Source organism: Ranitomeya variabilis, chromosome 3, assembly GCF_051348905.1.
Source record: "Ranitomeya variabilis isolate aRanVar5 chromosome 3, aRanVar5.hap1, whole genome shotgun sequence".
Classification (NCBI taxonomy): Eukaryota; Metazoa; Chordata; class Amphibia; order Anura; family Dendrobatidae; genus Ranitomeya; species Ranitomeya variabilis.
In genome coordinates, this window is record NC_135234.1 from 205,798,249 (window position 1) to 205,870,337 (window position 72,089).

The window sequence follows — 72,089 nt, forward strand, 5'->3', positions numbered from 1 at the left end:
CTGAAAATGTTACCATTAAAAACGTCAACTCGTCCCGCAAAAAACAAGACCTCACATGACTCTGTGGTCTCAAATATGGAAAAATTATAGCTCTCAAAATGTGGTAACGCAAAAAATATTTTTTGCAATAAAAAGCGTCTTTCAGTGTGTGACGGCTGCCAATCATAAAAATCCACTAAAAAACCCGCTATAAAAGTAAATCAAACCCCCCTTAATCACCCCCTTAGTTAGGGAAAAATTAAAAAAAGGTATTTATTTCCATTTTCCCATTAGGGCTAGGGTTAGGGTTAGGATTAGGGCTAGGGTTAGGGTTAGGGCTAGGGTTAGGGTTAGGGTTGGGGCTAGGGTTAGGATCAGGGTTAGGGTTAGGGCTAGGGTTAGGGTTAGGGTTAGGGCTAGGGTTAGGGCTAGGGTTAGGGTTGGGGCTAGGGTTAAGGCTACAGTTAGGGTTGGGGCTAAAGTTAGGGTTGGGGCTAAAGTTAGGGTTAGGGTTTGGATTACATTTACGGTTGGGAATAGGGTTGGGATTAGGGTTAGGGGTGTGTCTGGGTTAGAGGTGTGGTTAGGGTTACCGTTGGGATTAGGGTTAGGGGTGTGCATTAGGGTTTCAGTTATAATTGGGGGGTTTCCACTGTTTAGGCACATCAGGGGCTCTCCAAACGCGACATGGCATCCGATCTCAATTCCAGCCAATTCTGCGTTGAAAAAGTAAAACAGTGCTCCTTCCCTTCCGAGCTCTCCCGTGTGCCCACACAGGGGTTTACCCCAACATATGGGGTATCAGCGTACTCAGGACAAATTGGACAACAACTTTTGGGGTCCAAGTTCTCCTGTTACCCTTGGGAAAATACAAAACTGAGGGCTAAAAATAATTTTTGTGGGAAAAAAAAGATTTTTTATTTTCACGGCTCTGCGTTGTAAACTGTAGTGAAACACTTGGAGGCTCAAAGTTCTCACAACACATCTAGATAAGTTACTTGGGGGGTCTAGTTTCCAATATGGGGTCACTTGTGGGGGGTTTCTACTGTTTAGGTACATTAGGGGCTCTGCAAACGCAATGTGACGCCTGCAGACCAATCCATCTAAGTCTGCATTCCAAATGATGCTCCTTCCCTTCCGAGCTCTGCCACATGCTCAAACGGTGGTTCCCCCCCACATATCAGGTATCTGCGTACTCAGGACAAATTGGACAACAATATTTAGGGTCCAATTTCTCCTGTTACCCTTGGAAAAATACAAAACTGGGGGCTAAAAAATAATTTTTGTGGAAAAAAAATTTTTTTTATTTGCACGGCTCTGCGTTATAAACTGTAGTGAAACACTTGGGGGTTCAAAGCTCTCACAACACATCTAGATGAGTTCCTTAGGGGGTCTACTTTCCAAAATGGTGTCACTTGTGGGGGGTTTCTACTGTTTAGGTACATTAGGGGCTCTGCAAACGCAATGTGATGCCTGCAGACCATTCCATCTAAGTCTGCATTCCAAATGGCGCTCCTTCCCTTCCGAGCCCTCCCATGTGCCCAAACGGTGGTTCCCCCCCACATATGGGGTATCAGCGCACTCAGGACAAATTGGACAACAACTTTGGTGGTCCAATTTCTCTGGTTACCCTCGGAAAAATACAAAACTGGGGGCTAAAAAATAATTTTTGTGGGAAAAAATTTTTGTTTTATTTTTACGGCTCTGCATTATAAACTTCTGTGAAGCCCTTGGTGGGTCAAAGTGCTCACCACACATCTAGATAAGTTCCTTAGGGGGTCTACTTTCCAAAATGGTGTCACTTGTGGGGGGTTTCAATGTTTAGGCACATCAGTGGCTCTCCAAACGCAACATGGCGTCCCATCTCAATTCCTGTCAATTTTGCATTGAAAAGTCAAACGGCGCTCCTTCCCTTCCGAGCTCTCCCATGCGCCCAAACAGTGGTTTACCCCCACATTTGGGGTATCAGCGTACTCAGGACAAATTGTACAACAACTTTTGGGGTCCAATTTCTTCTCTTACCCTTGGGAAAATAAAAAATTGGGGGCAAAAAGATAATTTTTGTGAAAAAAAAATGATTTTTTATTTTTACGGTTCTGCATTATAAACTTCTGTGAAGCACTTGGTGGGTCAAAGTGCTCACCACACCTCTAGATAAGTTCCTTAGGGGGTCTACTTTCCAAAATGGTGTCACTTGTCGGGGGGGTTTCAATGTTTAGGCACATCAGTGGCTCTCCAAACGCAACATGGCGTCACATCTCAATTCCTGTCAATTTTGCATTGAAAAGTCAAATGGCGCTCCTTCCCTTCCGAGCTCTGCCATGCGCCCAATCAGTGGTTTACCCCCACATATGGGGTATCGGCGTACTCAGGACAAATTGTACAACAACGTTTGGGGTCCATTTTCTCCTGTTACCCTTGGTAAACTAAAACAAATTGGAGCTGAAGTAAATTTTTTGTGAAAAAAAGTTAAATGTTCATTTTTATTTAAACATTCCAAAAATTCCTGTGAAACACCTGAAGGGTTAATAAACTTCTTGAATGTGGTTTTGAGCACCTTGAGGGGTGCAGTTTTTAGAATGGTGTCATACTTGGGTATTTTCTATCATATAGACCCCTCAAAATGACTTCAAATGAGATGTGGTCCCTAAAAAAAAATGGTGTTGTAAAAATGAGAAATTGCGGGTCAATTTTTAACCCTTATAACTCCCTAACAAAAAAAAAAATTTTGGTTCCAAAATTGTGCTGATGTAAAGTAGACATGTGGGAAATGTTACTTATTAAGTATTTTGTGTGACATATCTCTGTGATTTAATTGCATAAAAATTCAAAGTTGAAAAATTGCGAAATTTTCAAAATTTTCGCCAAATTTCAGTTTTTTCACAAATAAACGCAGGTAATATCAAAGAAATTTTACCACTATCATGAAGTACAATATATCACGAGAAAACAGTGTCAGAATCACTGGGATCCGTTGAAGCGTTCCAGAGTTATAACCTCATAAAGGGACAGTGGACAGAATTGTAAAAATTGGCCCGGTCCATAACGTGCAAACCACCCTTGGGGGTAAAGGGGTTAAGCTGCTTTGCTTTTGATACTCATATGCGTTTTTTTAACTGTGAATTTCCCATGTCTGATGCAGTTCTATGGGGAAAACCTGCACATAAAACTCAACAATGAAAATTAACATGTTGTGGATTTCAAAAAATCGCACCGCCGGAAAGTTTACGCAGCATAAAAAAAGAGAAACACAGTAGCATGAGATTTCTATAAATTTCATCCACTTAGCTGTACTGTAAGACACTGTGAAAATATGCGGCATCAAAAACTCATTATAGGAATTTAACCTTAGGGTATGTGAACACAATGTACTATTCAGGCAGGTTTGCTCCAAGAAATTCCTGAAAAAGTGTGCAATCTAAACGTTCAAAAGAAGGAACATCTGCATTTCTGTCATAATGACTTGCTGTTCATATGTTCAAGTTTTTGAGCATCTTTTATCCTCTTCAGGTTTCCAAACTTGCCAAGCTGTTAAAAGTAGTAAGCTAACCATTCTTCAGGAGTGATGCTCTGAAGATACCGGTACTTCATACTTTAGAATACAAGCCAGTGGGAATGCTCAAAAGGCACCTGGGCGTCTTTTTAAATGTTTTGCCAACATTTTTGCTTCAAATTGATAGCGATTTTTTCATTGCTGAACAGATAAGATCAGGGGTGCACAACCTTTTCTGGTCCTAGGGGCACATTGTCATATTGAATGACTTCCAAAGCTTGCTGTAAAATTAAAAGGGTTATTACCTTATCATTAGAGATTTAAGTTTCACTACCAAACCTCCTACACATGTGGAAAATGGGGTTCTCTTTTCCCCCAATCTGTACTCTAGAGACCCAGTAGACATATAACCCTCTCCATTGAAGACTTCTCTTACTATAGAATTGTGAGAGCTGCATGCATAATACACATATACAATCATGGCCAAAAGTGTTGACACCCTTAAAATTGTTCCAGAAAATGAAGCATTTTTCTCATAAAATTATTGCAATTACACATGTTTTGTTATACACATGTTTATTTCCTTTGTGCGCATTGTAACAACAAAAAAGCAGAGGAAAAAAAGGCAAATTGGACATAATTTCACACAAAACTCCAAAAATTGAACCAGACAAAATTGTTGTCACCTTTTCAAAATTGTGAGTAAACAACTTTGTTTAGAGGAAATGATGCTTGCTCAAACTCACCTGTGGCAACTAACAGGAGTGGGCAATATGAAAATCACACCTGAAGCCAGATAAAAAGGAGAGACATTGAATCAATCTTTGCATTGTTTGTCTGTGTGTGCCACACTAAGAGTGGAGAACAGAAAAAGGAGAAGAGAACTGTCTGAGGACTTGAGAACCAAAATTGTTGAAAAATATTGACAATTTCAAGGTTCAAGTCCATCTCCAGCCATCTTTATGTTTCTTTGTCCACGGTGCACAACATACTCAAGAAGTTTACACCCTATGTTACTGTAGCTAATCTCCCAGAACATGGACGGCAGAGAAAAATTGATGAAAGGTTGCAACACAGGATAGTCCAGATGGTGGATAAGCAGCCACAATTAAGCTCCAAAGAAATTCAAGCTGTCCTGCAGACTTAGGGTGCATCAGTGTCAGTGCCAACTATCCGTTGACATTTGAATGAAGTGAAACGCTATGGCAGAAGATCCGGGAGGACCTCACTGCTGACACAAAGACATAAAAAGCTAGATTGCAGTTTACCAAAATATATGTGAGTAAGCCAAAATCCTGGTTGAAAAGTGTCTTATGGACAAATGAAACCAAGATACAGCTTTTTGGTAAAACACACCATTCTTTTGTTTACCAAAAACAGAATGAGACCTACAAAAAAAGAACACAGTACCTACAGTCAAATATGGTGGAGGTTCATAGCTGTTTTGAGCCTATTTTGCTGCCTTTGGAACTGAGTGCCTTGAATGTGTGCAAGGCATAATAAAATCTGAAGATTACCAAAGGATTTTTGGTCGTGATGTAGTTCCCAGTGTCAGAAAGCGTTCTAGGTTATGGGTCTTCCAGCAGAACAATTACCGTATTTTCCGGCGTATAAGACGACTTTTTAACCCTTGAAAATCTTCTTAAAAGTCGGGGGTCGTCTTATACGCCGGGAATCGCCTTGTACGCCGGGTGTATATGGTGGGGGGGGGAGTGGTCCTGATGACGACGAGGGGGCGTCTCACAGGAAAGTGAATATCCCCCATTACCTTATCGTAGCGCTGCAGCGTGGGGTCTCTGTGCTGGGAGCGGCAGCTGCTGTGCTGTGGTGCGGCGGCTCCTCTTCTGGTGTGTGGGGCCTTTGGTGCTGTGGGGCGGCGGTGGCGTATCTTCATGCAGTCGGGGCTCCTCCGGCATCTCCTTAAAGCCTGGAGGCCCCGCCGGCAACTCCATCGGTGCCTCCGGGAAAATGGCCGCTGCTCAGATTCAGATCTCGTGTCCCGAGATTTCGGGACGAGATCTGAATCTGAGCATGCGCAGCCCCCAGCGGCCATTTTCCCGGAGGCCACCGCATCGCACCTATTGAGCTGCCTCCGGGAAAATGGCCACTGCTCAGATTCAGATCTCATCTCCCGAGATCTCGGGACGAGATCTGAATCTGAGCAGCGGCCATTTTCCCGGAGGCACCGATGGAGTTGCCGGCGGGGCCTCCAGGCTTTAAGGAGATGCCGGAGGAGCCCCGACTGCATAAAGATACGCCGCCGCCGCCACCCCACAGCACAGAGGCCCCACACTGCAGAAGAGGAGCCGCCGCACCACAGCACAGAGACCCCACGCTGCAGCGCTACGATAAGGTAATGGGGGATACTCACTTTCCTGTGAGACGCCCCCTCGTCGTCATCAGGATCACTCCCCCCCCAAAAGGCACATATTCACCGGCCCTATAAGACGACATACGGTGTATAAGAAGACCCCCGACTTTTAAGAAGATTTTATATTTTAACTGGTAAAGTTGGGGGGTCGTCTTATACGCCCAGTCGTCTTATACGCCGGAAAATACGGTACCTCAAACATACTTTAAAAATTATCCAGAAATGGATGAAAACAAATCCCTGTGGAGTTCAGCAATGAGTTCGGATCAAAATCCCACTGAATACCTGCGGAGAGGTGTTAAAATTGCTGTTGGGAGAAGGCACACTTCAAATTTGAGAGACCTGGAACAGTTTGCAAAAGAATAGTGGTCCAAAATTCCAGTTGAGAGGTATAAGAAGCTTGTTGTTGGATATAAGAAGTGATTGATTGCAAAGGGTGTGCAACCAAATATTAAGTTGAGGGTGCCAACAATTTTGTCCAGCCCATTTTTGGAGTTTTGTGTTAAATTATGTCCGATTGTTTTTTTCATTTTTTTTTGTGTTGTTCCAATATACACAAAGGAAATAAACGTGTATAACAAAACAAGTGCAATTGCAATTATTTTCAGGGAGGAATACTTCATTTTATGGAACAAGTTCAATGGTGCCAACACTTTAGAACCTGACTATATATTCCTGTCTGGAGTGATAAACAGGGGTCAGGAAAACCTAGTCTCTTGATGTATGTTGGACTCAATTATGGTTACACAGTGCTCTATTCGTTTCTCATGAGTAATAAGCTGCTCTTTTTTTCTCTGACACGGAATCTACTTTATACAGTAGATTGAAGGCCACATAAAGTGGCATGGTGTGCCACATGTGACCCCAGGCTGCAGGCTGTGCAGTGTGCATCCTTGGACTACATGTTCTTATGGCTGACATGACTGCATTAAAGAATAAATTGCAAGGAACCTTAGTTTTTTTTACTTTCTCTCATATTTTCATCCAAATGTATAGTTTGGACATTTTTTAAATCACTTTTCTTTTTTTGTTTTGCATTCACTGTTTTTTTTGTGCCAAATTCATCAAAAATGTAACACACGCTTCATAAACTTTACACAAAATCAAAGATGCTCTTTATTTTGAGCATTTACGGTAGTTTTTTCTTTGGTCATTTACCATGGTATGTGTTTTTTTATGTAGTGACACATCTTGCTGGGAACTTGGGGTTACTCGAGGAACTTAGGTTCTTCATTTACACTGGTCATGTTAATGTATTATGATAATTATGTTTTGCGGTCTCTGGCTGCCGTCACACTAGCAGTACTTGGTCAGTATTTTACATCAGTATTTGTAAGCCAAAACCAGGAGTGGGTGATAAATGCAGAAGTGGTGCATATGTTTCTATTATAGTTTTCCTCTGATTGTTCCACTTCTGGTTTTGGCTTACAAACATACCTCCCAACCGTCCCGATTTCAGCGGGACAGTCCCGCTTTGGCACCGGGGTCCCGCTGTCCCGCTTCGGGCATTTAAAATCCCGAATTTGCGGCCGCCGGTGAAGCCCCGCCCACTTCCGGGACGTAGAGACGATTAGGACTAGTCCCGCACTCCGGGCGGGGTCAGTGACGTAAGCGGCCGGCATGATCACACTCTGCAGCCTTTGTTTAGTAAATCTGGGCCAGGAGATCGGGGAAGGAGGGACCAGCTGCGTGCGCGGCGCCGACTCCAGCCTGGTGTCTCCCCCACCACGCACCGCAACGCGCATGCGCGGGAATCTGTGGTACCCGATGCTGAGGCGCAGAGTCTGGTCCTTGTGTCACTCGGAGGCGGCAGCGGCGTGTGAGGGGGAGGGAGGCGGTCATCATTACCGGCACACACCGGCATGCATTGTGTATGGCGGATAAGGGGCGGCAGGGAGAAGCCTGCAAACCAGATAGTGCAGTGTGTCCATGCACCTCTCCATCCACAGGTAGCACTGTAACACCTCTAACAGTGCCAGCCAGCACCCTCCTAGTGCCAACCTGGCTGTGGGTGTGTGTGTGTGATGGCTGGGTGTGTGTGTGATGGCTGGGTGTGTGTGTGTGTGATGGCTGGGTGTGTGTGTGTGATGGCTGGGTGTGTGTGTGTGATGGCTGCGTGTGTGTGATGGCTGGGGTGTGTGTGTGTGATGGCTGCGTGTGTGTGTGATGGCTGCGTGTGTGTGTGTGTGTGATGGCTGCGTGTGTGTGTGTGATGACTGCGTGTGTGTGTGTGATGACTGCGTGTGTGTGTGATGGCTGTGTGTGTGTGTGTGTGAAGGCTGCGTATGTGATGCATTTGTGTCAAAGCTGCATGTGTTTGTGAGCTGCGTTTGTGATGCTGCGTGTGTATGTGTGATACTGTGTGTGTGATGCTGCATGTGTGTGAGCTGCGTGCGTGTGTGAGCTGTGTGTGTGCTGCGTGTGTGTGGGCCGTGTGTGTGAGCTGTGTGCGTGTGCATGTGTGTGAGCATGTGTGTGTGAGCTGCGTGCCTGTATGTCATTATACAGTATGGAGAACTGTGGCCATTATACAGTATGGAGCATCATGTGCGGTCATTATACAGTATGCAGCATCATGTGCGGTCATTATACAGTATGAAGCATCATGTGCACCCAGCATACAGTATGGAGCATCATGTGTGGTCATCATACAGTATGGAGCATCATGTGCGGTCATTATACAGTATGGAGCGTCATGTGCGGCCATTATACGGTATGGAGCATCATGTGGGGCCATTATACGGTATGCATGCCGTCATTATACAGTATGGAGCGTCATGTGTGTTCATTATACAGTATGGAGCGTCATGTGTGGCAATTATACAGTATGGGGCATCATGTGCGGTCATTATACAGTATGGAGCGTCATGTGTGGCAATTATACAGTATGGGGCATCATGTGCGGTCATTATACAGTATGGAGCATCATGTGCGGTCATTATACAGTATGGAGCATCATGTGCGGCCATTATACAGTATGGAGCATCATGTGCAGTCATTATACAATATGGAGCATCATGTGCAGCCAGTATACAGTATGCAGCATCATGTGCGGTCAATATACAATACGGAGCATCATGTGCGGTCATTATACAGTATGGAGCATCATGTGCGGCCATTATACAGTATGGAGCATCATGTGCGGTCATTATACAGTATGGAGCATCATGTGCGGCCATTATACAGTATGGAGCATCATGTGCGGTCATTATACAGTATGGAGCGTTATGTGTGGCCATTATACAGTATGGGGCATCATGTGCAGTCATTATACAATATGGAGCATCATGTGCAGCCAGTATACAGTATGCAGCATCATGTGCGGTCAATATACAATACGGAGCATCATGTGCGGTCATTATACAGTATGGAGCATCATGTGTGGCCATTATACAGTATGGAGCGTCATGTGTGGCCATTATACAGTATGGGGCATCATGTGCGGTCATTATACAGTATGGAGCATCATGTGCGGTCATTATACAGTATGGAGCATCATGTGCGGTCATACAGTATGGAGCATCATGTGTGGCCATTATACAGTATGGAGCGTCATGTGTGGCCATTATACAGTATGGAGCATCATGTGTGGCCATTATACAGTATGGAGCGTCATGTGCGGTCATTATACAGTATGGAGCACTGTGTGGCCATATTTTTTTGTTTATAACTATTGTATATGAAACAGTGTGATCAGCAGTGCTAAATGGGTGTAGTTGGGACGTGGATATGGGTGTGACTAATTATGAATGGGTGTGGTCAGAGGCGTGGCCTAAAATTTGCCGCGGCGCGCTTCGCGCGCCGCTAACTTTGTCCCTCTTTCCCATCTTCAAAAGTTGGGAGGTATGTTACAAATACTGATGTAAAATACTGACCAAATACTGCTAGTGTGACGGCAGCCTCTCACTGTATATTTTTGTATACTTGCTTTCTAAACGCTGTACCTGTAATACCTGACTGACTGTTGAAATACATAGTTTACTATTTACAGGGGGAAGGAAAGTATTCAGACCCCTTTAAATTTTTCACACTTTGTTTCATTGCAGCCATTTGGTAAATTCAAAAAAGTTCATTTTTTCTCACCCCATCTTGACTGAAAAAAAAACAGAAATGTAGAATTTTTTGCATATTTATTAAAAAAAGATAAACGGAAATATCACATAGTCATAAGTATTCAGACCCTTTGCTCAGACACTCATATTTAAGTCACATGCTGTCCATTTCCTTGTGATCCTCCTTGAGATGGTTCTACTCCTTCATTGGACTCCAGCTGTGTTTAATTAAACTGATAGGACTTGATTTGGAAAGACACACCTATCTATATAAGACCTCACAGCTCACAATGCATATCAGACCAAATAAGAATCATGAGGTCAAAGGAACTGGACAAGGAGCTCAGAGACAGAATTGTGGCAAGGCACATATCTGGCCAAGGATACAACAGAATTTCTGCAGTACTCAAGGTTCCTAAGAGCACAGTGGCCTCAATAATCCTTAAATGGAAGAAGTTTGGGACCACCAGAAGACTTCCTAGACCTGGCCGTCCAGCCAAACTGAGCAATTGTGGGAGAAGAGCTTTGGTGAGCGGGGTAAAGAAGAAATCCAAGATCACTGTGGCTGAGCTCCAGAGATGCAGTAGGGAGATGAAAGAAAGTTTCACAAAGTCAACTATCACTGCAGCCCTCCACCAGTTGGGCCTTTATAGCAGAGTTGCCCGACAGAAGCCTCTCCTCAGTGCAAGACATATGAAAGCCCGCATAGAGTTTGCTAAAAAACACTTGAAGGACTCCCAGACTATGAGAAATAAAATTCTCTGGTCTGATGAGACGAAGATAGACCTTTTTGGTGATAATTCTAAGCAGTATGTGTGGAGAAAACAAGGCACTGCTCATCACCTGCCCAATACAATCCCAACAGTGAAACGTGGTGGCAGCATCATGCTATGGTTTGTTTTTTTTGAGATGCAGGGACAGGACGACTTGTTGCCATTGAAGGAAACATTAATGCAGCCAAGTATATCCAGAGATATACTGGATGAAAACCTCTTCCAGAGTGCTCTGGACCTCAGACTTGGCTGAAGGTTCACCTTCCAACAAAACAATGACTCTAAGCACACAGCTAAAATAACAAAGGAGTGGCTTCAGAACAACTCTTTTGACCATTCTTGACTGGCCCAGCAAGAGCCCTGACCTAAACCCAATTGAGCATCTCTGGAGAGACCTGAAAATGGCTGTCCACCAACGTTCACCATCCAACCTGATGCAACTGGAGAGGATCTGCGAGGAAGAATGGCAGAGGATCCCCAAATCCAGGTGTGAAAAACTTGTTGCATCATTCCCAAGAAGACTCATGGCTGTACTAGCTCAAAAGGGTGCTTCTACTCAATACTGAGCAAAGGGTCTGAATACTTATGACTATTAGTGATGAGCGAATATACTCGTTACTCGAGATTTCCCGAGCACGCTTGGGTGTCCTCCAAGTATTTATTAGTGCTCGGAGATTTAGTTTTTATTGCCGCAGCTGAATGATTTACATCTGTTAGGGATTCCCTAGCAATCAGGCTTCCCCCACATGTACTTATGCTGGCTAACAGATGTAAATCATTCAGCTGTGGCAATAAAAACAAAGTTTCCGAGCACTAAAAAATACTCGGAGGACCCCCAAGTGTGTTTGGAAAATCTCGAGTAACGAGTATATTCGCTCATCACTAATGACTCTGTGATATTTAGTTTTTCTTTTTTATAAAATTTTTCTTTTTTATTAAATTTTCAAAAATGTCTTCATTTCTGTTTTTTTCAGTCAAGATGGGGTGCAGAGTGTACATTAATGAGAAAAAAAATGAACTTTTTTGAAATACCAAATGGATGCAATGAAACAAGGAGTGAAAAATTTAAAGGGGTATGAATACTTTCCGTACCCACTGTATACTATGTAATATATTTGATATTTGTGATCTCAGTATTTGTGTTTCTTATTTGTTATTTTTAATAAAATTCAATTTATTTATATTTACTATTTTTCATTATTGATTTAAGGAGTAATTTTTAGGGGTTGTCCAAGTAGTGGACAAGTTTAACGTGTATTGCAACTTTTTAGAGCAAAAAATCGCATGGTCAGCTTAAAATGTTGCAATATTTGCAACAGAATTTTAGAAGTACGTACATAAAATCACTCAGGAGGAGAGTGGAAGAATGGTTTACAGTTCCAACAAATTTTGCATCTTTTCAAGAAGTCACCAATGATAAATCAGTTACAAACATCTGTAAGACTCCAAACTGTCCTACCAGTAGTGAACTATAAAAAAAACAACAACAGGTGAACACATATAACATAAATTTAAAAAAGGCGCAAATGGAAAGATGAATATCATGCAAAAAAGAATAAAAGGCGCAAACCACAACAACACCAAAAATCAACAAAAAAGGGTGCTAATGTAATAATAAATCAAGCTGTTAGTGTTTTTACCATAAGGCCGGGTTCAGCCTAACGTGTTTCATGGCCGGTCCGTGCATTGTGGTCCATATGTGGACCATGAAATACGACCACCTGAATTCAGTCTAAGGAGAGGACTCATAAGTATGGCAGAGCTTTATGGAGGCAAAATGAGTCTCTGCACCCGACATTTAGAGTATGAGTACTGATCGTGGGTCTGGCGATCTGAACTCGGAAGTCGTAGCCGCAAAGAGGTCCAAGAGGTAAGGGGGCCCACTTGTACCAAAGCAGGTGGAATTGTGCATTATAATGAGATATTGGACTGGAAGGGGTCAATATATTGTTCTTGCACAAAAGCCTCAGAAGCCTTATATGTGACTATAAGGCTGTCTAGTTTCACTCCGCATTCTAGAGATATTCTTCATAAAAACGTAATATGGCATCCAATGAAACATTACATTACACAATTTATGTTCTGCTTGAAAAAATACAATATATAATAGCAAAATTATACATGTAATTGAAAGTACATAGACGCCATGTAGACGTATGTTATATTTCCATACAAGCCAGAGATGCATGACCTTGTTGTCCTATCTGGATAATGATGTTTTCTTTGTTATTCTTTCATGAATAGTCATGGACTCATTTTTTCCACATTTTCTGTTAGTTTTATTAAAGAAATTGTATGAAGTTTAGCACATTTAAAAATGAATGCTGCTCACATGCAATCACATTACTGCTTTCACATGAAGAAATGTGGAAGAGCCAACACACACTCGCTATCAATTACCATTTCATTTCCCAGCCACATTACGTGTTATCTGATATCCCCTGCCAGAGGGTTCTGCATTGCTGAAAGACCCCTCAACAAGGAAGGGGTTAAACACTTGTGTTATTTCTGTACATGGCTATAAAGTGCTATATACAAGTGCAGATTAAACTCTTTTGGTTAGACCACATTAATGGATTCTTTACAGCAGCAGCCATTTGAAATAAAGTTCAGGAGAACGATCTTATCAATGTATTTTTTTTAACGCTTTGGTTCGCAACAATCTGTGTCTTACTGCCAGGTATATTTTAAGGCTGGGTTCACCTGTGCGGCTGCACTAAATCTGAGATATGTCTGCAGTACACCCAAAATAATCATGTATAGTTCTCAAAATGATTGGGTATGTTCAGGGCTACTTTTAGACATAGTGGGGCCCTAGGCAAAAGTTTAAAGTGGGCCCCAAAGGCTCACATATTGCACCATCACACAGAAACATTTCTGTTGTATTTGCATGTTCTGAGTTAAGGCCGTTAAATGAGTGATCGACAATACTGAAGTTGTTTGATGCTTGTTTCCCGGCCTCTTTACTCCAGCTGAGGAAGAATAAGTTGTACAGATAGTCCTCCATACAGTATAATGCAAGTACATATAGTATAGTGCACTGACCATGGTCCTTAATAGAGTATAATGCAGCCCCCCTCACAGAGTATAATGCAGCCCCCCTCAGAGTATAATGCAGCCCCAAACACACAGTATAATACAGCCCCCCCACACACAGTATAATTCAGCCCCCCACAAACACACACAGCATAGTGCAGCCCCCCACATACAGTATAATATAGCCCCTCCTCACACACAGTATAATGCAGCCCCCACACACAGTGTAATGCAGCCTCACACAGTATAGTGCAGCCCTCCCCACAGTGGAGTGTAGCACACCCTCACTCAGTATAATGCAGCTTCCCCCCCCCACACACAGTATAATACAGCTCTCCCACTCACAATATAATGCAGCCTCCACAAACACAGTATAGTGCATCCCCCACAAACATAGTATAGTGCAACCCCCACTCACAGTATAATGAAGCCCCCACCCACATACACAGCAGACTGCAGTCCCCCTCTTAATCACAGGCCCCATAGTGGCCGCGTGGCATGCCACTATTAGTTATCAAGGACATAATTGAGCAGTCATATTAAAACTTCTATGGGGCTCCAATGTGTGTGTGTGTGTGTGTGTGTGTGTGTGTGTGTGTATGTGTGTGTGTGTGTGTGTGTGTGTGTATGTGTGTATGTGTGTGTATGGCTCTGATTTATTATAGAAAAATATGGACATTTTTTTCAATTGATACCATGCCGAAAAAAAAATAGTGGTCTTCCGAAATATTTCCCCCAGGATGTATCGTTTTTAGGAAAGAATATCTCCAAAATATACTCCAGAACACCATATAACAGCACAAAGAGCTCTTACAGAATGTTCTGTTCGCCCTGTACATGGTATTACCATACAGAAGAGACCTTACAGTACAAATTAGCTAAGGTGGAATTCTTTGCTGCCAAGGAGCATCAGGGATCATTTTTTTGGCCAGTTAAAAGCTGCATAGTTTGTCACATAAGTGGCTGAGGTTGTAACACAGATTGCGATAATCATTTTTACTGAGTATTAAGAAGCAAATAATTAAAGACATAAATAAAATTCACTTCCAAGTTAAATCTTCATTGTAAAAATCCATAAGTATCATTTGAGATTGCAGAATAATAGCATTTGAGCAACCTACCAACACAATGGCCACCATAACATTTATGTTGTACAGAGAGATTAAGATTCAGAAGATGCCTTGTCACATTCCAAAATATTTTATAGAACCCATGGATCTCAGAAACATGATAGTAGGAATTATAAATCAGAAAACACATCCAAATTTATAATAATCTCTCATTAGTACTGCTTGCTACAGAAATCAAGCTGACATCCAGTGTATGATCCATGTGATTGTACGCCTTCAAAACCAGATGGCTCAGATCTTTTTGAGAAGTCTCAAACTCAGTGGAGCTCTTTAGGTTTATGTAGAAAGCAACAATAATGTAGTCAACATTAAAACAGAGCACTCTTTCTCCTCTGCTCAGTAATCCAGCCGCCAGGACTCACATCCATCTGAAGCATCTTCATCACCCACTTGTCTTTGCGAGCCCCATCTATAAATTCATCTAGAGACAGTTGGCCTGTAAAGAAAGTAACAAAAAATATCATATCTACAGCTCTGGCAAAAATTAAGAGACCACCACAAAATGTTTAGTTTCTCTGATTTTTCTCTTTATATGTACATTTTTGAGTAAAATGTAAATTGTTCTTTTAGTCTACAAACTTCTGACAACATGTCTCTGAATTTCCAAGCAATAAATTTTGTATTTTTTTTCTGAAAAGGAGAAATGGCCAAAATTTAAAAAAACAACCAGTGCTTTCAGACCTCAAATAATGCAAAGAAAACAAGTTCATAATCATTTAAAAACAACAATACTAATGTTTTAACTCAGGAAGAGTTCAGAAATCAATATTTTGTGGAATAACCATGATTTTTAATCACAGCTTTCATGCGTCTTGGCATGCTTTCCACCAGTCTTTCACACTGCTTCTGGCGCAAAAATTTAAGCAGTTCTTTGTTTGATGGCTTGTGACTATCCATCATCCTCTTGATTACATTCCAGAGGTTTTCAAAGGGGTTCAGGTCTGGAGATTGGGCTGCCCGTGACAGGGTTTTGATGTGGTGGTCCCTTAATTTTTGCCAGAGCTGTATAACTTGTATACACACACTCCAAAAAATGAAGCCATAATATTAAACAACTATGAAGAATATCTCAGGGGCCATGGTGGATTAGTCGGGTCTTTCCCTTTAGTCACTGGACAGCTTTTCAAACTATATATATACCTGGTTACAATCACACAGCCTTTTATTTATTTTACTCTCTTATAAAACGCTTTACAGACATCATCATCACTGTCCCAATTGGGATTCACAAGCTAAATTCCCTATCAGTATATTTTTGGAGTGTGGAAGAAAACTGAAGTACCCTGAGGAAACCTACGCAAACACGAGAAGAGCATACAAACTCCTTGTCGATGTTGTCCTGGGGGGGATTTGAACCCAGAACCCCCGTGCTGCAAAGCAAAACAGTGCTATCCACTGAGCCATCATGAAGTCAATTGCTCTGGTTCATGCTATCCATGGTTCAGGCAGCATTAAAGAAGCACTCCAATTATTTTTTTTCATTGAAAGTTTGCATATATGTAGTGAGTATATGTTAAACTCTCCTACTGCCATATTCTCCAGCAGGGCCGCCATCAGGGCATTACTGTTGTTACTGGTGTATGGGGCCTGGTGTGCAGAGGGGGCCTGGACTGGATGGGGCCCCCCTCTGCTCACCGGCCCCCAAGCGCAGGATCCTGCCATGTCAGTAACTGTTCAGTTTAAAATCTATTGCCGTGCAGGTCCTCAAGGCAACAATAGCCGCCAGCCAGTCACCAGCTGGCAGGTGACATCAGCAACACATTGCCAGAGTATGACGGCACTGTCATGCACCGGCGAATCCGCTCTTCACATGCACGAAGGAGACTACACTGCTGGACCGCGGCCAGGTAAGGAGAAAATGTTTGTTTTTTTCTGAAAGCGGCAAGCCACGATATGGGGAGATTAGGCAGGCTCATGGGACACATAGGGCAGGATGTAGACAGATGGGGCAGGATGAAGATAGATGAGGCAGCCGCAGCATCATGGGACACATGGGGCAGGATTGAGACCCATGGCACAGGATCATGGGACACATGGAGCAGGATCATGGGACACATGGGGCAGGTTGGAGACACATGAGACTGGATCATGGGACAAATGGGGCAGGATGTAGACATATGGGGCAGGATCATGAGACAGGATCATAGGAAAGATGGGGCAGGGTCATCGGACAGATGGGACAGGATGGAGACACATGGGACTGGACCATAAGACAGATGGGACAGGATCATGGGACAGGATCATGGGACACATGGGGTAGGATGGAGACAGATGGGGCAGGACGAAGATACATGAGGCAGCCGCAGCATCATGGGACACATGGGGCAGGATTGAGACCAATGGCACAGGATCATGGGACACATGGAGCAGGATCATGGGACACATGGGGCAGGTTGGAGACACATGAGACTGGATCATGGGACAAATGGGGCAGGATGTAGACATATGGGGCAGGATCATGAGACAGGATCATAGGAAAGATGGGGCAGGGTCATGGGACAGATGGGGCAGGATGGAGACACATGGGACTGGACCATAAGACAGATGGGACAGGATCATGGGACAGGATCATGGGACACATGGGGTAGGATGGAGACAGATGGGGCAGGACGAAGATAGATGAGGCAGCCGCAGCATCATGGGACACATGGGGCAGGATTGAGACCCATGGCACAGGATCATGGGACACATGTAGCAGGATCATGGGACACATGGGGCAGGTTGGAGACACATGAGACAGGATCATGGGACAAATGGGGCAGGATGTAGACATATGGGGCATGATCATGAGACAGGATCATAGGAAAGATGGGGCAGGGTCATGGGACAGATGGGGCAGGATGGAGACACATGGGACTGGACCATAAGACAGATGGGGCAGGATCATAGGGCAGAATCATGGGACAGATGGGGCAGGATGGTGATTTCAGATGGGGCAGGATGGGAGTTCATATGGGGCAGGATGAGACATCACATGGGGGCAGAATAGAGGAACATGGGGCCAGGATGGGAGAACATATGGCTTGAGCCAGAAATGAGACACAAGGGGGCCAGGATGGGGGATATTATTACTGCAGTGATGTATTTTACTTTTGAGGATACTATTTTCAATAAGGGGGAGGTCCTGGTACTGTGCAGTGCGTCACTAGGTCGCCTTTTTTTTCATCTGGTGTAGTGTAGAAGTTGGGGAAAAAAGTAATGTGCTCTGCAAGCACTGATCTAGATAACTGTGTTATTTTGTGCAGAGACGAGTCCTGGCTGAAAGAAGAGATGGTGGTCTGAGCAGGATGAAGAAAAGCAAAGATGAAGGACTTCAACTAGAGACATCACTGGTGAGTCAATGTATAGCACATACAGAGCTCCTTTATGTAATGGCACTGGTGATCACTGTATTATCTGTACACTATATGCTATATACAGAGCTCCTGTGTGTAATGTCACTGGTGATCCCTGTATTACCTGTACAATATACACTATATGCACTATGTACAGAGCTTCTGTGTGTAATGTCACTGCTGATCCCTGTATTACCTGTGAACTATACACTACATACAGAGCTTTTGTGTATAATGCCAGTGGTGATTCCTGCATTACCTGTGCACTGTACACTATATACAGAGCTCCTGTGAATAATGTCACTGGTGATCCCTGTATTATCCGTACACTATACATTATGTACAGAGCTCCTGTGTATAATGGCACTTATGGTAATACTAGTATTGCATTTTTATTAATGATCCGTGTTGTAGTATCCGGTCACTATGTCGTGGTAATATATGGTCTGGTCATGGTGTGGCGGTATTAGTCCCTTGAATGTGATAGTATTGATCATTTTAAAAATTGAAAAATAAATAAAAACATACCTAAAAAGAGTATTGGATATTTCAATAAATGTTTAATAGGTTAGAGTAGAGTAGGGCCCGGCCAAAAGAGTCTACCTTGCCATGGTCACAGATTAAAAAATCTTTTGGCCAAAACAAAAGCTGATGGCCATGTATGTGATTTTGTGTTAGATTGGAACTGTTACTGTGTGATTGGTGAGGACATGGTGCTGAAGTGGAGTTTTTCCAAGAGTGGGCAGTAGGACTGTGGAAGATTGAGGGGTGGAGGCAGAGCTGGGGGTGGAGCTTGGCCAGAGTCTCAAAGGGGGCCTAAAACTGTTGCCAGTATGGGCTCTAAAATTCCTGGTGGCAGCCCTGTTCTCCAGGATCCAGGACTGTTCCACTTCTCTTCTCAATAAGGTCACCCCAATTCAGCATAACCGCTTAACTCTATGCCCTATGTGTGAGCCAGAAGTTTCTTTTACAATGTAAGCCTATGTAGCCTTGTTCTGATGCTCTTTAGACTTACATTGTAAAAGCCACTTCTGGGTCACGCAGAGTGCAGTGTGACAAATGCAGTCTGCAGTGCGGTGATGTCACAGAGAAGCATAGAAGAATGGTGAGAAAGTGGCAGTAAATAATAATATTAATGAACTCACACTACATACATATACACACATTTACTCAGAAAAATATTAATGGGAATGTTTCTTTAACCTCTTTCCAACATCAGGCTTAATAGTACGCTGATGTTGGACTCCCTCCCTTTGATGTGGGCTCTGGTGCTGAGCCCACATCTTTTCCTGCACATGTCAGCTGTTTTACAGCTAACATGTGCCTCTAACAGCAGAGGGTGGAATCGCGATCCACCCACGGCTGTTAACTAGTTAAATGCCGCTGTCAAACTCTGACAGCGGCATTTAACATGGGCTTCCGGCAAGCGCGACGGAAATCCCACCCATTGGCACCACATGACTGCGAGTCGCCAATGGGTTGGCATGACAACCAGCAGTCTCCTTCAGACCTCTATGGTTGTCACTGCCGGATTGCTGTGAGGGCCGCCCGGTGGTCAACACTCATAGCAAGTGAGGAATTCTGCTGCATACAGGCAATCTGATCATCGTCTGTATGTAGCAGAGCCGATTGGGTAATTGCAGCTTCTATTCTCCCATGGAGACTATTGAAGCATGCCAAAAGAAAAAAAAAGTTTTAAAAAATATTTTAAAAATATAAAAGTTCAAATCACCCCCTTTCGCCCCATTGAAAATAAAACAATAAAAAAACAAACATACACATATTTAGCATCGCCACGTTCATAATCACCCGATCTATCAATATAAAAAAAGAATTAACCCGATAGCTAAACGGCGTAATGAGAAAAAAAGTCAAAGTGACAGAATTGTTTGCTCACCGCAACATTGCATTAAAATGCAATAACAGCGATCATAAAATCATATCTGCACCAAAATGGTATCATTAAAAGCATCAGCTCAGCACGCAAAAAATAAGCTTTCACCCAACCCGAGATGATGAAAAATGGAGACACTATGGGTATCGGAAAATGGTGCAATTTTTTGTTTTAACAAACATTTTGAATATTTTTTTACCACTTAGATAAAAATGAACCTAGACATGTTTGGTGTCTATGAACTCATAATGTCCTGGAGAATCATAATGGCAGGTCAGTTTTAGCATTTAGTAAACATAGCAAAAACGCAAAACAAAAAACAATTGTGGAATTGCACTTTGTTTGCAATTTCACCGCACTTGGAATTTTTTTTCCCGTTTTCCAGGACATGATATATTAAAACCAATGGTGTTGTTCAAACATACAACTTGTCCGACAAAAAATAAACCCTCACATGGCCATTTTGACCAAAAAATAAGAAAGTTATGACTCTGGGAAGAAGGGAAGCAAAAAATAAAAATGCAAAACCAAAAATACCTCTGGTCATTAAGGGGTTAATCCACTGACAAGTTCAATTTAATACATATTCTGGTTTGTTTGACAAACCAGTGGTTTTCTGCCTTTAGTCTAAATGTATTCCAATTAAAAACAAGGAAAATCATTAAATAATCAGATATGTCTAAACTTTTGACCAGTATTGTATACAGTGCCTTGAAAAGTATTCATGCCTCATGAACTTTTCCACATTTTTTCACTTTTCACCCTCAAATTTCTGTGTATTTTATTGGGATTTTATGTGATATTTATGAAGTGTAAGGCTATGTGCACACTTTGCGGGTGACCTCTGCGGGTTCTCCCGCAGCGGATTTGATAAATCTGCAGGGCAAAACCGCTGCGGTTATCCCTGCAGATTTATCGCAGTTTGTTCCGCGGTTTCCGCTGTGGGTTTCCGCCTATACTATTGATGCTGCATATGCAGCAATATGCAGCATCAATAGTAATGTTAAAATAAAAAAAAAAGTTTATATACTCACCCTCTGACGTCCCGATCTCCTCGGCGCTGCACCCGGCGGTCCGGTTCCAAAGATGATGTGCGAGAAGGACCCTTCGTGACGTCACGGTCACGTTACCACGACGTCACGGTCACGTGACCGCGACGTCACCACAGGTCCTGTTCGCACAGCAACTCTGAGCGGCCGGCCGCGTGCAGCGCTGAGAGGTGAGTATAACATGATTTTTTATTTTAATTCTTTTTTTTTACACACAAATATGGTTCCCAGGGCCTGGAGGAGAGTCTCCTCTCCTCCACCCCGGGTACCACCCGCACATTATCCGCTTACTTCCCGGGAAGTAAGCGGTTCAATGCATTCCTATGGGTGCAGAATCGCCGCGATTCTGCACAAAGAAGTGACATGCTGCGGAATGTAAACCGCTGCGTTTCTGCGCGGTTTTTCCCGCAGCATGTGCACAGTGGTTTGCGGTTTCCATAGGTTTACATGTAAATGTAAACGCAATGGAAACTGCAGCGGACCCGCAGCGGCAAAATCGCGGCGGTTCCGCGGTAAAAACCGCAAAGTGTGAACATGGCCTAAAGGAAATGATACATGACTTTCTATTTTTTTTTAAACAATAAATTTGAAAATTGTGACATATATTTGTATTCAACCTCCAGTAGCCTGATAGCCCTAATAAACTGCTGAGTGACAAATTGCCTCCAGAAATCAAATAATTAATAAATTGTGTCCTCTCGTGTGTTTCCATGTATTCTCATTATAACCACAGCTGTTCTGTGAAGGCCTCAGAGGTTTGTTTGAGAACATGAGAGATTAAACAACATCATGAAAACCAAGGAATACACCAGACAGGTCAGGAAAAAAGTTGTGTAGAAGAGTAAAGCAGGGTTAGGATATTAAAAAAAATATCTCAAGCTCTGAAAATTTCACTGAGCACTGTTAAATCCATTGTCCAAAAATGGAAAATGTATGATACAACTGAAAACCTACCAAGTCATGGCTGTCGACCTAAAATGACATCTTAAGAAAGGAGAGCACTAATTAGAGAAGCAGCCAAGAGGTCCATGTCAACTCTGGAGGAGCTGCAAGTATTCACAGCTCAGGTGAGAGAATCTGTCCACAAGACAACAATTAGTCATATACTCAACAAATCTGGCCTTCATGGAAGAAAGCCATTTTTGAAAGCAAGAAGTTCTGATTGCAGTTTGCAAAAAGCTATGTAGGAGACACAGCTAGCACAGAAAAGTAGGTGCTCTGGTGGTGATTTGGGCTAAATGCAAAATGCTATGTGTGGAGGAAAACTAACACTGAACATCTCCCTGAAAACACCATCCCCACCATCAAACATGGTGATAGTCTCTTTAGCAGAGACAGATAAGCTGATCGGAGATGATGGAAAGATGGATGATGCTAAATACATGGTAATCCTGGAGGAATACCTGCTAAAGGCTGCAAAAGACTTGAGACTAGAGATGTTTATGCTTCACAAATACTTGCTCCTTTGTGTTGGTATATCACATAAAATCCAAATAAAAAACATTTAAGTTAGTTGATGTAAAGTGAAAAAGTTCACAGTTTATGAATACTTTTCCAAGGCATTGTATGCCTAGGTTGAGTGAGCATCGTACCATCTCCATTCTCATCCACCAGCTGGAATATCCTATCCACTACTTCTTCTGGTGACAACAACGGAGATCGATCTTCTAGACCTTGGCGGCAAGCTTTCTTCAAGTTGTATATGGACTGCAATAAAAATGAACATGATTATTATTAAAAAAAAGAGGAAAAATACCTGTGGTGCGCAGGTATATACAGTATCTGGCTAGAGGTGTTATCTGGTTTTATGTAAATAAAGCTTATTCACTATACGAATGTACAACTTTTTAACCCCTTAATACCACCGATACGCCTTTTAACGGCAGCAGTTAAGGGTACTTATGCCTCAGCGCTGCTGTTTAACGGCGCTGAGAAATAAGTGGGTAGCGCCCCCAGCGTCAGAATTTCTCTAGAGTCTTGGCTACCTGGGGTAGCTGAGACCCCAGAGAACATGATTCAGGTCTGCAATTTCCGTTATTATTGTTATAACAGTGACTGCAATAAAAAAGTCTGATTTCCCATTAAATCTCTCTCTCCTCTGATGTGATCACACATCAAAGGAGAGAGAAATGGGTTCCCCCGATCTACCCCCCCTGTTACCTCTGGTGTTCCTGCAACCTCCCAAGATGTCCCTCGGGCCGACGGGATATTTTTCCAGGAGAAAATGACGGGCGCATGCGCAGTGCGCCTGCTGAGATTTGCCGGCCAGCACCCAGCAAAAATAGGAAATTTTTCCTATTGGTTCATTTTGATCACTGTGATAGACCCTATCACAGTGATCAAAAATATATGAATAAATAATTAAATAACACTCGCTTTTATCACCCCCTTAGTTAGGTAAAAATAATAAAAAAATGTATCTATTTCCATTTTTCCATTAGGGTTAGGGTTGGGCTAAAGTTAGAGTTGGACTAAAGTTAAAGTTGGGCTAAATATAGGGCTAGGGTTGGGCTAGGGTTAGGGTTGGGGCTAGGGTTAAGGTTGGGCTAAAGTTAGGGTTGGGCTAAAGTTAGGTTTGGGGCTAGAGTTAGGGTTGGGTTAAAGTTAGGGTTAGGGTTGGGCTAGGGTTAGGGTTGGGCTAGGGTTAGAGTTGGGGCTAGGGTTAGGGTTGGGCTAAAGTTAAGGTTGGGTAAAAGTTAGGGTTGGGCTAACATTAGGATTGGGCTAGGGTTAGGGTTGTGGTTATGGTTGGGATTATGGTTAGGGTTGGGATTAGGGTTAGGGATGTGTTAGGGTTAGGTTTCTGGTTAGGGTTATGGTTAAGGTTGGGATTAGGGTTAGCGGTGTTTTGGGGTTAGTATTTTGGTTAGGGTTATGGTTAGGGTTGGATTAGGGTTAGGGGTGTGTTAGGGTTAGGGTTGGAGTTAGAATTGGGGGGTTCCACTGTTTAGGTATATCAGGGGGTCTCCAAATGCGATATGTTGCCACCATTGATTCCAGGCAATTTTGCGTTCAAAAAGTCAAACAGTGCTCCCTCCCTTCTGAGCCCTGCCATGTGCCCAAACTGTAGCTTTTCTCCACATGCAGGGTATTGATGTACTCAGGAGAAATTCCACAACAAATTTTGTGGTTCATTTTCTCTTGATACCCTTGTGAAAATAAAAAAATTGATTCCAAAGTAATTTTTTTCTGAAAAATCTAAATTGTTAATTTTTTCCTTCCACATTGCTTTAGCTCTCGTGACGCACCGGAAGGGTTAATAAACTTATTGAATGTGGTTTTGCACACCTTGAGGGGTGTAGTTTTTAGAATGGTGTAAATTTTGGGTCATTTCTGTTATATTGACCCCCCAAATTCACTTCAAATGTGAGGTGGTCCCAAAAAAATGGTTTTGTAAATTTTGCTGGAAAAATGAGAAATCACTGGTCAACTTTCCAAAATTGTGCTGATGTAAAGTAGACATGTGAGAAATGTTATTTGTTAACTATTCTGTGTGACACAACTCTCTGATTTAAGTCTACAAAAATTAAAAGTTTGAAAATTGCTAAATTTTCAAAATTTTTGCCAAATTTCCATTTTTTTCATAAATAAACGCAAGTTATATTGAAGAAATTTTACCACTAACATAAAGTACAATATGTCATGGAAAAAAAACCCTCAGAATCAGTGGGATGCCTTGAAGCGTTTCAGAGCTATAACTTCATAAAGTGTCAGTGGTCAGAATAATAAAAATTGGCTTGGTCATTAAGTACCCAAATTGGCTCTTTTTATTTTCCTCCTCATTCTCAAGATATTTGTGTCATGTAAGTCAAAGACAACATTCTTATGTACGTTGTCCAAATGGTGAAGAACTGAAATATAAAACAGAAAGATGATACATTGATATGGTGACAAGGATGTATTCTATTTTGGTCTTCATGGTAAAGAGGCTTTTCTTTTTCTTCATTTATTTAATATGTACCATTTCGGGGTAAATATATCTAATTCATTAGCCTTTATTTTGTAAGAGGTGCTAATGGCAATTACTAATAGTGATTGTTCATGGGGATTTTTTCTAATGCCATTAACAATGTGGTTTATAGAACATTTTAGCTTTATTATATTTACTACATGTTTATAATTTTTTGTTTTATTGTGATGTTCTGATATTGCTTCAGTAACACACAGCAATACTGCTGCTGCACACCTCCCAACCATTTGCGATCCAGAGGGAAAGTCCTGATGTTGGGGAGCTGTCGTGCTATCTCGGGAGGTCAAAGATATGTTCGGACGTCAACTGTATCTATGTCCATAGGACACAGATACAGTTGAGCACAATGCTGGAGTAAAAAAATAACAGATCCCTACGCCACCATTTTGTCTGGGTAGAAACCAAATAACCCACAAAGTCCTTTAGGTCATGTGACATTCTCAGGTCATGTGACTGTGTGGCAGACAGCAGATCAGTCACAGAGAAGCAGGAACGATACACAGGCAAATGGGTTGCCAACTGTGGGAATTGTGGGAGCACTACACTGTGTGGATGGAGTCATCATTCAATGAGTTGAGGAGCAATGTGTGGGCACCATATGGTGGGGGAACTGTGGGCATTATAATGAATAAGTGTATATTCTGTGTGAGAGATTGTGGGTTATATTACTGTGTCTGGTGAAACCGAAGACATCATATTGTGTGATGGGAGGAATTTCAGGCATTCTACTGTGGGTCGGGAGCAATGGAGGACATCATACTATGCGTTGGTGGTGAATGTGGGTGCATTATATTGTGTGGGTGGGACATTAGAGGTACTACACTGTGTGGGGGCATTATTCAGTGTGGGTGATTTGAGGGGAATCATACTATGTGTTGGGGCTTTGTAGAAGCATTAAACTGTATTAAGGGAGGATGGTGGGAGCATTATATTGTTGGGGTATTTGGAGGGTATCATACTATCTGTTGGGGTGGGAAATGTGGGAGCATCATACTGGGGGGACTGTGAGAGAATCAAACTGTATGTTGAGTCAATAAAATTGTATCATATAGTGGGGGTCTACGTGATCATATTATGTGTTGTGGCAGTGTCGTGGAATCATACCATCGGAGAGGAGGGCTATGGGCAGCATACTGTGTGGGGAGGCCACAGTGTGTAGTATATTGCATGTGGAGCCTCTGTGGACAGCATAGTCTGTGTGAAGGGCACTGTGGAGGAATCATAGTGTGTGGTGGGCACTGTGGGGGTCATGAAAAGAGTATTGTACTATGAGGGAACAATAATGGGCTTCATTGGATGCCCCGACTTAATGGTTTTCAACCAGAAAATGTGGAACTTCTCCGCAAGTGTCTGAGTCTTGTGTCACTGCCTGCTTCCCACACCATGTGCAGTGTGCCGATGAAGTCAGAGATGAACATCGCATGAATGCACAATATTTGCAAAGAACCAATTGTGACGTCACTTTTGCAAATCATGTCACTCACACCAACAAGGGTGTGCTTACATGATTAGAGGGAGGAGCACCCCAGAGTAATCAATGTCTCAACATCCCCAACTAGTCAACCACTAATTTGCATAGCACGAGCACATCTACAAAGTTATTTTATATATTAATTCAGCAATTGCTATGCCACATATATGGGCTTGTGAGAATGCAGGTAAAGGTTGCTGGTGGGTGCTTAGATGGGCTAGGACAATATCATTCATGAGATAATAAGTTTCCACTCTGTCACTTAAAATTGTACATACAATATGTCACAGAAGTACACTATAATCCACACAGTACTTTACCTCGACTATTTCTAAAAGCTCTGGCTTGTCAATGCAGCCATTTCCATCTTTGTCATACACTTTGAAAGTCCATTTCAGCTTGTGTTCAAGTTTTCCCCGTAAAACAAGATTGAGAGCAGCGACATATTCCAGGAAATCTATGGTGTTATCCTATAAGGGACATAAACATGAGATGATTTACGTGTTACCATTTCATCTAGTTTGTGTTTTGTCGTTAGAAATGACCACTTATGAATGATAAAAATTAAGTAGTAAAAGCAACTTCTAGTGGAATTCAGTGTAGAATGGCAATAATGGGATTTTTCACTACTGGACAATCTCATATTAATCAGCCCACAGAGGTAAGAAAAATACCAAACTCATACTCACCTCGTGAGCTTAGTTGTCAATTTGATTTTTTAATTTTTTCTGGAAAGCTCATTGAGAAATCACGGACAAACAATATATTTTTTTGGACACATTGGAAAACCATCATTATTATAAATGATCCTTGTCTCCAATCCATAGTTCTAATCTGAAAACCTTTGCTGCAATCACTATAAACTGTAAATAATGATAATTACAGTCAAAATTATCCGTATACGTTTCTTCAGCTTCAAAAAATCACGGACGTCTTAATTTTTTTGCTGACAAGGCAATATTTTTTATGGACTGTCCTGCAATTTCTGGACGGATGGCAACCGAGCTCCTGGGGCTGCCACATTTCCTTCATTCTCAGTGCTATGTCCTCCTCCAGTCTGCCTGGATTACAGCACCACTCCATATTTTTTTAAATTTAGTTCCCTGACATAAGCATGATCCTTATCAGCCATGGTCTTCAGCTTTTCCCGGCGCAGATCTGATCCCACTCCACTAGCTTGTGACTACAACTTCTGACTGACCAGAAATCAGAGGTAACAGTCACAAGCTCTCAAAACAAGCTTTGTTCTAGTTCTCATAGACTTAGATTGAGTTGTGACTTCTGGCCTGCCCAGCAAACACTGGAGTGATCCGACAGGTCACAATCAGCAGGAACCGCCCAGGACTTATATTTGTCACACGACCACTCCAGCGGTAAAATTGAAAAAAAAACAGCTGGAGTGGTGCTTTAACCTTTTAATGACTGCAGATGCGCGATAAAACGGCGTCCATTAAAAGGCCTTATTCCGTTAAGAATACGTGTGCATCCCATGGGTATAAAAGTGTAAATCCCACTGGTGACAGATGTATAGGACAGCTGACACGCTGCTACATCGGCCCTGACTTCTGACTGCTTCTGGAACTAATCGCGGCCGATTATCATCTTAAATACCATTGTCAATTGCAACAGCTGCATCTAAGTGGTTAAAAGTGGGTTAAAAGACTCCCTTTGACATCATCGCCCCACAAGATTTTATTCATATGAGCTGGTAGTTGCCATAGCACCCTGAGCACTGCAATACAAAAGACCACTGATCAACATGAAAAATATTCAAGTGCCTCAGTGCGACTAAGTGAAAAAAGTGAAAAAAGTTAAATAAAATGTGTACAAAAGTTTAAAAACACGCGAAAAAAAGCATGCATAAATCACGAAAACCTGTTTCGACACTAAAAACGCAGCCTTTGTGTTAAAACAAAAATAAATAAAAAACGTACAAATTAATATCAAACAGAATGATGCAAACTATAAAATTGGTAGTTATTTATTCCATTTACTGAACACTGTAAAAAAATTAAAAATGTTATTTTTTCATTATACTGACAGAAAAAAGTTCAATACAAATATGGGATAAAAACAATCCCTAAAATGGCTTATTCAGCAAAAAAAAAAAAGTTACAGCTGTCAGAATATGAAGATGCAAAAACAAATTCGTTTTTGTAAAATATTGTTTTTAGTCTGTAAAATGGTCCATCATTTTCGGTATTGAATCTATATATACATCACTCTATATATTTTTCTTGTATCATTTTACATTTTATATTCCTAATACGTGCATATGTTTTTAAGTAGTACCACTGTTTGCCATCTTTGTATAATAAAGGCAATTTTATTGGAACTTCTTCTGTCTGGTATTTCCTATTAGTCCATTGTTTTGGGTATTTTTTCCTTGGTTCTCTAAACCTGCGCTGGTGAAAGATCTAAGATTAATTCTTTAAAATTGTTTATTCTGAACAGAATTTATTTTCCTTAAGAAGGGGTCCTGTGTGACCTTGAAAAGCATTAACTGCTAAACCTATTCAGAATAAACAATTTTAAAGAATTAAACTGACATCCTGGATCTTTCAGCAGCGCAGGTTTGACACATATTTTCCTCCACTTGTTGAATCTCTTCCTTGGTCTACGGACCCATGTTATGCTGCAGCTGATTTAAGTTGTTGTCCATGTTGCTGGTTTGCAACTACATCAGGTGAGTTAGCACCCCATTGATTTCTCACCATTTTTACAAGTTAAGACCCTGTTGCGCTTGTGTTTGCTCCCCAGTTTCTACGCTACTATCTCGTATCTCAGTAATGGGATAATCTGTATTCGCTGAAGAAATATTGCTTGTGAATTGAGGATTTTGAAAATTAAAGATTAGTCCAGCAGGAGAAAGAAGCCGATTGTGCTCATAAGATATATTTCAAAGTTTCTTCTTTTCATGTGTACTATTGATTTATGAAATAATAATTAAAAATACAGTTTCTCACAGTTCACTGTTCCAAATTATTATGCATACCAGGGTTTCCAAACATTTTATAGGTTGTAAATAACTCACCATTCATTTGTTGAATTTGCAGCATTAAGAGGTCACATTTACTGAAGTCAAAAGCTTTTTCAATCAAAAACATCTTAGGCCAAGTTAAATGTTAATATAGGAACTCTTCTTTAATATCATATTCATGTGGCGTAACATAGGTCCTATGGGCCACGGCGCAAGATTTGGACCTGGCCTCCCCCATCCTCTTGGCCTCAGCTTCTCTGGTGTATCTTCCTAGTCTTGCAGCGAGTGCTGTAAGCTTCTGCTTTGCAGTCTCTAGGGCTTCAGTTGGGGTCAGACCATTGTACTTGTCTAACTTGGTCTTATTCTTGATCTTTACACCCTTCTGTATTTATGTTAGTTGGCTGACTTCCCTTCGTGTCACCTTGATCTATGAGAAAACACACAACACCAGTGCAATGTGGCTGCAAGATCTGAGAGTGAAACACAGCAACCACCTAGAGCAAGAACCAGTCACCATTATAGAAGCAGACATCCAGCAGCGCATCAAGAACATGAAGAGCTGGACAGCACCTGGCCCAGATATGATCCACACCTACTGGCTAAAGAAATTAACAGCGGTACATGAACACATGGCAAGAAGCAGATCACCACCCAGATTGGCTAAGACAAGGAAGAACAGTGCTGATCATGAAGTATCCTCACAAAGGAACAGTTCCATCCAATTACCGCCCAATAACCTGCCTTACAACAACATGGAAACTCCTGTCAGGCATCATAGCCACCAAGCGACAGAACCATATGAACCAGTACATTAATTCAGCTCAGAAAGGCATTGGGTCCAACACCAGAGGCTCTAAGCACCAGTTCCTAGTAGATAGAGCAGTCGCTCAAGACTCAAGATCCAGACAGACCAATCTCAGCACAGCCTGGATTGACTACAGGAAAGCCTATGACTTGATGCCACACACATAGATCTGTGAATGTTTGGCTTTCTACAATGTCAACAGGAAATTAAGAACCTTCCTCAGAAACTCAATGGGGCAATGAAGAACAACATTGGAAGTCAATTCAAGACAACTAGCACAAGTGACCATCAAATGCGGCATATAGCAAGGTGATGCACTGTCCCCATTGCTGTTCTGCATAGGATTGAACCCCCTCAGTCAGATAATTATGGAGTCTGGCTATGGATACAAGTTCAAGAGTGGAGGCACCATCAGCCACCTCCTCTACATGGTTGACATCAAGCTGTATGCGAAAAATGAACGAGAAATCAACTCACTGATCCACCTGACAAGAATTTACAGTGAAGACATCGGGATGCCATTTGGACTCGAGAAGTGCGGCCGGTTGGTAATAAAGAGAGGCAAGGTAGTTAAGACTGATGGAGTGGAATTACCAGCAGGGCACATAGCAGATGTACAGACATGCTACAAGTACCTCGGCATCCCACAGGGATATAGTAACCATGATGAGGAGGCAAGGAAAGCAGCAACATCCAAATACCATCAAAGGGTAAGACAGGCCCTGACGAGCCAGCTCAATGGGAAGAATAAAATCTGCGCCATCAATACATATGCCCTGCCAGTTATCAGATACCCTGCTGGCATAGTGTGCTGGCCAAAAGAAGAGATGGAAGCTGCAGAGGTGAAGACACGAAAGCTCCTCACAATGCATGGAGGTCTCCACCCTAACTCTAACACACAAAGAGTGTATACCAACAGAAAGGAGGGTGGTCGAGGCTTGATAAGCATCCAAGCCACCATCACGGATGAAACAAGGAATATCCAGGAATACATCAGGAAAATGGCATCAAAAGATGAGATGCTGAGAGAAAGCCCAAGGCAGCAACAACAACAGATCTGGAAGGAAGAACAGGAACATGAAGCATCATGGCAAGACAAGCCGCTGCATGGGACATACCATCAACAGATAATGGAGGTGGCTGACATGGAGAAATCCTACCAATGGCTGGAGAAAGTAGGACTCTGAGAGAGCATAGAGGCACTAATCATAGTGGCACACGAGCAAGCACTAAGTACCAGATCCATACAAGCAGGATCTACCACACAAGACAAGACCCAAGGTGCAGACTATACAAAGAAACCTCAGAACCCGTCCAACACATAGTGGCAGGATGCAAAATGCAAGCAGGAACAGTGCATACCGAACGCCACAACCAAGTAGCGGGGATTGTATACAGGAACATCTCCACAGCATATGGGCTAAGTCCCGCTAAGTCCAAGTGGGAGACCCCCCAAAAAAGTGGTGGAGAATGAAAGGGCTAAAATCCTGTGGGACTTCAAGATCCCGACGGATAAGCAGGTGTTGGCTAACCAATCAGACATTGTGATAGTCGACAAGGATCAGAATTCAGCAATGATAATAAATGTGGCAGTGCCAAGTGACAGCAACATCAGAAAGAAGGAATACGAGAAGCTGGAGAAATACCAGGGCCTCAAAGGAGAACTGGAGAAAATGTGGAATGTGAAGGCAACAGTGATTCCAGTGGTGATAGGAGCACTTGGAGCAGTGACCCCTAAGTTGGAAGAATGGCTACAACAGATCCCAGGAGCAACATCTGAGCTCTCTGTCCAGAAAAGCGCAATGCTGGGAACATCTAAGATCCTGCGCAGCACTCTCAAACTCCCAGGCTTCTGGAAGAGGACCCGAGAATGAGAAATGACAACAAAGACCACTCCCATGGGGGCTGAGAAGAAAGGGTTTTTTTTGTTTATATATATAAATATACACTACCGTTCAAAAGTTTAGGGTCACCCAGACAATTTTGCGTTTTCCATGAAAACTCATACTTTTATTAATCAAATGAGTTGCCAAATGAATTGAAAACCTAGTCCAGGCATTGACAAGGTTCCAAAAAAAGATATTTATTTGAAATAATAATTTTTTTCCTTCAAACATTGCTTTCGGCAAGGAATGCTCCCTTTGCAGCAATTACAGCATTGCAGACTTTTGGCATTCTAGCAGTTAATTTGCTGAGGTAATCTGGAGAAATTTCACCCCATGCTTACAGAAACCCCTCCCACAAGTTGGTTTGGCTTCATGGGCACTTTTTGCATACCATACGGTCAAGCTGCTCCCACAACAGCTCAATGGGGTTGAGATCTGGTGACTGCACTGGCCACTCCTTTACAGATAGAATACCAGCTGCCTGCTTCTTCCCTAAATAGCTCTTGCATAATTTGGAGGTGTGCTTTGGGTCATTGTCCTGTTGTAGGATGAAATTGGCTTCAATCAAGAGCTATCCACAGGGTATGGCATGGCGTGGCAAAATGGAGTGATAGCCTTCCGTATTCAAAATCCTTTTTACTTTGTACAAATCTCCCACTTTACCAGCACCAAAGCAACCCCAGACCATCACACTACCTCCACCATGCTTGACAGATGGCGTCAGACACTCTTCCAGCATCTTTTCAGTTGTTCTGCATCTCACAAATGTTCTTCTGTGTGATCCAAACATCTCAAACTTGGATTCGTCTGTCCATAACACTTTTTTCCAATCTTCCTCTGTCCAATGTCTGTGTTCTGTTGCCCATATTAATCTTTTCCTTTTATTAGCCAGTGGCAGATATGTCTTTTTCTTTACCACTCTGCCCTGAAGGCCAGCATCCTGGAGTCGCCTCTTCACTGTAGACGCTGACACTGGCGTTTTGCGTGTACTATTTAATGAAGCTGCCAGTTGAGGACCTGTGAGGTGTCAATTTCTCAAACTACAGACTCTAATGTACTTGTCTTGTTGCTCAGTTGTGCAGTGGGGCCTCCCACTTCTCTTTCTACTCTGGTTAGAGCCTGCTTGTGCTCTCCTCTGAAGGGAGTAGTACACACCGTTGTAGGAAACCTTCAGTTTCTTGGCAATTTCTCACATAGAATAGCCTTCATTTCAAGGAACAAGAATAGACTGTCGCGTTTCACATGAAAGTTTTTTTTTCTGGCCATTTTGAGAGTTTAATGGAACCAACAAATGTAATGTTCCAGATTCTCAACTAGCTCAAAGGAAGGTCAGGTTTATAGGTTCTCTAATCAGCTAAAACTGTTTTCAGCTGTGCTAATATACTTGCACAAGGGTTTTCAAGGGTATTCTAACAATCCATTAGCCTTCTTACACAGTTAGCAAACACAAAGTACCTCAAGAACACTGGAGTGATGGTTGTTGGAAAAGGGCCTCTATACACGTATGCATTATAAACCAGATGTTTGCAGCTAAAATAGTCATTTACCATATTAACAATGTATAGAGGGTATTTCTGAATCATTTAATGTTAGCTTCATTGGAAAAAACTGCTTTTCTTTCAAAAATAAGGAAATTTCGAAGTGACCCTAAACTTTTGAATGGTAGTGTATATACTGCTCAAAACATAAAGGGAACACTTAAACAATGCAATGTAACTCCAAGTCAATCATACTTCTGTGAAATGAACCTATCCAGTTATGAATCAACACTGATTGTGATTCTTGGAAATCAATTTCTCCTGCTGTTGTGCAAATGGCACAGACAACAGGTAGAATTGACAGGCAATTAGCAAGACAACCCCTATAAAGGAGTTGTTCTGCAGGGGGTGATCACAGACCATTTCTCTGTTCTCATTCTTTTTGGCTGTTGTTTTGGTTACTTTTGCTTTTTTCATTGCTCTCACTCCTAGAGTAGCATAAGGTGGTGTCTACAACCCACAGAAGTTCCTAAGGTAGTGCAGCTCATCTAGAATGGAACATCAATGCGAACTGTGGCAAGAAGTGTAGCTGTGTCTGTCAGCACAGCATCCAGAGCATGGAGCAGATATCAGGAGTCAGGCTAATACACAAGGGGATGTGTGGAGGGCCGTAGGAAGGCAACCACCCAGTAGCAGGTCCGCTACCTCCTCATTTATGCAAGTATGTACAGGAGGAGCAGTGCAAGAGCCCTGCAAAATGACCTCCAGCAGGCCACTAACATCCATGTGTCTGCTCAAACTGTCAGAAACAGACTCCATAAGAGTGGTATGAGGGCCCGACATCCACAAGTGGGTGTTGTGCTTACAGCCCAACATCGTGCAGGGTGATGTTTAAAACTGTGGGTATTGGGGAATAATCGTCTTGTCCTGGGTAGTACATTCCAAAGAATTGGCGCATCACATGAGAAGTCATGGAGACGGGAGTGGAAGGTTAATCTTAGGTCATTAGCAGAACAGAGGGCATGGGCATGGTTCAGTTGTATTGAGCGAAGCCAAGCACGTCTAGTCGTAAAGTGGTTGGGATTATGCATATCGTATGCTTGCACTCACATGACTGCCCGGTCTCGACACAGAGACAGGAGACTCCTGACAGCATTTTGTTTTATTAAAATAGCATTTTTATTATGTGATAACAGCAAAACCTAAAAAAACTATAGAAATCTGGTATCACTGCAATCTCACTGACCCAAAGAATAAATCCGCCTCTTCACTTATACCTCATGGTGAACAGCGCAAAGATAAAAATAAGAACTCTTCTTGTGCTACTGTCTACTTGTTCATTCTAACTCCCAAAAATCGGAAAAAGGCTCAGCTCTCATTTATCCTGCGTTCTCCGCTGATCACTTACATCAGAGTTTCTGTGTAAATTTCCCAGAACTGCGATTCAGACAAAACTGCGACGGAACCACTCACTTATAAGGCAGATCACTTTAGACTGGTCTTTTTTCCAGCCATGTCCCATCATTTTAGGCGTCATTTTAGTGCACATGTGTGGGTGACCACAGATCTGTGCATGCCTAAAAAGATAAAGACCACCGGAGCAGACGCCAAATGGAGTATGAAGTGACTCCATCTGCCTTAAGATGGGTGGTTTCGTTGGGGGTTTCCTCTGAATCGCATTTTTGTGGGATTTATACAGAATAGAACACAAGAACGTGATCCCAGCCTTATTGTGGAAGCAATTGAATAATGTTATGCACTCAAAATGTTACCAATGAAAAGCCTAATTTATACTGCCCAAAACCAGCCTCTACTCAGGTCCGTCATCTGTCACTGGAACTATAGGGGGTCCCCATGCTAGTGGTAGAACAAAGACTATGGAAAAGCTACATGGCTCCAACCCCTCAAATAAAATCCAGTGAATTCTGTGCTCCGAAATCCAAATGCCCCCCTCCTGAGCCCCACTGTGCCTAAACCACAGTAATCGGCCACATGTTTGGCATTATTGTAATGCAGAGATGGCACTTAATTTACGAGTGCCAGAAGCACAAGTTGGGCACAAGGTGGCACTACACTGTATGGGGTCACAATGTATGGGTACTAGACTGGCAGTTATGCAATTCTCCAGAATAAAACGTGGCATAGATTAATTCATTGAGAGGTGCAGTTTCTACAATTGGGTCACTTTGGGGGGGTTTTCTGCTGTTCTGGCACCTTCGGGGCTCCACAAATGTCACTCGCAAACTATTCTAGCAAAATCTGTGCTCCAAAAGGCAAATAGCGCTCCTACCTTCTCAGCCATGACGTGTGGCCTAACAGTAATTTCTGACAACATATGGGGTAGCACCACGTTCAGTAAAAATTGTGCAATAAATTGTGGGGTCTAGTTTTACCTATTAACGCTTGTGTACCTGACAAATTTGCGGCAAATACAAAAATTACATTTTTACCACTAAAATCTCATATTTCCATGTCTCAATGTCATAAAATTCTGTGAGGCACCTATGGGTTCAAAATACTCAGTACACCCATAGATGAATTCCTTGAAGGGTCTAGTTTCCAAAATGGGGTCACTTGTGCGGGACTTCTGCTGTTTTCACATGTCAGGGACTCTTTAAATGTGACATAGCTTTCACATTCTATCTTAGGCAAATAGCGCTCTTTCCTTTCCTAGCCCTGCCATAGACCACATATGGGGTATATTTGCATTCAGGACAAATTGCACGACAAATTATGTGGTCCATTTTCTCATATTATCCATTGTAAAAATGACAAATTTGGGGCTAAAACAACATTTTCTTGAAAAAAATGAAATTTTTCAATATGACTACCTAATCTTATGAAATTCTGTGCAGAACCTGTGGGTTAACAATGCTCAATGTACCCTTGGATGAAATCCTTGAGTGGTGTAGTTTCCAAAATGGGGTCACTTGTGGGAGGTTTTCACTGTTTAGGCTCATCAGGGGCTCTTCAAATGCGACATGACGCCCACAGACCATTCTATCAAGATCTGCACCCAAACAGTGTTTTTTCTCCACGTATGGGGTTTCAGCGTACTCAGGAAAAATTTCAAAACAAATGCTTTGGTCCATTTTCTCCTGTTACCCTTTTGAAAATAAAAAATGTGGGGATAAAAGTACATCTTTGGGTGTAAAATATGATTTTTTTTATTTTCACAGCTCTACGTTATAAACTTCTGTGAAGCACCTGGGGGTTCAAGGTGCTCGTGACACATCTAGATAAGTTTCCTAAGAGGTCTAATTTCCAAAATGGGGTCACTTGTGGGGGGTTTCCACTGTTTAGATTTATCAGTGGCTCTCCAAATGTGACATGGCGTCCGCTCTCGATTCCAGCCATTTTTGTGTTCAAAAAGTCAAACAGTGCTCCTTCCCTTTCGAGCTCTGCTGTGAGCCCAAATAGTAGTATTCCCCTGCATATGGGGTAGTGGCGTACTCAGTAGAAATTATACCAAAAAGTTGGGGGGGGCATTTTCTCTTGTTACCCTTGTGAAAATAAACAACATTTGGGTTAAAAGTACATATTTGTTGGTAGAATGTGATTTTTTTTATTTTAACAGCTCTAAGGTATAAAGTTCTGTGAAGCACCTGGGGATTCCAGGTGCTCATGACACATCTAGGTAAGTTCCCTAAGGGGTCTAGTTTCTAAAATGGAGTCATATGTGGGGGTTTCCACTGTTTAGGCACATCAGAGCTCTCCAAACGTAACATGGTGTCTGCTCTCAATTCCAGCCGTTTTTGCGTTTAAGAAGTCAAACGGTGCTCCTTCCCTTCTGAGCCCTGCCATGCACCCAAACAGTGGATTTCCCCCACATAAATTTTAGGGTCCATTTTCGCCTGTTACCCTTGTGAAAATAACAGATTTGGAGCTAAAGTAAATTTTTAACCGGAATGGTTAATAAACTTCTTGAATTAGTTTGGCCGCTCCAGTGTCAGTCTGTTCAGGGCTGAGGAGTTAGAAACAGCAACACTCCAAAGTAAGTGAGTGCTGCCAATCACCATGAGGTGAAGGGTGGCGTATTCAGGGGGTGGAAAGGTGTACTGAGCCCTTGGCTCTACAATGTGCATGCTCTCTCCAGATCGGGCCCCCCAATCTTCTTCTCACCAGGCCCCAGGGGCAGGAGGATTCTGCCTTTGCAGTCGACCCACATTCAGTTAAAATCTATTGCCATGCGAGCCCACATGGCAATAAAAGCCACCAATCAATCACAGGCTGGCAGCTGATGTCTGCGTGCACGTCACCGGTGTATGATGTCATTGTCATTCGCTGGCAAGTACTCACTTCAAATGGATGGAGGGGATGATGACGTTGGACCGCAGCCAGGTAAGGAGAAAGTTTTTTTTATGGAAAGCGGCAAGCCGCGATATGTTTGGGTGGCAGGATGGAGACACATGGATAATGTGTCTCCATCCTGCCCCATCTGTCTCCATCTTGCCTCATGATTCTGCACCATGTGACAAGGCGCAAGATCATGGGGCAGGATGGAGACAGATGGGGCAGGAACATGGGGCAGGAGGGAGACACATGGTGCAGAATCATGGGACAGATGAGGCAGATTAAAAAATCTTTTGGCCAAAACAAAAGCTGCTGGCTATGAATGTAATCTGGTAATGTTAACTGTTAATGTGTGGTTTTTGAGAACATGGTGCACAAGTGGAGTATTTCCAAGAGTGGGTGGTGGAATTGTGAAAGGTTCGAGGGGTGGAGGAGGAGCTGGGGTGGAGCCTGGGCGGAGTCTCAAGGTGGCCCGAAAATTTTGCCAGTATTGGTCTCTGAAATTCCTGGTGGCAACTCTGTTTGTAAAGAAGAGAACAGAGGCTCTAGTCACCAGGCCCTCGCCTGTCTGTCTGTCTTCCACACAATCGCTCTGGGACTCATGTTCTTACATAGCACCCTCACTGTGGCTTCCATTTTACAGGAGCCTTTTCTTTCTTTTTTTTCTTTTTTCTTTATTTTATTATATCACATCATATTCAGTAAATAAAGAGCCACACACAAACACCATCATTATTTAAGCCATCATAATTTAAACCACTATAACTCTTCCTCCCTCCCCAACCTGGATCAGAAAAAAAAAGAGAGAGATATGATAAAAAGGAAGGTGGGCCTAAAGGGTTCCACGTTCCCTCTATCAACTATATTCACCTCTGCCACCATGGCCAGATTTATTCACACTCAGCCACTTTACCCCTATTCCTATATCAAGTTTGCACATAATCTGTTATTTTATTCATCAGATTTTCCCGTTCCTTTATCATTGGTACCATGCAGGAGGATCTGACTCTAGTTATTAATACCCTTGCTAGTAGTAATAACTTCAAAATCTACTTAATTACCAACCCCATTTACAATCTAAGATCCCACTTGTAATAACATAGGGAGGAGAAAAATGTAATTTTCATACAAATAGTACATGACAGGACTTGTAGTGAAAAGAAAAGATCTCAGAAATTATGGTGAGGACTTGTGCTTTTTAGTAAATTAGCACTGTCTGCAGGATTATAACAGTCACCAATGAGTCCGGCAGTAATACCATTAGCAATCAGTCACAGTTTTTTAATGCTGCAGATAGTGCTTGCTTAAGGTACCTTCACACTAAGCGACTTTGCAGCGAGAACGACGACGATCCGTGACGTTGCAGCGTCCTGGATAGCGATCTCGTTGTGTTTGACACGCAGCAGCGATCTGGATCCCGCTGTGATATCGCTGGTCGGAGCTAGAAGTCCAGAACTTTATTTCGTCGCTGATCACCCACTGTCATCGCTGGATCGGCGTGTGTGACGCCGATCCAGCGATGTGTTCACTTGTAACCAGGGTAAATATTGGGTTACTAAGCGCAGGGCCGCGCTTAGTAACCCGATATTTATCCTGGTTACCATTGTAAAAGTTAAAAAAAACCCTACATACTCACATTCTGATGTCTGTCACGTCCCTCGGCGTCCACAGGGTTGACTGTGTCAGCGCCGGCCGTAAAGCAGAGCACAGCGGTGACATCACCGCTGTGCTCTGCTTTACTGCCGGCGCTGACACATTCAGTGCAGGAAGCTCTCGGCAGCAGCGCGTAACCCTGTGGACGCCGGGGGACGTGACAGACATCAGAATGTGAGTATGTACTGTTTTTTTTTTAACTTTTACTTTTACAATGGTAACCAGGGTAAATATCGGGTTACTAAGCGCGGCCCTGCACTTAGTAACCCGATGGTTACCCTGGTTACCCGGGTGCTGCAGGGGGACTTCGGCATCGATGAAGACAGTTTCAACGATGCCGAAGTCGTTCCCCTGATCGTTGGTCGCTGGAGAGAGCTGTCTGTGTGACAGCTCCCCAGCGACCACACAACGACTTACCAACGATCACGGCCAGGTCGTATCGCTGGTCGTGATCGTTGGTAAGTCGTTTAGTGTAACGGCACCTTTAGTCAAATGTTAAACAATAAGATTTTGTGTTAACCTGTGAGATCTTTTGTTCTGACTATAGGTCAGAGTGGTAAGAAACTAATCATTTTCCGCATCCACTCACATGTCATTTTTCGCCGATGTTTAAAGGGAACCTGTCACCAGATTTTCCCATATAAAATAGGGCCAGCACCTGTACGCCCTCATATATAGCATTATAGAATGCTGTATAAAAGTCCCCAATGGGCTCTCCCTAAAACAAAATATAGCTGTTATTATATTCTCCTATTCCTCTCATAATCACAGGCACTTTTGCAGTGAGATCTCAACTAACACATTACAGCAGAACTAACACATTACAGCAGAGCTAATGCATTACAGCAAAACTACATTTATTTTAAACCGTTAGCTAACGGGGGTTACAAATCAAAAAGGAACTGACTAGAAAAAAACCCAGAAAATTAGTTATTAAGATAGCTATTAACTTTTAATATGCCTAATTAAGAAAACGAAAGACAAACAACTAACATTGTGCACATCTAACTGTACTTTCTAAGTACATTCTGCAATAGAGTTCCCTAGACTCCGTACCTGCCTGCCAGTGGAGGTTGGCACCCTAAACAGATATATGAGTGATGACGCCCCCGCTCCTCGATGACTGACCCTGAGTGTCCTAAATGTCCCTATGCTCGTGAGTCACGCAACCAGCAGGCTCTCCCGATGCACAGGACAAGGCCAACAGGGTGCTTAAACAATGGTAGAATATAAACAGGCAAGTGGCAGACAAATATGCAGAGAAGAGTGAACTGATCAACATCAATAGATTAGCATATAAATAGAAAATGATATCTTTATAAGTACCCCCACTAAACTGTTCCCTGCTAGACCAAATCCTACCTGTCAGCGAAGGTTGGCACCCTACTTTTCAGCAGATAAGGCGCCCCCGCTCCACGACGACTGACCCTGGGAGTCCCTAGGATGAATGTACTTGCACCAGTATACTCGTTACTCGAGATTTTCCCGATCATTTATACAAGGAATAAATTATATTTCCATAGAACATCTTTGTTTAGAATAAAAATGGAAAAAAACTAACTGAATATATTTTGCAGTGAAATCGATTTGAGATGACAACCCATAATTGAACTGGTCGTCAAAGAGGTGGTCTTCTCAAGATGCTCAGTATGCATAATATATTTTGGATGGACGTGTAGAAATACCGCAATGTCTATAGATTAGGAACGTGATTAAAAATATGTTTCTCTCATTGCTGGTTAAAAAAAAAAAATTCATATGAGAAAAATGTGATTGGCCATATATGCTCAGATCAGACATCTCAGCTTCTGTAAGGAATTAGGAGCTACAGTGGGTTTCCAGTAATAATCTCAATGTCTTGGATGCGTTTAATCGCTTATCTGGTTTTAAACCCTATTTTACTCCACATTTATGTTAGATATCTACTTGCTTGTGTTCGGACTTGCTCAGATAACAGTATTATACATTTGTTTGGTGTCTGAGTGTAAAGTGGAGAGCACATACTGTATACAGCACGTGAACCAATGCTATCACTAGAGCTGTTCAAATGGAACTTTTTTCACATGAACATCCATGTGAAAAAAATTGTCAAATGCTCTACTGTGTTCTGTATTCTGCAGGAAACTCGCATATTCAAATCTATAAAAAAAAAATATGGATCCCATATGGATATATTCCAATTATTAACATAGGAAACTGTATACATACATTTTAAACTGTTGATGTATAAATACAGACATCACACGGATACAAATTAACAGACAGACCGATGACAATACGGATGAACATTAGACAATTTTTTTAGACGCGCGTCTGAAGCCTGGTCATAAGAGCGCTTACCCCATTTTTATCAAAGGCTCTGAACATGTGCTCCACATAGTCTGCTGCTTCTTGATTGTCCGTCACTCCAAAGAAACGCTTAAATTCATGCATAAAAAGTGTCCCACTAGGACATTCTACGACAAACTTCTTATACCATTCCTGGAGCTCCGCCACATCTATTTCCACCCGGTCAGACTCCTCACTGAGGTGCTGCCCCATCTTCAGAAATTCAGCACTTACACTTCTCAGTCTATCTATCCTTCTTCACTGAATGACCCTGTGACCTTATGTTTGTCTTCAAAAATGAGCCAATTTTAATATGCGTCCACCCATACAGCTTTGTTGCCCGGCCTCCACAGTCCACATTCCAAGTGTTTATTTCTTGTGGAATAGTTAAAAAAAGGAGAATAAAAGTCCAATTGTTCTTTTCCTCAATTTCCAAGAAAAAAATGCTTAAATGAACACCAGCTTTCTCATTCTGTGTATGTCAAAAGATTTCTGTAAAGTAAGATGAAAAATGTTCTGAAGATACTCAATTTCTTTAGAGTTCTTTTTTCTTACGTCGGATTGGATTTTGTAGATGTACATACAATCCACACATATTTAATATGTCCACCTGGTAGTGTGTTTCTTGACACATCCCTTGTCATTCATCTATAATAATAGATGACCATAAGAACAGAAATCCAAGGAGAAACTAAATTGTGTCACTATTAGAAATCAGAAATTGTTGTTAGCCTGCTGTGTGCCTTTCAGTAGTTATGTTCCTATTCCCAGATAATACTCTGATCTGCACAAGGAGACAATGGAGGGGGCTTACTCCATTAGACTAAATACAACATGTGTGGTCAGATAGGGATAAGAAGATCTAAGATCATTAGAAGATTCTCGTAAGGACTTAGATGTCTCATGTCTTGCCTTTGTTAAAGGTACAGTACAGCCTGCAAGCGGCTACACTGCTCTGCACGTATAATAGGAAGTATGCTTGCAGAATTTCTTCATGTAATATAGTGTGTAGTGTGCAGAGGAGGAGATATGACAGGATATGATTGAATAGTAACACCAGAAGGAGGTCCCTTCATGACTGTTACCATGGGACCAACCCCCTCATGAAAACCTATTGAGATTTCTCCTAAACCTAAAGTTGGCCTTACATATTAGATGACCATCAGCCGAACAATGCTTTTGGATGACTGTGTGTCCAACAGCCATCTTGGCTGTCGTTCCGCTGACACTCCTGTGTTCTCTATGACATCTCTTCCCATGGCTTATTTCTGGGATAACAAATAATCGTCAGCCCAAGATCAGTCATGCCTGGTCAAAATTTCTCCTGACAATCAATTGGCCGATTCTGCAGCTTTCGAGTCCTCTTTAGTCAGTGACCATGATGCAGAGTCCTCAATATTCATGAGCTGTGTCTCCAGCCACCCAACTGCCTCCGAATTACAGCTGTCTCCCTAGGTACAGTATAAAAAGAAAGCTGCCATTGAGTGGCATGTAAATAGCCAGAGTGCCAGTTCATGAATAAAATGCCATGTGAACTCACCAGCCACTCTGAAAAATACAACTCAACTCCATCTTAATAAAAACAAAACTGCACAGAGAGATGTTGGGTTACACAGACTGTTATACTGTTTGGAGAGGATAAGAAAGAAGGAGAAATGAGCAGCACATTGAGAGTGCAAGGAGACATTGAAAGATCGTTCTGAGCTTTCTAAGAAGTCTTGTACCTTAGTGCAGAGCAGGACTCACATCTACACAAAGTCGGACTGACCTCCACATCATTGAGTCACTCTGGGGAGATCTCAAGAGCAAAATTCATGCTAGACAGCCCAGGAATTTACAGGAACTGGAGGCTTTTTGCCAAGAAGAGTGGGCAGCTCTACCATCTGAGAAAATAAAGAACCTTTTCCACAACTAACACAAAAGACTTCAAGCTGTCAGTGATGTTAGAGGGGGCAATACACAGTATTAAGAAATGGGGTATGTGAACTTTTGATCAGGGTCAATTGGATGTTTTGGGTTGTCAGTATGATTTAAAAAGAGAAAACACAGTAGTTTGACAATAAATGGCTTCACTCAACCTCTAACCATGAGTGAAGAAAAAGTTTTGGTGTTATCATTCATATTCTCTGAAAAAAAGGCCAATAAATCAAAAATTCTGCCGGGGTGTTTAAACGTTTGAGCGCAACTGAATTCTTTGCGGCATCATACTCTATGAGGGGGCTACATTATATTCTATGGGGGCTGCATTATACCCTATGAGGGTGCTGCATTATATTCTATGGGTGCTGCATTATACCCTATGAGGGGGCTATATTATATTCTATGAAGGAGCTGCATTATACCCTATGATGGGGCTACATTATATTCAATGGAGGGCTGCATTATACCCTATGAGGGGGCTGAATTATACTCTGAGAGGGCTACATTGTATTCTATGGAGAGCTACATTTTACCCTATGAGGGGAGTACATTATATTCTATGGGGGTCTGCATTATACTATATGAGGGCTGCATGATACTATATGAGGGGGCTACATTATATGCTATGGAGGGGCTGCATTATACCCTAGGAGGGGGCTGCATTATATTCTGAAGGGGCTACATTATATTCTATGGCGGGCTGTATTGTACTATATGAGGGGGTTGCATGATACTATATCAGGGGGGCTGCATTATACCCTATGAGGGACTACATTATATTCTATGAGGCTGCATTATATGTTATGAAGGGGCTACAATATACCCTATGAAGGGGCTACATTATGTTCTATGGGGGGCTGCATTATATCCTATAAGGGGCTACATTATACCCTATGAGCAATCTGCATTATATGCTAGGAGGAGGCTGCATTATACCCTTTGAGGGGACTGCATTATACTTTGAGGGGGCTACATTATATTCTATGGGGGCTGTGTTATAATCTATGAGGGGGCTGCATTATACCCTATGAGGGGGCTACATTATATTCTATGGGGGCTGCATTATATTCTATGGTGGGCTGCATTATACTATATGAGGGGGCTACATTATATTCTATGGCGGCTGCATTATACTCTATGAGGGGACTGCATTATACCCTATGAAGGGGCTATATTATATTCTATGGAAGGGGCTGCATTATACTCTGAGGGTCTACATCATATTATATGAGGGGCTGCATGATACTATATGAGGAGGGCTGCATTATACTCTATGAGAGGGCTACCCCAACCCCTGCTATATCATTAAGACATGTACTACCTTAAATTATACCCTGATATTAGCGTGTCTTACCACACAATTGATGGTCTTGTATTTATTTATATGTAGCTATGGAATGGGCCCCAAGAATGATTTTCTCTGGTGGGCCCAAAGTGCTCCAGTCCGACGCTGATTACTAGGCTGCATATTTCTGTTTCAATAAAATCAGGTTTTTTTTCAGCAGGATATTATCACTACAGGACTAGGTTTCTCATGTCTCTTAGGCAACTGCTCTGTGTAACCCACCTCATTAGCAACACCACCACCCATCAGCAGTGTTCTGTCAATGTACAGTGTACATAGAAATAATGCCAGTCAATGGTGGGCGGCATTAAACAGGGCTCAGCATTGAGAGCACTGCTAGATCTGCAACAGAGAAAACAGTGATTGTATCAATATTACACCATGCGGACCAGCAAATGACATATCACTGGAATCAAGATCTCAGCAACTACATCATACTGCTCTCAGATTATATAGAAAAACCTGCTGAGAGATTATCTTAAAGACATAGAGCCCTTAGAGGAGAAAACTGGTGAAAATAAAGGATATAAGTCATATTAAGACCGGAACAACTTATTACTTGCAAGTATGGTTCTCTTTAAGTGCAAACTATTTACTAGTCACACCAATTTGCAATGTATCAACTGTATTCTACTCATAACTCAAGATGCCCTTTTTTCTATGGAAGCCTAGTAATCTTGTAAATTAGGTGAAATTATGTAAAAAGAAAGTATGTACAAAGAAGTATGTTTTTTTTTACTTTTATTAGTGGTGTATACAAGCAGCAGAAATGTAACAAATGGGAGCTTATTATGACCCACACTTACAGGGGATTCTTCCTTCATATGGAAAAATTGCAGTTCCCATCATGCACAGGGTTCGGAAGGTTACCCGTACGTGTTGAGGAGGATAGACACGCACTGGTTAGATCAGTTTAGCGTGCGTGCATCTCTGTACATTTTAGGGCATCACAGACCTGTTATTGCTGGACCTTGTCCCTCTAAGCAGCTGAATGCAGGCCGCAGTGGGTTGCGTAGCTAACTAGCATACCAAAATCTCTTTTGTTTTCAGAGTTAACCAGACAAATCGCTTTATCAAGGACTGGCCATGCACCACTACCAGAATTAAGAAAGAGCTTTCAATATGTCAGTGTCTGGTCCGGGTAAATTGGCATAATATTAAAACAATGTGTAGTAGTAATAGTAAAACCGGTACATACACTATGTATCAGCACACTGCGATTAATAAGTACATGAGCTCCTCTATTGCTGTAAACCTTGAATACGTACTGTACTTAATTAGCGTTTTTTGATCAAACAGTGCAAAGGTCATCCAACGACGTCAAGGTGTTCTTAAATATGGATGGACCTTATCAGTCATGTCCTACCTCTCCATAAGCAAAACCAGGCCTCATTTTTTTTCTTATGTGGTAAAAGTGTAAGGGGAGGCTGGGATAAAGAAGTTTAGTCAGAGTGTAGGACTCATCAAGTGCACGTTGCGGGTGGAGTGGAGAGCAAGGCTAAAACATAGCAGAGTTAGCAGGTTCTAGTGCACCTAAGCTGTGGCGGAAGAGAACGGGCCTGGTCAGTATTAGTTTCCTAGAAGAAAGAGGATACAGCTTCAGTCAGTTTGGTGACTCTGATAAGGGCCACACTTCCTCATCGGCTGGTCCCTGGGAACGTGGTGTGCATCCAGTGTATTCATGGGGATGCTAAGAACTATTCTGTGGCCCACGTTGATGTAAGCACAGACTGTGGCACTGTGTCTCAGAACTTGTTGCACCCCATAATAATAGAATTGGACTTTTAATTGTTGTAGGACATGTGGGGGAAAATGGGGACATCTGGGTGTTCGGACGACAGCCATATCTCTCCTAAAGAAACCTCACCGCAGGACGTAGTGGACAAGTTTTCCATGTGTGTGCTTATTGGCAATGAGGGTAATTTAGAATCCCCTCAGGCCAACATCCCTGAGCTGGAGATATCCGAAATGGGCTTTGAAAATGTAACAGTGTTAAATGGTGTGCCTCGGGAGTCGGGGACTTACTTCTTTACTGCTTTATAGAGTAACCGCAGTCCTCTAGTACTGCTGTTCCATTCGAGCGCATAACAATGGATTTAGTGGGAACCCTGGTGAAGTCCGCAAGAGGACATCATTATATATTGGTGGTTCTGGATTATGCTGCCCAGTACCCAGAGGCAGTACCCTTAAGAAATTCCTCTGCAAAGTGTATCTCTCGGGAGCTGCTCCATATCTTCTCTTGAACCGGTCTCTCGAAGCTTTGAAAGGGTAGATTAGCTTATTGAGAGGCTAGGACCAGCTCGATACATCATCACCCTGGACCTCAATAAAGGATATTGGCAAATTTCCCTGTCCAAAGAGGTCAAGGAGAAGACAGTCTTCTCGACGCTAGACGGATGTTATCAGTACATCAGGATGCCATTTGGGTTGCAGGGAGCTCCGGCCACTTTCCAAAAAGCCATGGGCCAGATCTTAGCACCTCACAAAAAGTATGCAGCGGCCTACCTAGATGACATCATCATATTCAGCCAGGACTGGGGAAGTCATCTTGGCAAAGTTGAGGCCAAACATGATGCCCTAAGGAAGGCAGGCTTTACCATTAACCCCCAAAAAAGTGCTCTGGGGATGGAGGAAGCCAAATATCTGGGCTACGTGGTAAGTAGAGGGGAAATAAAACCTCAAATAAGGTGGAAGCGATCCAGAGTTGGCCACAGCCCCTCTTGAAAAAGCAGGTTAGTGCATTTCTAACTATGGCTTCTATCAAAGGTTTGTCCCTATCTTTGCCCTGATAGCTTCCCTGCTGACGGATCTGCTGAAAGTGACAAAGTCGGCTATGGCTAAGTGATCACTGGAAGCTGAGGCAGCCTTCCAGGAACTGAAACTGAGCCTCTGTAAACAGCCAGTTTTGGTGGCGCCCAACTTCTCCAAAGAGTTTATGGTCCAGGTGGATGCATCGGATGTCGAGCTGGGAGCAGTTTTGTCCCAGGAGATTAACGGAGAGGAACACCCTGTAATGTTGGAAGCTGTCCACATGTGAGAAGAACTACTCCATAGTGGGAAAAGAATGTTTGGTCATCAAGTGGGCGTTGGACACTCTGAGGTATTACCTGTTACGTAGAAGGTTCAGGTTAGTGCCGGACCATGCCCCAATAAGGTGGATACAAAAGAAGAAGGGAAACAATGCCTGAGTAACGAGATGGTTCCTAGCCCTACAAGATTTTAGTTTTCAGGTGAAGCATAGGCCTGGGAAACAACATGGGAATGCCCTATCAAGGGTCTATTGTAAGTTGACAGAAGGTGCCAAGCCCCCGGCTTTAGGCAAAGGAGGGGTATGTAATGTGGCAGCTGGATAGGTCATGGATGGGAGGTATGTGTCCCCAAGGTACCAAACCTTTGTGATGTAGAACCCAGAGAAGCAGGCTCCAGCACAATTATGGCTAAGAGGGGATTTAATGAGCCCGGATTATGGGTCCGGGTTTTATGAGCAGCTGAAAGAGCTGGGTGGGATCGGCTGCTCAGTTACCTCCAGTCAAGGTCTTGGATTGTCTGATTTAAGGCAGCTGGGGCTGTCTCATGGTTGTCTGTGTGTTTTGAAAGGTGAGGAAGCCTTGCATGTGCTGCTGAGACCCTGCTGGAGTCTGAGAGGAAAAGACTCACATTTAAACGGCTGAGCCCTGTGTTATTTGGACTTTTTATTTTCTGTTTTGTTCTGTGATACCTTTGCTTACCTGGAAGAGGCGGCTATATGTTTGTAACCCTGACGGTTTATGGACTTCTTTTAATAAACCGCCTGTTTGTTTTGAACCAACGAACTACGTCCCATGTGTGAACCAACATCTACCGCAGAGCCGATCCCTCACAGTGCCTTTGACATTTTGACCGCTACATGGAACCTATTGCTTAATGCCCTGCAATTAAGCATGCAAAATGTCAATGATGTCATTAAGGCCTGTGTGTAATACTACACAATTTTACCTGTATGCAAAATTCGACTATGTCTGTGGATGCTGAGGGTAGATAGGCTAACATTCCTGGACCAGTTGCACAGATTTTGGCTAGATGCAGGGATCCTTCAGGCTTCAGAGTTCATGAAGTTCTTGAGGATTATTTTCTGGCGCCTGAGGGGTCCAAACCATGGAAAGAAAATTTAGTGTTGTGATGTTTATACTATTATGCCTTTTGATTATGAGTGTTATAATACCCAAAATATATGTAAATAAATACAGTACAGACCAAAAGTTTGGACACACCTTCTCATTTAAAGATTTTTATGTGTTTTAATGACTATGAAAATTGTACATTCACACTGAAGGCATCAAAACTATGAATTAACACATGTGGAATAATATAATTAGCAAAAAAGTGTGAAACAACTGAAATTATGTCTTATATTCTAGGTTCTTCAAAGTAGCCACCTTTTGCTTTGATGACTGCTTTGCACACTCTTGGTATTCTCTTGATGAGCTTCAAGAGGACACGGAAGTATTGACTGTTAGCAGTCTTCCACGCATGGCTGAGTTTATGTCACGCTTCCTTTCCCGTCACCCTCGCGTTCTCAAAATTTTGGGTGACAGGCAATACTGATTAGTGACACTTCTAGACCCACGCTACAAGGAGAACTTTATATCTCTTATTCAAGAGGCAGACAAGTCTACTAAAATGTGAGAGGACCAGAGGGCCCTTCTTGCGGAATTATTAAAAAAAAATACCATCTGAAAACACTGGCAGCAGCGGTCACAGTTGGTTGGCTAAGGAAGGTGTACAGGTGAGAGAGACATAACTCCAATCCAGCAGAGGCAGTGGAACACTGGCAAAGTTCAGGGAGAGTTTTCACAGACCCTCCCATCACCCAGGCCCTGAGGCGTGGGGGACTCTCACAAGGAGTGCAAAGTTTGCAAAAATGCTGAGGGAGTACATTGCTGACCGTACCGTGTCATTGCTCTGTGCCTTTTAACTATTGGTTAGCAAAGCTGAACACGTAGCATGAACTGGCTCTCTCTACTGCGCACGTGCACTGTACTCACGGTCATGGAGCACGGTGCCTCGCTCTCTGGCAGTCACTGGGCACACAGCGCGTTACTCTCTGGTAGTACCGCTTCTATTGGCGGGAGCCAACTGGAACAGTCCTTTGCGGTGCCAGTGCTCTAAGAACGGAGCACTCTGCTCAGCCTCCTATGCATTGCTTGTCCACTCCAAAAATCTCTGCTGTCGTGCTTGCTTTCCCTTAAGCTGGCCCCCTGCCTCTAAGTCACCGGGTCTGCCTGCTGCAGTTGGTCGCAGCGCAGGCACTTCGGGTGTGAAGTGCACTGCCCCCTTGCTGCTCACACGCTGACAGCTGGGGACTCACTCCTGCTTTGCATTTTTTTCTCAGCTTACGGCCAGGTTCCCTGTCTAAACACGCCCCCTCTTCCTGGGTAAAGGGACCTGTCTGTTCCCCTATTCCTTACCCTGGGAAACAGGGGACACAGCCTTGACAGTTCCGGACCCGGTGCAGAAGAGGTACCCGCAGCCTGTTCATCCTGAGTCCATACATATCTGACCAATCAGTTCTTTAATGCAAGCATAAAATGCATGTTCTTCTAATTTTCAAGATAAAATTGTACATTACATCTAGAACAGTTATGATTGCCTCATATCAATCCACAAGATGACACTAGTTTCATACTTCAAAATTTCGGTGGTAAATCATTTCCCCACAGATAGGTTGTGTATGTTCTGACTTATGTTACACCATTTGGGTGATAATTATTCATACATATTTGCTTCACAATATATTCATCTTTTACTTCAAGGCTTCGGAATATAATGCTGTAAAAGTGAAAGCAAGTTGGTGAAGTCTGTTTTAACTCAAATGCGAAAGTAATTGTCATCTTTACTATTTCTCCATTCCGTGTGCGGCTAACCACCTCATTGATCTTATTGAGTTTCTTTGGCAAGAAAACAACAGCTCCTTCAATACCACGTGTGTTTCCTATTAATTCATCATGCTGGTAAAGTAGAGGTGAGATTAGGGATCTAGATAACATCTGTGGACTGTAGTCAACATGACACTGTGACAAGACCCACTGGGGTCTAGCTAACAATTTGACATAGTCTGTGCACAGAGTTGCCACAAAAACAAGATTTTGATTCAATAACATGTTGGTTGGATGGATTGTCTATTGGAAACATCCATATAGTATTATTATTATTTATATAGCGCCATTAATTCCATGGTGCTGTACATGAGAAGGGGTTATATACAAAGTAATAGATATCGTTTACAGTAAAAAATTTACAATTACAGACTGGTACAGAAGGGAAACTTACATTCTACAGGACAATGGGGAAGAGACAAAAGGTCGGGGGTGCGGCAGCTTGGGTGGTTGTAGTGAGGCGGCAGCTCGGGTGGTGGTGTAGAAGTCACATCTACGACCACCACGCTCTCCAATTGACAGCTCTTGAAATAAAGCCAAAATGTCAAAATAACTAGTTTCTGTTATAGAAAATGCAGGGGCTCCTTTTTTACGTCCTCGTCCAACCAGTTCATTATTAGTAGGTGATGGATTGTCAGAATCCGGCACAGGAACACCAGGCTTCAGTAGTTGCAAGTCCTGGCCACGTGCTGTTCCAGGATGGCTGCGGAATTACAGTGCATGGCAGACAATCCCTAAATGCTCATTGGCGCTTTAAAAAGGGCTAAAATTAAAAGGAGGAGACCCGAGCTCCCGCCGAATAATCCCGGAAATGCTCAGAGCTTGCCGAGTACATCGAGCACAGTGATACTCGGGCGGGTACCGAGTAGTGGCGAGCACGTTCGCTCATCACTACTCATCCGTATTCTACGGTAGTGTGACTCCGGCCTATTGCTGGATATCACAGGCCACCGTACCCTGGGGTCATCACATGACCTCAGGGTATCATGGTAACCATCGGGATCTGCGTTTCTCATTGTAGGGGTCCGATGGTTGCTAAAGGGGTCTTGTGACCACCTTGCAACAACTTAAATACTGCTGTTGCGATTGACCGTAGTATTTTAAAGAGGTTAATAAGCCCTGATGGGTCTCAAAACCAAGTCTGATACTGCAAAGTATCAGATGTCATGTACAGTCTACGCCCACGGGAATCGCCACCCCTCGGTGGCGCTATTCTCTTATTCCCCATCACAGTTTTAAAACAGCAACGAGGGAATAAGTACCCTTAACGACTGCAATTTTAATATGTATTAAAATTGCGGACGTTAAGGGGTTAAATTAGAAGCTTTTTTTTTTTTTTAGAAAGAAAAACACTGCACTATCATTTGTGAAAGAAGGAGTTGGTGTGAGGCCTGTTTTCCATAAAGGCTTAAAGACTAAAATCAGGAACATTGCACCAAATTCATGAACAACAAGAAACATTTGGAAAAATTGGACGCATTAAAATTAAAGCAAACACCATAAAACAAATAAAGAAAGGTGACCTGAAAATGCAGTAAAAGTGACTTAAACAAAATGATGTAAAAATATGCAAATGTGAGTCAGCCTAAAGTTTTCAAATGGCAGTTATTCTTATAGAAATGTCGTGCAAGTACTTGAAGCGAGCAGTTCATGGAAGAAAACCAATTAGCATCGCAGAGTTGAAGCAGTTTTGAAGGGTGGAATGGATAAAAAATTCCTCCAAGTAGATATGCAGGACTAGTAGTCAACAATTACAAAAATGTTTAGATGCCGTTGTTTCTAAGACCTCCTTCACATGTCAGTGTCTCTAGTATGTGAGGTGATAGTTTTCACTTGCACCAGAGACACTTACACACGTAGACACATTCAAATGAATGGGTCTGTGCACGTCAGTGTGTTTCCATGTCTGTTTTTTAACAGGAGCACTGGCCGCAAAAGGGCCCACACACGGGCACACAGATGACACACGAATGCCTGAGAAAAAGCGGTACAGTTCAGGCAGTTCCCAGGTGCTGGGTGCTGAAGGCAGCTCTCATCATTTTCGCATGGCCTACATGAGATCAACTCAACAAGGCGACAATGATTGAAGTTGTATTCAACACCCTGCGTATAAAATAAATAATTTAAAAGAAAATGGCGTGGGCTCCAAAGTAGTTTTCATAACCAGGAGAGGGAAAATCAATTGCTATTGCTGATGTTAATAATCCTGGAAAGGGACCAATTCCCAAAAGGTTCCCAGGCTATTAATAACAGCTCACAGCTGTTTGCTTAGCCTTTACTGATTAGTTTATGGGGGACCTCTATAAAAAGTGTCATGGGGTTCCCCTATAATGTCTAACCAGCAAAAGCTAAACAGACAGCTGTGGGGTGATATTAATAGCCTGGGAAGGGGCCAGAGATATCCACACAGATGGCACAAACATCAGTTTCACACAGAACTATTGGTGGAAAAATGTAAGGAAAGTTACACAGGTAGTTGACTGAAAGTGAGTGCAGGCATGCCTGTCTGGGAGCCCCACTTACACAGACAACCCACCAGATTGAGACCCAATTTGGAGGCTGCACATTTAAAAAAAATAATTGTCACACACCACTAAAGTGGCATGAGTTTCCACAGAGAAGAAACAGTCTAATAGGCCTCAGACACACCTTCTACTACAGGCAACCCACCAGATGGAGACCCAACTTTGAGTCTCCACATTTCCAAAAAAATTGTTTGTAACATCAGCAGCAGTAGCAACGGCAGGCACAGAAAACACCACAAAGAAGGCACAGATCGCCTTCTTGCTGCACTTTGTCGGGTGCTTCATTGAGGTCCAAGTCCATACTGTATTGGTGGTGGGGAAACACTCAAAGTTGCTTCCTCCGTCCCCTCCCGCCAACCATGGACAACAGAGAGAGGATCTTTATCGTCTTCATCTCCTGACTGTTGTGCATCAATCACCTCATCCTCCTCCATTTATTCCTCTGCTCCTGCATGTCCATTCTCTGTTGGTGGTGAGGTAACACTCAAAGTTGCTTCCTCCGTCCCCTCCCGCCAACCATGGACAACAGAGAGCGGATCATTATCCTCTTCATCTCCTGACTGTTGTGCATCAATCACCTCATCCGCCTTCATTTACTCCTCTGCTCCTGCATCTTCACTAACAGTTTGTCTGGTACCATGAGCCCTCCTTGATCGCGGTAAGCCACCCTCCCATGGCACCCACCTGTGCGATGACTGTCCGGAAATTTGAGATATTGTTATCATTTCCACATCCTCCTCTGCTTCCTACTCTTCCTCTTGGACCACCACCTCCTCACGCAGACTATTCAAAGTGTGCTCCAGCATGCAGATGACCGGAATAGTGATGCTGATTACGGCATCGTCAGCACTAACCATCTTAGTAGCCATTTCAAAACTGTGCAGAAGGGTGCAGAGGTCCTTCAGCTGTGCCCACTCCACAAGCTTGATATGCACCACGTCCTCACTTTGTTGGCCCAGGCTATGCAAAAGGACATACCACACCAGGTCTCGTCGCTGCTACAGCCACTGCAACATGTGAAGAGTGGACTTCCACTCTGTCGTAACATCGCTAATCAAGGTAGGCTGAAAGACCTCTGTACCGATGACCTGTGGGGTGCGATCGTCGGAAATGAGCAAACAGCGACCATGCTTTCTGCAGCAGTGCATGCAGGCCGGGATAGTGGCAGAGAAATTGCTGTACCACCAGTTTGAGGACGTGAGCCATGCAAGGCACATGTGTGAGGTTGCCACGGCATAGGGCCACCACCAGGTTTGCACCATTATCACACACAGCCTTCCCTGGCTCCAGGTTTAGTGGAGACAGCCTAACTCGGCTTGGATATCTGTCCACAAATATTGAGCTGTATGACTGCGATCTCCAAGGCATATTAATTTAAATACTGCATGATTGCGTTGAGCCATGGCTCAGCATCACGAAGGTGGGGGAGATTATATCTGCACTTTTAGAATGCGTGTCTGATTAAGAGAGAGGTTGAGGGCACACGTGGAGGCCCTAGAGGAGGTGGAGGAGGCAGAATCAGTGGAGGAACCTTTAAATACAGAGGTTTGTGCCTCAAACATTGGGGATTCCAAGATTTGTGTGCTTGCCCCCGCAGCCACCAGAGTCACCCAGTGCCCAGTCAGCGAGATGTAATGCCCCTGCCCATGTTTGCTTGTTCAGGTGTCATTGGTGAAATGTGCCCTGGCAGATATAGATTTTTTTCAGGGAACGGGTGATGTTGTCGGCAACATGCTGGTGTAGTGCAGGCACAGCTTTCTTAGAGAACTAATGGTGGTTGAGCAACTGGTACTGGGTGACTCTGATGGCCATCAACTTTCTGAAACCGTCTGTTTCCACCAGACAGAAAGGTAGCATTTCCGTGGCAAACAGTTTGGAAATGGTGGCGTTCAAGCTCTTAGCTTTGCCATGTGTAGGAGGAAACATTATTTTACGTGACCACAACTGCGGGACCGAGGGTTGGCTGCTGTGCTGAGTGCTGAGAGAGGGCAGAGTACATAGAACAGGACAAACTGCTAGACTGTGAGTGAGGTGCAGGCGAAGATGTTATGGTGGATTTAGTTGTGTTGTGCTAGGTGGCACAAAAGCAGCAGTCATGTCTACTTCTATAACAGCAACAATCGTAGTTTCGGCGGCTGGAGACCTGTGTGTGAAAACTTGGAATGGTGATGGAGAGGAAGAAGCAGCAGCAGATGTGGTTAATAGGATGACTGGTGGTTGACAAAGCCCACTAGTCCACATTTTAGCGCAGTGAGATTCCCACACTAAGGCATGTTGATCTCACATGTGCCGGTTCACGCATGTAGTTGTCAAATTATTGCAATTTTTGCCTCTACTGAGTTTTTTTTGCAAATTTGACAGATAACATGTGTTGGGTCATAATTTGTAGTCTCAAAAAATGCCCAGGCTAGTCAACCCTTGCCACCCATGTGAACTGCAGTCGCGGAATGTGCTGGCCACAGACAGACTTGAGACTGAGGATACAGTACTTGTCGTGGTTGCATCACTTTGTGTCTGTGTGGGAAGGTAACCTCCTCATGTTCCTCCTCCTCCAACCACCTATGCTGAGCTACTCAGCTGCATACCTCTGGGTTGACACCAAGTGGGATCTACAACCTCTCTGTTCTCACACTACCCACCCTGAGAGTCACCCTCCTCTTCTTCATGCCCTGACGCCACAATATAGTCCATGTACGCCTCTGGTAGCTGAGTCTCATCAGGATCACCTCCTGTGGTTAATGTCTGGTGGCAAGGGTCAGGCTTCTGTTCGGACCCTACTTCGTCCGGCCCCGGATCCAACATGAAAAAATTTTGGGCATCAGTGCAGATGCTTTCCGCCTCTGGATTCTGTGATTCTTTGGAGCAGACCTCTGATACTCATGGAATAGAATGTGTGATCAGTAGTGATGAGCGATACCTTCCGATATCGGAAAGTATCGGTATCGGAAAGTATCGGCCAATACCGGCAAAATATCGGATCTCGCCGATACAGATACCCGATACCAATGCAAGTCAATGGGACGAAAATATCGGAATTAAAATAAACCCTTTCTTTCCTTGTAGGCTTATTCGACATGAAGGAAAACAACTAAGAATAATGTAGGATGTATTGGGGGAAGTGGCGGAGACATTAAAGGCATAGAGGTTTAGCCCAATCAAATAGAATAGCAGTAATTTTTTTTTTTTTTAAGATGTTCGGAGTTACAAAGATATTGACTATGTTAAGAATTTTTTTATTTTGTCAGATATTGATGTTTCACTACTTCCACGCCCTTCACCTTTTTTTTAACTTCTCCCACACTTTCTTCTTCATCATCATCAGCATCTTTGACATCAACTTCTTCTTCACCTTATTCATCTTCTTCTTCATCTTCTACCTGTTATTTTTTTTTGTTACATTCTTCATATTCTTTTTATTCAACTATTATTCTTCTTCATATTCTACTTCTTCATCATATTCTTATTTGTGACAGGCATTCCTGTAGTTGTTATCTATAAAAGTTTGAAGATTACACCTTCTGTTCTGCCTGTCACAAAAGAGTTACATTTGTCCGCGTTCAGTTTGGCCTGCAGCATCAGGCTTTATCCAGGGGCACCACGAGGAGGAACGGACTCACCCCCATACACTGCTTAGTCTTCTTCTGCTTATAATTTAGATAATATCTTTTGCTCTGATATTTAGTGTTATGCTTAATGTTCTTCTGCTCTTTGTTTTGCAGCCTCTTGTTCTTCTGCTTCTCGGTCTTCCATGTCGTCGTCTCCAGGGTCGTCGTCTCCGGGGTCGTCGTCATCGGGGTAGTCTTCAGGGTCATCGTCTCCAGGGTCGTCGTCATCTCAGTGGTTGTCTCTGGTGTCGTCGTCATCTTAGGGGTGGTCTTCCGGGTCGTCGTCTTTAGGGTTTTGAACTTGGAAATGTAGCAGAAGGTACAAGAAGGCTGAGAAAATGCTGAGAACCAGCTGATGGAACTGGAACTCGGATGGCTACCCAAAGGTCCAAGAGCCAATGGAACTACCGAGGACCAGCTGACATTACTGGAACCCGGTTACTAAGCAGGAGGGACCCGTGCCAGAAAGCACTACCAAGGACCACCTGACGTTGGTGGAACTCGGATACCCAGAAGGAGGCACCTAAGCCAAAGGCTCTGCCCGGAACCAGCTGACGGTACTGGAACCAGGATGGGGAGCAGAAGGTACAAGAGCAAAAGACACTGCCGAGAACCAGCTGACGGTACTGGAACCCGGATGGGTAGCCGAAGGTCCAAGAGCCAATGGAACTACCGAGGACCAGCTGACGTTACTGGAACCCGGTTACTAAGCAGGAGGTACCCGTGCCAGAAAGCACTACCAAGGACCACCTGACGTTGGTGGAACTCGGATACCCAGAAGGAGGCACCTAAGCCAAAGGCTCTGCCCGGAACCAGCTGACGGTACTGGAACCAGGATGGGGAGCAGAAGGTACAAGAGCAAAAGACACTGCCGAGAACCAGCTGATGGTACTGGAACCCGGATGGGTAGCCGAAGGTCCAAGAGCCAATGGAACTACCGAGGACCAGCTGACGTTACTGGAACCCGGTTACTAAGCAGGAGGTACCCATGCCTGAAAGCACTAGCAAGGACCACCTGACGTTGGTGGAACTCGGATACCCAGAAGGAGGCACCTAAGCCAAAGGCTCTACCCGGAACCAGCTGACGGTACTGGAACCAGGATGGGGACATATTCAAGATTGTCTTCCTAGAGCCCCAACTAGCGGTGTTGGAGCAAAGGGTCAGCAGGGGGAGCAGAGTGTAGGCCGAAGCCTGCACTGGAGGCAGCTTTGTGTCTGCGTGGCGTTTGCAGGACACGATGCCGGCTACACAGCAGGGGAACAGCTGGTGTTGCTGAACCCCTCTGACACATTAGCGGGTGTTTTTCTCTGTGCAGCTAGCACTTCCGGGCACCAACTGGCGGTGTTAGAGCCCAGGGTCAGCAGGAGGAGCAGAGGAGCAGAGTGTAGGCCGAAACCTGCACTGGCGGCAGCTTTGTGTCTGCGTGGCGTTTGCAGGACACGTTGCCGGCTACACAGCGGGGGACCAGCTGGCATTGCTGAACCCCACTGACACATTGACGGGTGTTTTTCTCTGTGCAGCCAGCACTTCCGGGCACCAACTGGCGGTGTTAGAGCCCAGGGACAGCAGGAGGAGCAGAGTGTAGGCCGAAGCCTAATTGAACCAATTTTAAAGATAACCTTTAACCCCCCCTCAGGTGTTACAAACTAGAAGAGCCACCTTGTGCAGCAGTAATGCTGCACAAGTCAAAGGTTGCTCTTGTAATTTTGTTCCTTGCACACGCTGAATGAAACACGTTTAAAATTTAGCCCCTTATACAGTCAAACTGTCTTGGAGGCGTGACTTTCCTTCTTAATGAGACGCAGCACAGCTGTCAAAACTACCACCTTGGTGCTGGGCGCAGCCTCCTGAGCGTCGCTTTTTGCTGTACAGGAGTCTGCGCTGTTGTGTTATCCCTTGGCCCTGCGCTGTTAGCGCTGCCCGTCTTCTGACATCATTTCATGTCGGCTGGTGCGGTTCGCGATACCCATGAATCCCAGCTCCGCAGTGTCTTTTCATTAATTCACACTGCGGGGCTGGGATTCATGGCCTTGCGCAGTACATATGTTCGCCTCTCACTCATGTCCTTACACCTGCTTCAGACTGTGCGGCGTCAGCTGATCCCTTATCGCATGCCACGGCCATGAAGCCGCACAGTCTGAAGAAGGCGGAAGGAGATGAGTGACAGGCGAACATATGCACTGCTCATGGCCATCAATCACACCCTCGCAGTCCAAATAAAAAAGACACCGAGGGGCATTGTGTCGGGCAGGGCGGCCGCACAGGAGCAGCCAGCCAACCAATGATGTCAGAAGACGGGCAGCGCTACCAAGGGGGTTGCTGCGTGTCATTACAAAGGAAAGTCACACCTCAGGGACGGTTTAATGGTCTCAGGGGACACATTTTATACGTGCTGAGTTCGACGTGTGCAAGGACAATAACTGAATGAGCCACCTTGTACAAATGCAGCATTACTGCTGTACAAGGTGGCTGTTATACATACAAACGCCTGGGGGGGGTGTTATGACCCCAATGGCAGAGGGTCTCAGGAATCAATACCAAGTCTGCAAACACAAAAAACCAGCTCATAGGGCAGTGGTAACTGGGCTGACCATATATCTAATCCTAGCACCACAAATAGAAGTAGCCGGGGAACGTGCCTACGTTGGTTCTAGACGTCTCGCGCCAGCCGGAGAACTAACTAACCCTAGAAGGGAAAAGAAAGACCTTTCTTGCCTCCAGAGAAAAGACCCCAAAAGTTGGATACAAGCCCCCAACAAATAATAACGGTGAGGTAAGAGGAAAAGACAAACATAAGAATGAGCTAGGTATTTAGCAAAGAGAGGCCCACTAGCTAATAGCAGAATACAGCAAGATGACTTATATGGTCAGCAAAAACCCTATTAAAATATCCACGCTGGATATTCAAGAACCCCCGAACCGTCTAACGGCCGGGGGGAGAACACCAGCCCCCTAGAGATTCCAGCAAGGTCAGAAATCACATTTAGTACAAGCTGGACAAAAATAGTAGCAAAGCAAGTAACTCAAAAAACAAGAAGCAAGACTTAGCTTAATTTTGCAAGAGCCAGGACCAGCAGACAGGAGCAACAGAATGATCTGATTACAACGATGCCAGGCACTGGACTAAGGATCCAGGAAGTTAATATAGCGACACCCCTGGACTAACGACCCAGGTGAGTGCCAAACAGAAAAAATACAATCCCAGAGTCATACCACTAGTGACCACAAGAGGGAGCCAAAAAGTCTAATTCACAACAGTACCCCCCCCTTAAGGAGGGGTCACCGAACCCTCACCAAGACCACCAGGGCGATCAGGATGAGCAGCGTGAAAGGCACGAACTAAATCGGCCGCATGCACATCAGAGGCAACCACCCAGGAATTATCCTCCTGACCATAGCCCTTCCACTTGACCAGATACTGAAGCCTCCGCCTGGAGAGACGAGAATCCAAGATCTTCTCCACCACGTACTCCAACTCGCCCTCAACCAACACCGGAGCAGGAGGCTCAACAGAAGGAACCACAGGTACAACGTACCGCCGCAACAAAGACCTATGGAACACGTTGTGAATGGCAAACGACACAGGAAGATCCAAGCGAAAGGACACAGGATTAAGGATTTCCAATATCTTGTAAGGACCGATGAAGCGAGGCTTAAATTTAGGAGAGGAGACCTTCATAGGAACAAATCGAGAAGACAACCATACCAAATCCCCAACACGAAGTCGGGAACCCACACCGCGGTGGCGGTTGGCAAAACGCTGAGCCTTCTCTTGTGACAACTTTAAGTTGTCCACCACATGATTCCAGATCTGCTGCAACCTATCCACCACAGAATCTACCCCAGGACAGTCAGAAGGCTCCACATGTCCCGAGGAAAAACGAGGATGGAAACCAGAGTTGCAGAAAAATGGCGAAACCAATGTAGCGGAACTAGCCCGATTATTAAGGGCAAACTCAGCCAACGGCAAGAAGGTCACCCAATCATCCTGATCCGCAGAAACAAAACACCTCAAATAAGCTTCCAGAGTCTGATTAGTTCGCTCCGTTTGTCCATTAGTCTGAGGATGAAAGGCAGACGAAAACGACAACTCAATGCCCATCCTAGCACAAAAGGATCGCCAGAACCTGGAAACAAACTGGGATCCTCTGTCAGACACAATATTCTCAGGAATGCCGTGTAAACGAACCACATTCTGAAAGAACACAGGAACCAGATCGGAAGAGGAAGGCAGCTTAGGCAAAGGTACCAAATGGACCATCTTAGAAAAGCGATCACATACCACCCAGATGACAGACATGCCCTGAGACACCGGGAGATCTGAAATGAAATCCATGGAAATGTGTGTCCAAGGCCTCTTCGGGACAGGCAAGGGCAAGAGCAACCCGCTGGCATGCGAACAGCAAGGCTTAGCTCGAGCACAAGTCCCACAGGACTGCACAAACAACCGCACATCCCGTGACAAGGAAGGCCACCAAAAGGACCTAGCCACCAGATCTCTGGTGCCAAAAATTCCCGGATGCCCTGCCAACACCGAGGAATGAACCTCGGAAATGACTCTGCTGGTCCACTTATCAGGAACAAACAGTCTGTCAGGTGGACAAGAGTCAGGTCTACCAGCCTGAAATCTCTGCAACACACGTCGCAAATCCGGAGAAATGGCTGACAAGATAACTCCATCTTTAAGAATACCAACTGGTTCTGCGACTCCCGGAGAGTCAGGCACAAAGCTCCTTGAAAGAGCATCAGCCTTCACATTCTTCGAACCTGGTAAATACGAGACCACAAAGTCAAAACGGGAGAAAAACAATGACCAGCGGGCCTGTCTAGGATTCAGGCGTTTAGCAGACTCGAGATACATCAAATTTTTGTGATCAGTCAAGACCACCACACGATGCTTAGCACCCTCGAGCCAATGACGCCACTCCTCAAATGCCCACTTCATGGCCAACAACTCCCGATTGCCAACATCATAATTCCGCTCAGCAGGCGAAAACTTCCTCGAGAAAAAGGCACAAGGTCTCATCACAGAGCAACCAGGGCCTCTCTGCGACAAAACGGCCCCTGCCCCAATCTCAGAAGCATCCACTTCAACCTGAAAGGGAAGTGAGACATCAGGCTGGCACAAAACAGGCGCCGAAGTAAACCGGCGCTTCAACTTCTGGAAAGCCTCCACGGCTGCAGGAGCCCAGTTAGCAACATCAGAACCTTTCTTGGTCATATCCGTCAAAAGTTTAGCAATGCTAGAAAAATTAGCAATAAAACGACGGTAGAAGTTAGCAAAACCCAAGAACTTCTGAAGACTCTTAACTGACGTGGGTTGAGTCCAATCATGAATAGCACGGACCTTGACTGGGTCCATCTCCACCGCAGAAGGGGAAAAAATAAACCCCAAAAAGGGAACCTTCTGTACTCCAAAGAGACACTTTGAGCCCTTAACAAATAAAGCATTCTCATGCAAAACCTGAAACACCATCCTGACCTGCTCCACATGCGAGTCCCAGTCATCAGAAAAAACCAGAATATCATCCAGATAAACGATCATAAATTTATCCAGATACTTCCGGAAAATATCATGCATAAAGGACTGAAACACTGAAGGAGCATTAGAGAGCCCAAAAGGCATCACCAAGTACTCAAAATGACCTTCGGGCGTATTAAACGCGGTTTTCCATTCATCTCCTCGCTTAATGCGCACAAGGTTGTACGCACTACGAAGATCTATCTTGGTGAACCACTTGGCACCTTTAATTCGGGCAAACAAGTCTGACAACAGAGGCAAAGGATACTGAAATTTAACAGTGATTTTATTCAAAAGCCGATAGTCAATACAAGGTCTCAAAGATCCGTCCTTCTTGGCCACAAAAAAGAATCCCGCACCAAGAGGGGAAGAGGAAGGACGGATATGCCCCTTCTCCAGAGATTCCTTGATATACGAACGCATTGCGGTATGCTCAGGTACAGACAGATTAAATAGTCTTCCCTTAGGAAATTTGCTACCTGGAATCAAATCTATGGCACAGTCACAGTCCCTATGAGGAGGCAGAACACTGGACCTGGACTCGCTGAACACATCCTGATAATCAGACAAATACTCAGGAACTTCCGAAGGAGTAGAGGAAGCAATAGACACTGGCGGGGAATCACCATGAATACCCTGACAGCCCCAACTTGACACAGACATTGCCTTCCAATCCAAGACTGGATTATGAGTCTGTAACCATGGCAAACCCAAAACGACCAAATCATGCATTTTATGCAGAACAAGAAAACGAATCACCTCTCGATGTTCAGGAGTCATGCACATGGTTACCTGTGTCCAAAACTGCGGTTTATTTTCCGCCAATGGCGTAGCATCAATACCCCTCAGAGGGATAGGATTAACCAACGGCTCAAGAACAAAACCACAGCGCTTGGCAAATGACAGATCCATAAGACTCAGGGCAGCACCTGAATCCACAAACGCCATAACAGGGTAAGAGGACAATGAGCAAATTAAAGTCACAGACAAAATAAATTTAGGTTGCAAATTACTAATGGCGACAGGACTAACAACCCTTGTTAGGCGTTTAGAGCATGCTGATATAACATGTGTAGAATCACCACAGTAAAAACACAACCCATTCTGACGTCTATGATTTTTCCGCTCATTTCTGGTCTAAATTCTATCACATTGCATCAAATCAGGTGTTTGTTTAGACAACACCACCAGAGGATTAGCGGTTTTGCGCTCCCGCAAACGCCGGTCAATTTGAATAGCCAGCACCATGGAATCATTCAGACTTGTAGGAATGGAGAAACCCACCATCACATTCTTAATGGCTTCAGAAAGGCCATTTCTGAAGTTTGCGGCCAGAGCACACTCATTCCACTGAGTAAGCACGGACCATTTCCGAAATTTTTGGCAATACACTTCAGCTTCATCCTGGCCCTGAGAAATAGCCAGCAAGGCTTTTTCTGCCTGAACCTCAAGATTGGGTTCCTCGTAAAGCAATCCGAGCGCCAGAAAAAACGCATCAATATTTGCCAATGCCGGATCTCCTGGCGCTAGCGAGAAGGCCCAATCCTGAGGGTCGCCCCGTAAAAAAGAGATAACAATTTTAACTTGCTGAACTGAGTCTCCAGATGAACGGGGTCTCAGAGATAGAAACAATTTACAATTATCCCTGAAATTCCTAAACTTAAATCGGTCTCCAGAAAACAATTCAGGAATAGGTATTTTAGGTTCAGACATAGGACTACTGGTAACAAAATCTTGTATGCTTTGCACACGAGCAGCAAGCTGGTCCACACTTGTAATCAAGGTCTGGACATTCATGTCTGCAGCAAGCTCAAGCCACTCAGAGGTAAAGGGGAGGAAGAGAGGAAAAAAAAAAAAAATTCAGAATTTCCTTTCTTATATCCCACTTCTGCAATGCATTAAACATTCAATGTTCGGCCTGGCATACTGTTATGACCCCAATGGCAGAGGGTCTCAGGAATCAATACCAAGTCTGCAAACACAAAAAACCAGCTCATAGGGCAGTGGTAACTGGGCTGACCATATATCTAATCCTAGCACCACAACTAGAAGTAGCCGGGGATCGTGCCTACGTTGGTTCTAGACGTCTCGCGCCAGCCGGAGAACTAACTAACCCTAGAAGGGAAAAGAAAGACCTTTCTTGCCTCCAGAGAAAAGACCCCAAAAGTTGGATACAAGCCCCCAACAAATAATAACGGTGAGGTAAGAGGAAAAGACAAACATAAGAATGAGCTAGGTATTTAGCAAAGAGAGGCCCACTAGCTAATAGCAGAATACAGCAAGATGACTTATATGGTCAGCAAAAACCCTATTAAAATATCCACGCTGGATATTCAAGAACCCCCGAACCGTCTAACAGCCGGGGGGAGAACACCAGCCCCCTAGAGCTTCCAGCAAGGTCAGAAATCACATTTAGTACAAGCTGGACAAAAATAGTAGCAAAGCAAGTAACTCAAAAAAGAAGAAGCAAGACTTAGCTTAATTTTGCAAGAGCCAGGACCAGCAGACAGGAGCAACAGAAGGATCTGATTACAACGATGCCAGGCACTGGACTAAGGATCCAGGAAGTTAATATAGCGACACCCCTGGACTAACGACCCAGGTGAGTGCCAAACAGAAAAAAGACAATCCCAGAGTCATACCACTAGTGACCACAAAAGGGAGCCAAAAAGTCTAATTCACAACAGGGGGGACAGGTTCCCTTCAATTTCAGTTGTTGTGTCTGCGTGGCGTTTGCAGGACACGATGCCGGCTACACAGCAGGGGAACAGCTGGCGTTACTGAACCCCACTGACACATTGGCTGGTGTTTTTCTCTGTGCAGCCAGCACTTCTGGGCACCAACTGGCGGTGTTACAGCCCAGGGACAGCAGGAGGAGAGGGAGCAGAGTGTAGGCCGAAGCCTGCACTGGAGGCAGTTTTAGGTCTGTTGTGTCTGCGTGGCGTTTGCAGGACACGTTGCCGGCTACACAGCGGGGGAACAGCTGGCGTTGCTGAACCCCACTGACACATTGGCGGGTGTTTTTCTCTGTGCAGCCAGCACTTCCGGGCACCAACTGGCGGTGTTAGAGCCCAGGGTCAGCAGGAGGAGCAGAGGAGCAGAGTGTAGGCCGAAGCCTGCACTGGCGGCAGCTTTGTGTCTGCGTGGCGTTTGCAGGACACATTGCCGGCTACACAGCGGGGGAACAGCTGGTGTTGCTGAACCCCACTGACACATTGACGGGTGTTTTTCTCTGTGCAGCCAGCACTTCCGGGCACCAACTGGTGGTGTTAGAGCCCAGGGACAGCAGGAGGAGCAGAGTGTAGGCCGAAGCCTGCACTGGAGCAAGTTGAAAGGGAACCTTTACCCCCTCCCCCAGGCGTTTGTTGCTGAAAGAGCCATCTTGTACAGCACTAATGCTGCAAAAGGATAAGGTGGCTCTTTTAATTATGCTTCTTTTAAACGCTGAACTAGACACTTATGAAATGTGTCTCCTCACACCGTAAATCCGTCCCGGAGGTGGGACTTTCCTTCATAATGTGACGCAGCACAGCCGTCATTCCTACCCCCTTGGTGCCGTGTGCCGCCTCCTCAGCGTTGTTTGATTCTGTCCCGGAGCCTGCGCTGTTATGTTATCCCTTGGCCAGGCGCACTAAGCGCTGCCCGTCTTCTGACATCATTTGGTGTCAGGCTGGCTGCACCTGTGCGGCCGCGCTGCCCGAGATCCCGCCTTGCAGTGTCATCTAATGTAATCCCACTGCGGGCCTGGGATCCATGGCCATGCGCAGTGCATATCCTCGCCTCTCACTCCCCTCCCTCCAGCTTCTTCAGACTGTGCGGCGTCCCGGCCGTGGCATGCTATTAGGGATCAGCTGATGGCGCACAGTCTGAAGAAGGCGGAGGGAGATGAGTGGGAGCCTGAGGTGAAGATATGCACTGCGCATGGCCATGGATCACAGGCCCGCAATGTGATTAAATCAGAAGACACTGTGAGGCGGGATCTCGGTCAGCGCGGCCGCACAGGCGCAGCCAGCCTGACACCAAATGCCGTCAGAAGACGGGCAGCGCTAAGTGTGCCTAGCCAAGGGATAACATAACAGCGCAGGATACGGGACAGAATCAAACAACGCTGAGGAGGCGGCGCACAGCGCCAAGGGGGTAGGAATGACGGCTGTGCTGCGTCACATTACAAAGGAAAGTCCCACCTCCGGGACGGTTTAACGGTGTGAGGAGACACATTTCATAAGTGTTAGGTTCAGGGTGTGCAAGGAGCACAACGAAAATAGGCACCTTTTCCTTGTGCAGCATTACTGCTGCACAATGTGGCTCTTTCAGTAACAAACGCCTGGGGGGGCAGGTTCCCTTACATTATAGTTGTGCCAGCGTGGCGGGCGCATGACACGTTGCCGGATACACAGCAGGGGAGCAGCAGGCGTTACTGAACCCCACTAACACATTGGCGAGGTGTTTGGCTCTGTGCAAACAGCACTTCCGGGCAGCAACCAGCAGTGTTGGAGCCCAGGGACAGCAGGAGGAGCAGAGTGTAGGCCGAAGCCTGCACTGGAGGCATGTAAATGTCTGTTAGTGTGCCAGCGTGGCGGTCGCATGACACGTTGCCGGATACACAGCAGGGGAGCAGCTGATGTTACTGAACCCCAATAACACGGCAGCAAGTGTTAACTGAGCGGACAGCACTTCCAGGCACCAACTGGCAGTGTTAGAGCCCAGGGACAGCAGGAGGAGCAGATTGGAGGTATTGCCGCACACACAGCTGGGGAGCAGCTGACGTTACTGAACCCCAATAACAGAGGAGCGACTGTTGACTGTGCGGACAGCACTTCCAGGCACCAACTGGCGGTGTTAGAGCCCAGGGACAGCAGGAGGAGCAGATTGGAGGTATTGCCGCACACACAGCAGGGGAGCAGCTGATGTTACTGAACCCCAATAACAGAGGAGCGACTGTTGACTGTGCGGACAGGACTTCCAGGCACCAACTGGCGGTGTTAAAGCCCAGGGTCAGCAGGAGGAGCAGATTGGAGGTATTGCCGCACACACAGCTGGGGAAGAGCTGACGTTACTGAACCCCAATAACACGGCAGCAAGTATTAACTGTGCGGACAGCACTTCCAGGCACCAACTGGCGGTGTTAGAGCCCAGGGTCAGCAGGAGGAGCAGATTGGAGGTATTGCCGCACACACAGCTGGGGAACAGCTGACGTTACTGAACCCCAATAACACGGCAGCAAGTATTAACTGTGCAGACAGCACTTCCAGGCACCAACTGGCGGTGTTAGAGCCCAGGGTCAGCAGGAGGAGCAGATTGGAGGTATTGCCGCACACACAGCAGGGGAGCAGCTGACGTTACTGAACCTCAATAACAGAGGAGCGACTGTTGACTGTGCGGACAGCACTTGCAGGCACCAACTGGCGGTGTTAGAGCCCAGGGACAGCAGGAGGAGCAGATTGGAGGTATTGCCGCACACACAGCAGGGGAGCAGCTGACGTTACTGAACCCCAATAACAGAGGAGCGACTGTTGACTGTGCGGACAGCACTTCCAGGCACCAACTGGCGGTGTTAGAGCCCAGGGACAGCAGGAGGAGCAGATTGGAGGTATTGCCGCACACACAGCAGGGGAGCAGCTGACTGTTATGATCCCAATGGCAGAGGATCTCTGATATTCCGGCAAGATAGCAAAAATATAAATACTGCTCTAGGGACGTGGAAACTGGACTAACCGCATACCTGATCCTGACACAAACAACTAAAAGTAGCCGGTGAACGTGCCTACGTTGGTTCTAGACGTCTCGAGCCAGCCGGAGAACTGACTACCCCTAGAGGGAAAAAATAAGACCTCGCTTGCCTCCAGAGAAATTGAACCCCAAAGATATAGAAAGCCCCCAACAAATAATAACGGTGAGGCAAGAGGAAAACACAAACGTAGAGATGAACTAGATTCAGCAAAGTGAGGCCCAATAGTCTAGATAGCAGAAAATAGATAGTGGACTATGCGGTTAGCAGAAAACCCTACAAAACATCCACGCTGAACATTCAAGAACCCCCACACCGACTGACGGTGTGGAGGGAGAATATCAGCCCCCTAGAGCTTCCAGCGAGTCAAAAATCAAATGTAAACAAGCTGGACAAAAACACTGAATAATGCAAACGATCCAAATTGTACAAAACAGACTTAGCTTTTCTTGCATGAGGCAGACTGAAAGGAATCCGGAGGAGACCAAATAGGTCTGGATACAACGATGCCAGGCAAGAGACTGAGTCCAGAGGAGACTCAAATAGGAAACACCCGCTGCTTAACGACACAGCTGGAGCTCAGGCCTGCAACAAGACATACCTAACACAATACCGTTAGTGACCACCAGAGGGAGCCCAGAAACACAGTTCACAACAGTACCCCCCCCTTGAGGAGGGGTCAACGAACCCTCACCAAGACCCCCAGGGCGATCAGGATGAGCAGAGTGAAAGGCATGAACCAAATCAGCAGCATGAACATCAGAGGCGACAACCCAGGAATTATCCTCCTGACCATAGCCTTTCCACTTAACTAAATACTGGAGTTTCCGTCTAGAGATACGAGAATCCAGAATCTTCTCCACCACGTACTCCAACTCGCCCTCAACCAAAACCGGGGCAGGAGGCTCAACAGCAGGAACCATAGGCACCACGTACCGCCGCAACAAGGACCTATGGAACACATTATGAATAGCAAAAGACGCTGGAAGGTCCAAGCGAAAAGACACCGGGTTAAGGATTTCCAAAATCTTATAAGGACCGATAAAGCGAGGCTTGAACTTAGGAGAGGAGACTTTCAAAGGAACATGCCGAGAAGACAACCAAACCAAATCCCCAACACGAAGTCGGGGACCCAAACCGCGGCGGCGGTTGGCAAACCGCTGGGCTTTGTCTTGTGACAATTTCAAATTGTCCACCACATGGTTCCAAATCCGCTGCAACCTATCCACCACAGAATCAACCCCAGGACAGTCAGAAGATTCAACCTGACCCGAGGAGAAACGAGGATGAAAACCAGAGTTGCAGAAAAAGGGTGAAACCAAGGTGGCAGAACTAGCCCGATTATTAAGGGCAAACTCGGCCAGTGGCAAAAAGGTAACCCAGTCGTCCTGATCAGCAGAAACAAAACATCTCAAATAAGTCTCTAACGTCTGATTAGTTCGCTCGGTCTGGCCATTAGTCTGAGGATGAAAAGCCGACGAAAAAGACAAATCAATACCCATCTTAGCACAAAAGGATCGCCAGAATCTGGACACAAACTGGGATCCTCTGTCAGATACAATATTCTCAGGGATGCCATGCAAACGAACCACATTCTGAAAGAACAAAGGAACCAAATCAGAGGAGGAAGGCAACTTAGGCAAGGGCACCAAATGGACCATTTTAGAAAAACGATCGCACACCACCCAGATGACAGACATCTTCCGAGACACCGGAAGATCCGAAATGAAATCCATGGAAATGTGCGTCCAAGGCCTCTTTGGGATAGGCAAGGGCAAAAGCAACCCGCTGGCACGAGAACAGCAAGGCTTAGCCCGAGCACAAATCCCACAGGACTGCACAAAAGAACGCACATCCCGCGACAAGGAAGGCCACCAAAAGGACCTGGCCACCAAATCTCTAGTACCAAAAATCCCAGGATGTCCCGCCAACACCGAAGAATGAACCTCAGAAATAACTCTGTTGGTCCATCCATCAGGGACAAACAATCTCTCTGGTGGACAACGATCAGGCCTATCAGCCTGAAATTTTTGCAGCCCTCGTCGCAAATCTGGGGAAATGGCAGACAAAATTACTCCCTCTCTGAGAATACCAGCCGGCTCTGAATCTCCAGGAGAATCAGGCACAAAACTCCTAGAAAGTGCATCAGCCTTCACGTTCTTCGAACCAGGCAGGTACGAGACCACAAAGTCAAAACGGGAGAAAAACAACGACCAACGGGCCTGTCTAGGATTCAGGCGCTTGGCAGACTCGAGGTAAATCAGATTTTTATGATCAGTCAAGACCACCACACGATGTCTAGCTCCCTCGAGCCAATGTCGCCACTCCTCAAATGCCCACTTCATGGCCAACAACTCCCGATTACCAACATCGTAGTTCCGCTCAGCAGGCGAAAATTTCCTTGAAAAGAAGGCGCATGGCTTCATCACGGAGCCATCAGAACTTTTTTGTGACAAAACAGCCCCTGCACCAATTTCAGAAGCATCAACTTCAACCTGGAAGAGAAGAGAGACATCCGGCTGGCACAAGACTGGTGCTGAAGTAAACCGATGCTTCAGCTCCCGAAAGGCCTCCACGGCCGCAGGAGACCAATTCGCAACATCAGAACCCTTCTTGGTCATATCCGTCAAAGGTTTAACCACGCTGGAGAAATTAGCGATAAAACGACGGTAAAAATTAGCAAAGCCCAAGAACTTCTGCAGGCTCTTAACAGACGTGGGCTGAGTCCAGTCATGAATGGCACGGACCTTAACTGGGTCCATCTCCACAGTAGAAGGGGAAAAAATAAAACCCAAAAAAGAAACCTTCTGTACCCCAAAGATACATTTTGAACCCTTCACAAATAGAGCATTCTCCCGCAAAACCTGAAACACCATCCTTGCCTGGTTCACATGGGACTCCCAATCATCAGAAAAAACCAAAATATCATCCAGATAAATAATCATAAATTTATCCAGATATTTCCGGAAGATGTCATGCATGAAGGACTGAAACACAGAAGGAGCATTAGATAATCCGAAAGGCATCACCAGGTACTCAAAATGACCCTCAGGCGTATTAAATGCCGTTTTCCATTCATCTCCCTGCTTTATGCGCACAAGGTTATACGCACCACGAAGATCTATCTTGGTGAACCAACTGGATCCCTTAATCCGAGCAAACAAATCAGACAACAATGGCAAAGGATACTGAAATTTAACAGTGATCTTATTCAGAAGACGATAATCAATACAAGGTCTCAGAGACCCGTCTTTCTTGCCCACAAAAAAGAATCCTGCACCAAGAGGGGACGAGGATGGGTGAATATGTCCCTTCTCCAAAGACTCCTTTATATAACTCCGCATCGCGGCATGCTCTGGCACAGATAAATTAAAGAGTCGTCCCTTAGGAAACTTACTACCAGGAATCAAATCTATAGCACAATCACAGTCCCTATGAGGAGGAAGGGCACTGGACCTGGCCTCATTAAATACATCCTGAAAGTCTGACAAAAACTCAGGGATCTCAGAAGGAGTAGAAGAAGCAATAGACACCAATGGAGAATCGCCATGAA

The 72,089-nt window shown here is 44.3% G+C and overlaps 1 protein-coding gene across 1 annotated transcript; it reads right to left on the reverse strand.

Annotated features, from left to right (window-relative positions):
- Positions 1–14,156: 14,156 nt before the first annotated feature.
- GUCA1B (guanylate cyclase activator 1B) lies at positions 14,157–42,262 on the reverse strand. The gene is made up of 4 exons (XM_077299495.1): positions 41,989–42,262; positions 26,874–27,023; positions 22,705–22,819; positions 14,157–15,270 (listed from the first exon to the last, which is right to left on the reverse strand). Exons 1-4 carry the CDS (start codon positions 42,187–42,189, stop codon positions 15,143–15,145), a joined length of 594 nt encoding a protein of 197 aa, XP_077155610.1. The 5' UTR covers positions 42,190–42,262; the 3' UTR covers positions 14,157–15,142.
- Positions 42,263–72,089: the final 29,827 nt, after the last annotated feature.

Bases quoted from the DNA above. Each gene is read 5' to 3' on its own strand.
- GUCA1B (XM_077299495.1), bottom strand. From the start codon at position 42,189: ATGGGGCAGCACCTCAGTGAGGAGTCTGACCGGGTGGAAATAGATGTG. The intron at 22,820-26,873 runs GTAAAGTACTGT...TTTTTATTGCAG, and splicing joins AGCTTTTAGAAATAGTCGAG to TCCATATACAACTTGAAGAA. The intron at 15,271-22,704 runs GTACGATGCTCA...CTTTCTTTACAG, and splicing joins GGTGGATGAGAATGGAGATG to GCCAACTGTCTCTAGATGAA.